At 41.9% G+C, this 72,089-nt stretch overlaps 2 long non-coding RNA genes across 4 annotated transcripts; one reads left to right on the plus strand and one right to left on the minus strand.

The window, feature by feature from the left end:
* Positions 1–15,968: 15,968 nt before the first annotated feature.
* LOC147418493 (uncharacterized) lies at positions 15,969–47,202 on the minus strand. Of its 3 annotated transcripts, none has more exons than XR_015187258.1 (3): positions 47,053–47,188; positions 40,781–40,848; positions 15,969–16,209 (listed from the first exon to the last, which is right to left on the minus strand). It is a non-coding gene; the product is annotated as an uncharacterized LOC147418493 (long non-coding RNA). The 3 variants fall into 3 exon arrangements; XR_015187259.1 differs by having other exon boundaries at positions 40,781–40,871; positions 47,053–47,187; XR_015187257.1 differs by lacking the exon at positions 15,969–16,209 and adding an exon at positions 16,897–17,351 and having other exon boundaries at positions 47,053–47,202.
* Positions 47,203–49,503: 2,301 nt separating this feature from the next.
* On the plus strand, positions 49,504–50,855 carry LOC147418494 (uncharacterized). Its single transcript, XR_015187260.1, has 2 exons — positions 49,504–49,641; positions 50,616–50,855. It is a non-coding gene; the product is annotated as an uncharacterized LOC147418494 (long non-coding RNA).
* The last annotated feature ends 21,234 nt before the right edge of the window (positions 50,856–72,089 follow it).

Here is a 72,089-nt window from a genome sequence, read left to right on the forward strand (position 1 = left end):
TTGCTTAGAGAGAGAGAGAGGGGGGGGGGGGGGGGGGGGGGGGGGGGGGGGGGGGGGGGGGGGACGTAGAAGGCGAGTGAGAAAGAGAGGGGTAAAAAAAGGCTCTGTCCAAAAGCTCTTGGAGCAAGCTTTTTTTGTTAAATATGAAACTTAAGCAAAAAGAGGATTGAAGCTGGCTCCAAACTCCTAGTCCTTCTGTTGGCAATCTATATGCAACGAGTGTTTGGATTGTTCTATCGTAATGACAACTACCTGCTTGACGTTTAATAAAAAAAACCACTCATTCTCTTTGGCCGATGCTTTTAGTTAACGCAAAGACCTAAGTCCTTTGAGCTTCTCAATTATAAAACCCTAGGGGGTGGTTACATAAGTGGACTCTATAATGTAGGTACACACAAAGCTTCTGGTCAGACTGCACAATTGTGAAGCTGCTAAGTGACATCTAAAGAAGTTCATTGAATCCGAACGTGAGAAGAGAACAAGGCAAGGCATGCCTCCATTGAATCCATCGGAAACTCTATTGTGTGACTATAACTGGCACCTACGAGTATTTGTGGTGACCTAACAGGTGAGGGTTTTTGTGGTGGTTGGGGGGGGGGGGGAGAGAGAGAGAGAGAGAGAGAGAGAGAGCCTGGGCAGAGAGCTAGTAGCAACCACATACCAGTTTCTTGAATGCCACCTATATTACTTAAACCTTCAAGGTTGCACTAATGTCTATAGAGAGCTATAGATACAAATTCATGTTGCCTACAATACCATGGGCACATTGCTACATCCAACAAAGCTTGCACTCTACAAAATGAGGTATGAATAATGATCTAGATTTGATTAGTGAAAAATTGATTGGCATTAAAATTCTAGACTAAGCTCCTCCTTTTAGTATGATGTTGGCCAATAGCGCTGAATGCAGAAGGGGTAGCTATGGCTTACAAAATGCTTCTTCTTTGCACATCTATAGGGCTATGACTTTCATAAAATGGGAGAGTGCACAAGAGTTGTATTTTATTACAAAGGTGTTTTAGAATGTGTATGTACATGTGTTCATGGGTGTTCAAGTGTCTCTACCTTTCTATTTTCATCTAGCCACAACAAATAATCACCACACCGGGTGAGTGGGAGAGACCGATTGGTAGGCCAATCTCGACCATAGTGATAGATAAAAGTGAGAACAAAAACCCAAAATATTATGGGCACTGCAAATTTTTTTAGGTTATCAATCCAAGTAATCCAGAGAATCAAAGTATCATTACCAATCAAATTGGGTATTCCAAGTCAAGTAAATCATCAATATGTATCCCAATACATACTAGTTAGCAACACCAAAATCTCTTGCTATTCATTTTTTACAATCTTCTAGCACCAAAATTTTCATTATTATATCAAGGAGATTCTCAAATGCACATGCAAGTTCCATTAAGCAAACGTGATCAAGTATCGATGTCAATAAAGCCTAAGCTAGGCAAACAATACCAAAGCTCAAGCTCGAGCACACCTAGAGCAAGAGCTCAATATGAAATAGAAGTCTAGGAGCAAGTGCTCAAAAGTCATCAGTTGGTGACGTAGAAGATTTCTTCCAATGGCTCGAGGCTTGAGAAATACATAGTACAAGCATTATCATGCTAATGATATCACAGTAAGTCAGTAAATCCCCTACTTACGAACTTAATCCAAGTAATTTACTCTCATTTGGACAACAAAACCAGAGACTCAAAGTGAGTATGCTGCCTATGGCCAATCTATGATTGTGTACTTAATCGAAAAAATTTAATGTAAAACCAATCTTTTAAAGCAATACCTCCCAAAACAGACATAAGCATCAACTGTTTCATAGCCATGCAAGAATAAGGAACCAAAAAACTAGATGAGAGAGGTAAAGCCAAACTTGTTCAAAAGCCATCAATACAACATTATCACACTTTGACATGAAGACTAAGTAAGCAAAGGCTAAGTGAGGGACAACGATCCCTCACCTTTATATTGCTTAGGAGTTGTCAATAGCATGTCACCACTATCTCTCTATGTAGTGTTTTAAGCAAGTCCCTACAACACTCAGTAAGTGCTTAGCCACAAAGTGTGAGCATAGAGCAATAAACGAAGGCAGTCAAGGGCTTATACGCTACAATGATTAGGAGACAAGAATCATCCATACGCCAAGGACAAGACATAGTAAATGCAAGACTGTTAAGTATGGAGCCTGATTTACCCTTGTGATTTTTTGTGGTAAAAGCGCACATTTGTAAGGCTCCCATTATGAGGAGAAGCCATTGTGCGTGAAGGAAAATCACTCACCGGAAACCAAAATTTTCCCGAGACTTTTTTTTGCCGGAATATTATGGCCGGCCGACGGCCGGAAAGTGGTCGGAAAACAACCGGTCGGTTGGCCGGTGGCGGGTAGTCAATGGTCGATGGCCGGTGGTCGGAAGTCAATGGCCGGTGGCCGAATTCAAAAGCGGACTTGTCTTCTCAAGGGCGGCCACACATGGGCGGATTGGAGGGTCCGATTTGGACTTATTCGCACAAGGGCGGCTACACATGGCTGTCTCTCATAAGAGAGGGCAGCCCTTTTGACCTATAAAAGGAGGCCATTTCTACACACATTTCATAGTGTGAAGTTGATGCAACAAGGTGAGTGTGAGGTGGTGAGAGTGAAGCAAGGCCGGAGCTCCATTAAGGGTATAATCCTTTTGTAAACTACTTCTTGTTTTGAAGTACTAAAGCCATTGAGTGGTTGCTTTCCCATGGACGTAGCCCACATTGGGTGAACCACGTATATCCTGTGTACTCTCTCTCTCTCTCTCTCTCTCTCTCTCTCTCTCTACTCTATAATCTCGTGTATATAAATCTGTCTCTCTCCATTAAGTAATCTACTCAATTATCTATTTAGCTACGTCTTATTTCCCAACAAAGACTTGGAAAATGATGCACAGAGTTAAAGAAACTTTACAATCCTCATTATTGATGGGAGAAGTATTGTCACACCTTCATAGTCTGTTAGGGAGAGTAATCAACCTAAGGTGAGGAGAGAGGTAGATGCATAGCATCTTCTTAGCAGTCCTCTGAGGGCATCGATACGCTAGTTCACGAGGAAGGGGAATAACTTTGGGTACATAGATGGTAATGACAGTATGTAAGATCAAGGTCATCATAGAAAGGGAATGAAGCGCATACGCATTAGATAGGCAAGCAATATTAAAATCAGCAAAGGAATGAGGTGAGATGGTCTTGTATCCTTATCCACACAACGAAAAGGGGAGCAAGTGAAGAGACAAAGAGAAACGAGAGAGGAGAAATTAATTCAAGTGAATGCGACTCAATCCCCAAGCCAAGCGCAACGAGTCCTAGAAATATGAAAATTAAGGGGTGGTTCCCACTCATTACCTCCTTAGGAGGGTAGGGTAGGTAGAAATCAAGTAGTCAGTCTTGTGAGGCCCTTTATTGTTCATGGTAAAGTATGCTAGGTGCCTAATCCAATGGTTATATTAGGACAAGCCTACAATGTAATAGGGACAAGTAAGAAGATCTATGATAAGACCTTTGGGGTGGTATGATATGAAACTACCTTCAATTAAAAGGAAAATATTAACGAAAGCAGAGAAAAGGTAAAAATTCTCACAATATCTCCCAAAAAATGACGGGGAGAGATCAAACTGCCAAGGATTAGTGGGACCTACACAAAAATTAGTATAATTCAGAAAGAACCATAAAAAAAATTTAATTTAGTGAACGTGTGCTACTAACAAACTTAAATGTTCCGAGATATGGAGGCTTCTAATATCAAATTATATCCTTGAAAAGGTAGCCCCTTAACATAAGTGCATTCAAAGAAGTATTGGCAAATTAGCGAGTCCCAATCTCAAAAAATAAAAAATCTTTCAAAACATATTAAGTGCAGTGAAATCCTTTAACAATCTAGTTTTCAAAATAAATAAATAAATAGACATTGTTTAGGAAATAAGAAGACAGAAGAAGAAGACGAAGAAGAAGAAGAAGACGACGATGGAAAGACAAAAGAGATATAAAGGTGAAAAGTTAAAAAACATTCAAAAGACATAAAGCGGTGGTCTACTTCACATTGTATATTTTTATTTATTTTTTCTTTAGCGTTTTTTTCTCTTTAAACTATCCTCCCCCCCCCCCCCCCCCCCCCCCTTCTCTCTCTCTCTCTCTCTCAATGTTGTGTTTGTAGCTAATACTATTGCAAATCTACGTGCTTTCTCATTCCCTGTGCTGCCGTGCTATAGACTAATGCATCATTTTGTTACTTTTGAGGGAATCTTTAAAGTAGGATTAAGTATTGGCTATGTAATGGAATTTGCCTATTCAATTTGAGAATAGCGGAATTTAATGAGAGTACTTTCAAGAAATGATTTTGTGAGCATAGCGGGTATACATAATTGAAGATAGCAACATAATCATAGCAATTAGTTAACTTGGCATAGACAATACTTTTGCAAGAGAGAGAGTTTAGAGAACATGACAACAATTGAGGACCGGATTTATGTGGAGCCGGTCCCCCCTCCAATAGGCATTTGTATTATGATTTCTCCCATAAAGAGAGACTTGTTACAATACAGTCTTTGTGTTCCTTGTGACCTAGGTGATGCCATGAAGATGGAAGGCTTCATGCACCACAAACATAACATAAACTTGAAGAAAGCTTTAACTATCCCAAGCCTCAGTCCCAAGACCTCAAACACCTTCGAAGGTGGAGAGAGCTAGCAGGGAATGAGGGTAGGAAAGAGGAAGAAGAAACATTTCGTAGGAGAAAGAATTAGTTCCTCACTTATCATACTCTTGTTGCTAGCATACATAATAGCATAGTAATGAAGAAGAAGGAGATGGCAAGCTTAAGCATTGAAGCATGGCTCTTGGTTGGATTTGCACTCCATAGCCAAGAGTGTTGGTGTAGGCTCTCAACCTCTACTTGCTTGGAGAGGGAGCTCTTGCCCTTTGCATATCACACAATGAGAGTGCTTGTGAGTGTGTGTGGGTGAGTATACCCCCTAGGCACCCCCTAGCTTGCTTGGGTCGACCCCCCCTTGTAGCTCATGCCTGAAGCTCATTGGACCCCTCCAGGCCTAGCTAATCACAAGCAGGAGCCATTACAAGCAACATGGGTAGCCTTGGGACAAGTGTCCCCCTTTCCCCTTTGAGAGAGAGGACTTGATAAATGCTAAAACAATTAGATAATTCATGTAATTTATCATTGGACCCCTTTGAAGCCTAGCCAATAGGCTTCAAGCAACACATGAAGGTAACATGGGTAGGGGCGTGACATGTGTCCTTGCTGCCTCTTCAAGATGGGCTTCCCTTGTGTGTGTGAGTGGGTGTTCTCTCTCTAGGCCCTAGGAAAAGGGCTCGTCCCCCCTCTTGTAGGAATGCTTTTGACTTTTAGGTGATCAAGCACCTTACTCACCAAGCATGACAAAGCACTTGAACTAGGGGGGGTTCCCACAAGCATCTCAGGCAAGCTTCTCAAGGCACCTCAAGTACTTTAATCATGCAGCAAGTCAAGCACCTCAAGCATGGAGCCAGTCAAGCACCTCAAGCATCTTAATCAAGCACCTCAAGCATGAAAAACACCTCAAGCATGACAAGCACCTCAAGCAGGACAAGCACCTCGAGCTTGGGCCGGGTTCCCACCTCAAGCTCAGCCCTAGCTTACTTAAGGTCAAAAGGACTTTTACGCACATTTATTGGAGGTCTTCAATGAAGCTAACCCTAAGGTCTTATGCTCCATTGGTTAGCCTTGCTCTTTGATAGACCATCTCCCTTTTGGGCCCCTTTACATTGGCCCCGTGTTGAGATAGATCTAAAAGCACATACCTATATCTTAACACTTGTTCCCGTTTATTCTCCCACATTAAGTGATCAATTTAATATGAGAAAATCATTTGGGTTAGTTAGATATTAGATTTTATGACATTACCTCTCTCTTGAAATCATAGTCGTCCTCGACTATGAGGTAGAAGAGATAAAGTCTTAGTCTTTAGTCAATCGTACTTAACGGGTAAAGGATCCCTTTTTACCCTACGACATCTTTCCAAGATGGATGACTAATCCATTTGGTGCTTGGGAGACATAGCTGCCGCAAGCATGTCTGCTCTTTAGTCCATTTCATTCTCCCAAAGTAGAGTGACAAATTCTACTTGGTGTTTGAGAGACGTCGTCATCACAAACATGATTCTAAGCATGCATACTAGTTAAATTTGTGCACAATTAAAAAGAGGACTAGTCATATAAGACAAAAACATGAGTTATTTAAAAGAAATTTGTACATTTGCTTACTCTAATGTAGCATTGTAAGCATTGACAAGGTTCATACTATCCTTAAGCTGTACTCCTTGCATCCATTTAGCATCTTCAAAAGGATAATTTTTGAACTTAATAAGATACCGTCGGATAATCTTACCATGTCGTAGTACCTTGTCTTCATGCCGAAGGATAGCTTCGGGTTGTAGCACCTCTTCTTGGTCTTCAACTTCGGGAGGGTCTTCAATAATTGGTTCAATTGGTGGCTCTCCTTTGTAGGGCTTAAGTAAGCTTACATGAAAGGCATTGTGTATAAGCCAATGGTTGGGCAACTTGAGTTGATAAGCCGTCTCATTGATAGGCTTCAAGATTTGGAAAGGACCATAGTATCTTTTTGCTAGTTTAGCATAATACTTTTGATGGCCCGTAGGATTTTTGCCCGTCGTTTGCCTTAATCGAGCCTTAGGAAACTTGAGTAAGACCCAATCATTTTCTTTGAACATTAAGGCTCTTCTGTGCTTATCAGCAGCATCTTTTTGCCTTTGTTGAGAGATGGCTATAGCCTCCCTAATCTTTTGAAAAGATTCTTGTAGGTCACGGCTATACTCATCGGCGGCGAAGATCTTCCCATGTACTTTCAGTAGCAAGGGACTTTTAGGTCTTCCTTCTATGATCTCGAAAGGTGCTTTGCCCGTAGAAGTATGTACAGTATTATTGTAGGCATACTCTACTAGCGGTAAATACTTTTCCCATTGTGAGCGTTGATCTACTTCGGTAACATAAGTCTTGAGTAGATCGAGTATCGTAAGATTGACTATCTCACTTTGGCCATCCGTTTGTGGGTGATAGGCCGAAGAGAAATTCAATCTTGTTCCTAGATTTTCAAAGAGACCTTTCCAGAAATTACTGGTCATTCTAGGATCTCTATCTGACACGATGGATGTGGGTAATCCATGGTGTTTTGAAAATCTGAGATATGAAGAGAGTTGCCATTTGATGTGCCTTAATAGTCTTTTTGACAGGAATAAAATGTGCTTGCTTGCTAAACCTGTCGACTATTATCCATATTCCTGTATTCCCATGGATAGACTTGGGTAATCCAAAGATGAAATCCATGGATATACTCTCCCATGGTGAATTTGGAATAGGCCATGGCTGGAGTAATCCAGGTTGCTTCCCTCTATCATACTTGGTCTTTTGGCATACTACACATTTTGAAACATACTCTTGTATGTCCACTTTCATGGTAGGCCAATAGAAATACGTCTCTACTCCTCGGAGAGTAGGTTGAATACCTCTATGCCCTGCATATGGAGGAGCATGGGATTCATACATAACCTTCTCACGAAGGGAATGGGTAACACATAGCCTATTGCCGTGGAGAAGATAACCATCCTGCAAGGTGAATGGTTCCTCTTTCTTCCCCAAAGCAAGGGCTGACATTATGTCTCTAAAGTCAGGGTCAGTAGCATACTCATCTATCATAGAGGATAGATCATTGTGAGTAGCTATAGACACCGCATTAACTTTTGGTCGTCGTGAAAGTGCATCGGCAACTTGATTGTGCTTACCAGCTATGTGAGCAATATGGAAATTAAATTGCGAAAGAAAATTTGCCCACCTCATTTGTTTGTCGGAAAGCTTGGTTTGCGTCATAAAATACTTGAGACTTTGGTGGTCGGTTCGTAGGATAAATGGAGTCCCCAATAGGTAGTGCTTCCATGTGTCTAGGGCATGTAGAACAGCTAAAAGCTCTTTCTCATAAATGCCCAAGACTCGTTCATCACCATTGAGCCTTCGGCTCTCATATGCTATGGCATGCCCTTCTTGAAGCAAAACCGCTCCAAGGCAATCACCACAAGCATCACATTGGACCTCAAATGGCTTGAGAGATCCGGAAGCACGAGGACTGGTTGGGAAGTAAGCTTCTCTTTGAGTTTTTCAAAAGCATTTTGCTCCTTAGCAGTCCATACAAACTTAACGTTCTTCTTGGTTAAGTCATGTAGTGGTCATGCTACGTGAGAGAATTTTGCTATGAAGCGTCTATAGTATGCACACATACCAATAAAGCTTCTTAGCTCATGTAGATTCCTTGGGTTAGGCCATGATTTTATTACCTCTAACTTTGATGGATCCATACGAATACCATCGTGAGAGATAATATGGCCTAGATATTGAATCTCTTGAAGGAAGAATTCACTTTTCTTTTGGTTGAGAAAAAGTTTGTTCTCCCTCAAGGCTTGAAAAATGACTTGGAGATGTTGCTTATGTTCCTCCAAAGACTTGGAGTAGATGATGATATCATCGAAGAACACTCCAGTGAATTTTCGATATGGTCTAAAAATTTTCTCCATCAAACGATTGAACGTAGCTGGTGCATTAGTCAAGCCAAAAGGCATGACTAGATATTCATAAAGACCAAATGTTGTGCGAAACGCGGTCTTTAAGATATCCTCATCCACTATCCTTATTTGATGATAGCCACTCTTAAGGTCAATCCTACTGAAGTAGGTAGAGCCTTGTAGCTTATCAAACAGATCTTCTACCCGAGGTATGGGAAATCTGTTTTTGATAGTGATATGGTTTAGTGCTCGATAGTCCACACACATACGGTATGTACCATCTTTCTTTTGCACTAAAAGGACTGGAGAACAAAAGGGAGAGGAACTAGGCCTCACCATCCCTTTGTCTACCAGCTCTTGTACTTGCCTCATGATCTCCTCTTGTTGAGCTTGTGAGACTCGATAAGGAGGTTTATTAGGCGGTGAGCTTCCTGGAAGGAGCTCAATACGATGGTCATCATCCCCTCGTTTTGGAGGTAGGTCCATAGGGATATCATCGATGAACACATCTTGGAATCCTTTTAGAAAAGTAGACAAGTCTAACTCTTCTTGATTCCTATCATTTTCATTTGATGAAACATTATTAGCTTTTAGAGACTCTTTGACATAAATCATGTACGCAGAAACTGAGCTCTTCATTGATTTATCAAAAGAAAGAAGATTTACAAGTGGAATAGTGCGACCACGCTCACTAGCATCTATATACATGTTCTTTCCCCTGTAGGTGAAGTAAATTCTCCTTTCAGGGAACTTCATGTTGGCAGCCATGCGATCAAACCATGGTGCCCCTAGGATAACATCCTGATGTTGGAGGGGAGAGATGAAGAAGTCTTCTTTGTCGACATAGCTTTGGACATGAAGCCTCAACTTCCCAATCAAGGGAGTAACGGAGGCTTGTTGTCCCTTGAAAGCTGCATCAGCTGTTACTATATCTCCCATCTCAAAAGCTTGAATGCCCAACTTGGTGGCCAACTCTATTGATATGAAGTTGAGAGTAGAGCCAGGGTCAAACAAGATGAAGGCATCATGCTCTCTTACCTTTCCCCAAGCATAGGAGAGTGATGATCCTTTGCAATGAGCATCCTCTTTTGGAGCTTCGATGGTGGAAGCCCTAGGAGTCTCATTGCGAGTATTCTTCTTGGGGCAAGAACGATAGCCATGTCCTTGCTCCCCACACTTGAAACACTTATGGTCCTTGCGAAAAGCTTCAAGCTCTTCAGGAGAGAGTTTGTTTTTACCTTTGTAAACTCCCTTCTCCTTGGACCGATTGTTGTTGTTGTTGTTGGAAGTGCCTTGGGAATTATTTTGAGCATTGGATTTCCCCTTTGCATCATTTTTATCTTTGTTTTCCATGGGCTTGACATTACGTCTAGCCCCTTGATGGAAATTGATGCATGAAGCAACCATGGTGTGGTGGATTACTTCGGTAATAGTACCGGGCCGTTGAGAGTTGATATATTCGGCCATCTCTTCAGGTAATCCCGCACAGAATTGTTGTCTTTGCTCGGCAAAGTCTATCTTTTGAAAGACAGTAGCTTTGAGATGTAAATCCCAAAACTTATCTACATACTTGTTGATAGACTCATGAGAGAGGAGCTTCAAGCCGCGCCATTCGGTAAGAACTTTATCTTTAGTATCGCTTGGAAGAAATTGCTTCATGATGGAAACTCGTAGAGTTTTCCATGTCTTTGGGGCTTCTCCATTGCCACGAAGGCTAGCCCACCATTGACGAGCTGATTTTTGGAAGTGCATAGCTACATGGCGTAGCTTGGAGGACTCTGTGAAGCCCTCGTCCCCAAAGGCCGCATCAAATTGCTGGATGAAGGCCAACACTTTGTCGGTAGCACCAAAGGTGCCATCGTAGGTGAGAAAAGAGATACTCTTTCCTCCCTCCTTGAACTTCTTTAGCTTTTGTGACCTTCGCCATGCAGGAAATGATTTGTGATGCCCTCCCCTCTTGTATTCTCTAGGAGAATAGCCATAACTTTCATCGGAAGAGAAGGAAGGTGAAGAAGAAGGAGAAGAGGGTGACCTCTTCCTAGCCCTTTTCTTCCTTTGTTTCCTCTCTTGCCTTTGAAAGTGATGAGGAGAAGGACTATGGGTTGCTCTTTTCCTCTTGGGAGGAGTAGGCGATCGTCTAGACCGCCTTCTTCGTGGAGCCACATCTTCAGAAGAACTTAGACTTTCATTGCTTTCTTTCTCTTTGGATTTCTCCTCTCGAATGGGAGAGAGTCTTCTTTTGGGGGTCTCTTCAAGAGGCCTCCTAAGCTCTCTCTCCTCTTGGAGAGGAAGGGAAATTCCATAGGCACGAAGTTGTTGAGTAACTTCGGCTTGCAAGGTAGGGTTGCCCATAGCTTGTTGCAACCTAGTCACAAGATAATTCACAAACATGGGAGCATCATCATTAGCACCTTCATGTGCAAAATCAAAGCTATCAATGTTCATTCTACTCTCTTGATTATTGTCAGCCATGTTAACAAAATTTTATGTATGTACTTAGTGTATGCTTTGGCAATTCAAAACCTTAGTTGCCACTCCTCTTAGCCTTTGAAAATCGGCTCTTAAGTATCTACACCCACGGCTCAAAGTGGTTAATTATAGAGAGTAGAGGAGTAGGTCTAACATAGCAAAGTTGCCAAGGGCTAGCTCCTTTCGGACTTCTTATGGCTCAATAATGGTAAAGCCGTAGGCAAGTCTAAACAGACTCCATTATTAAGTCTAAAGCTCCCGAGGTGTGCACCATCCCCCACATAGTGGGCTTAACAAAACCGGTATTAGATCCCAGTTCCACTTACTCTATTATAATTAACAACATCAACCATTTATAGGCTACTTAAGGACCTCTCTTCTTAAGCAAGAAAAGAGAAACCAAATGCTCTGATACCAATGTAATGGAATTTGCCAATTCAATTTGAGAATAGCGGAATTTAATGAGAGTACTTTCAAGAAATGATTTTGTGAGCATAGCGGGTATACATAATTGAAGATAGCAACATAATCATAGCAATTAGTTAACTTGGCATAGACAATACTTTTGCAAGAGAGAGAGTTTAGAGAACATGACAACAATTGAGGACCGGATTTATGTGGAGCCGGTCCCCCCTCCAATAGGCATTTGTATTATGATTTCTCCCATAAAGAGAGACTTGTTACAATACAGTCTTTGTGTTCCTTGTGACCTAGGTGATGCCATGAAGATGGAAGGCTTCATGCACCACAAACATAACATAAACTTGAAGAAAGCTTTAACTATCCCAAGCCTCAGTCCCAAGACCTCAAACACCTTCGAAGGTGGAGAGAGCTAGCAGGGAATGAGGGTAGGGAAGAGGAAGAAGAAACATTTCGTAGGAGAAAGAATTAGTTCCTCACTTATCATACTCTTGTTGCTAGCATACATAATAGCATAGTAATGAAGAAGAAGGAGATGGCAAGCTTAAGCATTGAAGCATGGCTCTTGGTTGGATTTGCACTCCATAGCCAAGAGTGTTGGTGTAGGCTCTCAACCTCTACTTGCTTGGAGAGGGAGCTCTTGCCCTTTGCATATCACACAATGAGAGTGCTTGTGAGTGTGTGTGGGTGAGTATACCCCCTAGGCACCCCCCTAGCTTGCTTGGGTCGACCCCCCCTTGTAGCTCATGCCTGAAGCTCATTGGACCCCTCCAGGCCTAGCCAATCACAAGCAGGAGCCATTACAAGCAACATGGGTAGCCTTGGGACAAGTGTCCCCCTTTCCCCTTTGAGAGAGAGGACTTGATAAATGCTAAAACAATTAGATAATTCATGTAATTTATCATTGGACCCCTTTGAAGCCTAGCCAATAGGCTTCAAGCAACACATGAAGGTAACATGGGTAGGGGCGTGACATGTGTCCTTGCTGCCTCTTCAAGATGGGCTTCCCTTGTGTGTGTGAGTGGGTGTTCTCTCTCTAGGCCCTAGGAAAAGGGCTCGCCCCCCCTCTTGTAGGAATGCTTTTGACTTTTAGGTGATCAAGCACCTTACTCACCAAGCATGACAAAGCACTTGAACTAGGGGGGGTTCCCACAAGCATCTCAGGCAAGCTTCTCAAGGCACCTCAAGTACTTTAATCATGCAGCAAGTCAAGCACCTCAAGCATGGAGCCAGTCAAGCACCTCAAGCATCTTAATCAAGCACCTCAAGCATGAAAAACACCTCAAGCATGACAAGCACCTCAAGCAGGACAAGCACCTCGAGCTTGGGCCGGGTTCCCACCTCAAGCTCAGCCCTAGCTTACTTAAGGTCAAAAGGACTTTTACGCACATTTATTGGAGGTCTTCAATGAAGCTAACCCTAAGGTCTTATGCTCCATTGGTTAGCCTTGCTCTTTGATAGACCATCTCCCTTTTGGGCCCCTTTACATTGGCCCCGTGTTGAGATAGATCTAAAAGCACATACCTATATCTTAACACTTGTTCCCGTTTATTCTCCCACATTAAGTGATCAATTTAATATGAGAAAATCATTTGGGTTAGTTAGATATTAGATTTTATGACAGGCTATAAGCAAAAAGAAACAAATTTAACAAATAGAAGAGCTCTGGGAAGAGAGCACACCAAGTAAAACGTGTGTGTGTGGGTGTGGTGTGTGTGTGTGTGTGTGTGTGTGTGTGTGTGTGTGTGTGTGTGTGAGAGAGAGAGAGAGAGAGAGAGAGGCATGAAATTTCTCGGGTTTTCCCCACACACTCACTAATCAACAAAAAAATCCATCCACATACTTCATACAACTATCCATCCCTTTGGCCTACTTTGCCCCTTCACTTTTAATGACATTGTATATAGAACACACACACACATACATAGAACCCCCTCTTGCATCGCCTTCCTTGTGCGTGCAAGGAGCTATGCCTCATAGAAGCTTAAAAGGTCTCATTGGATGGAACAAAAGAAAGATGGAGACTTCACAAGCAACAATGTGCTCACCGCAATGCCATTGCATATGCAGACTAAACAACAAGCATACAAATGAGTTGATGTACATTACCAAAGTGTACATGACCCCCAAGTGTCGAGTGGTGACATGCTTCAAACATGCTTACCTAATATCTACTATTTCTAGAAAAACTTTTCATAGAGTTTTGGACGTTTCTTTTTAGAAAAATGAGAGTTAAAAAAATTGTGATAATTTCTTAGTCAAACAAGCTATCTTTGAAATAATGATCCACCTTTTCTAACTACTCTTCTATGAAATTTATGTAAAAACCAATATGAGCCTTCAATTTTTACGAAGTGCTCGAAAAGAGTATAAATAGTGTCCTTAAATACACGCCCAACCAAATATTCATCACAAATTACAAGAAGCAACAATATAAATAGCATTCTTCACAAAAGAATTGCCATTCTCACCACAATGTCGAAATCTTGAATAATTTCTTAAATAATGATCCACCTTTTCTAAAAGCCCATTTTCTGTTATCATCGCAATATGAGCCTTCAATTTTTATAAAGTGCTTGAAAAGAGTATAAATAGTGTCCTTAAATACAAGCCCAACCAAATATCCATCACAAATTACAAGAAGCAACAATATAAATAGCAATCTTCAGCAACATAATCATAATGTTCTCACCAACAGTATATCAAAAGCATAGCCAAATAGGACAGACCTACAAAAAACACCAAAACAATTAACAACTTGATTTGTGAGCATTAAGGACAGACGAGTAATGGAGCGTCATCTAAAGATCCAACAAGCATCATTCTTTGTTTTCCAAATATGAAATCTAATAAGCAAATAGGCTAAGTCTCGATTGCAAATAAATATCTTGTTGAAACCTTATAAGCTTTTGGCACGTTTTGCAATGAGCGAGTCCTAGGAATAAGAAAATTAAGGGGTGGTTCTCACGCATCACCTCCTTAGGAGAGTAGGGTAGGTAGAAATCAAGTAGTCGGCCTTGTGAGGCCCTTCATTTTTCATGGTAAAGTATGCTAGGTGCCTAATCCAATGGTTATATTAAGACAAGCCTACAATGTAATAGGGACAAGTAAGAAGACCTATGATAGGACCTTTAGGGTGGTATGATATGAAACTACCTTTAGTATGAAAGGGAAATACTAACAAAAGTAGAGAAAAAGTAAAGATTATCATGGTATCTCCCAACAAACGACGTGGAGAGATCAAACTGCCAAGGATTAGTGGGACCTTACCAACAATTAGTATAATTTAGAAAGAACCACCAAAAAAATTTAATTTAGTGAATGTATGCTACTAACAAACTTAAATGTTCCAAGATATGGAGGCTTCTAATATAAATTATATCCTTGAAATGATAGCCCCTTAACATGAGTGCATTCAAAGAAGTATTAGCAAATTAGCAATCATGTCTCCCCAATCTCAAAAAAATAAAAAATCTTTCAAAACATATTAAGTGTGTAAGTAAAGGGCGAGTTTAGGAAATGAAAAGACACATGAAAGTGGAAAGTTGAAAGACATATAAAGGTGAAAAGCTAAAAAACACGTGAGATGAAAAGTGAAAAGACCTTTTGTGTCCATATAAATAGGTGGTCTACTTCACATTGTATGTTTGTATTTCTCTTCTTCTTTATTTTTCCCTTAGTGTTTACTTCTGCTTAAACTATCCTCTCTCTCTCTCTCTCAATGTTGGGTTTTGTCCTTATTAAATCCAGCTAATACTAGTGTAAATCTACGTGTTTCGTCATTCCCCATTGCTGCGTGCTATAGACTAATGCATCATTTTGTTGCTTTTGAGGGAATCTTTGAATTAAGAATACGTACTAGCTATAAGCAAAAAGAAAAAAAAAATTAACAAATAAAAGAGCTCTGAGAAGAGAGCACACCAAGTAAAACGTGTGTGTGTGTGTGTGTGTGTGTGTGTGTGTGTGTGAGAGAGAGAGAGAGAGAGAGAGGCATGAATTTTCATGGGTTTTCCCCACACACTCACAAATCACTAGAAAAAGCCATCCACATACTTCATGCAGCTATCCATCCCTGTGGCCTACTTTGCCCCTTCACTTTTAATGACACCGTATATAGAACACACACACATACACAAAACCCCCTCTTGCATCACCTTCCTTGTGCGTGCAAGGAGCTATGCCTCATAGAAGCTTAAAAGGTCTCATTGAATGGAACAAAAGAAAGATGGAGACTTCACAAACAACAATGAGCTCACCGCAATGCCATTGCATATGTAGAATAAACAACAAGCATACGCACGAGCTGATGTACATTACCAAAGTGTATATGACCCCCAAGTGTCGAGTGGTGACATGCTTACCTAATATCTACTGTTTCTAGAAAATCATAGAGTTTTGGACGTTTCTTTAAAAAAATGAGAGTCAAATAAATTGGGATAATTTCTTAAATAATGATCCACCTTTTCTAAATACTCTCCTATGAAATTTATGTAAAAACCCATTCTCTATTATCGTCACAATATGAGCCCTCAATTTTTACAAAGTGCTCGAAAAGAGTATATATAGTGTCCTTAAATACAAGCCCAACTAAATATCCATCACAAATTACAAGAAGCAACAATATAAATAGCAATCTTCACCCATAGGGTTGCGAGAGTATCATCATAATGTCGAAATCTTGAGCTTCAACAACAGTATATCAAAAGCATAGCCAAATAGGACAGGCCTACAAAAAACACCAAAACAATTAACAACTTGATTTGTGAGCATTAAGGACAGTTAATTATACTACTCCTGACAAGGTATTTTCTCTCTAATTTGTGTCCTACTTTGGCTAATCTGTTGATGTAATGGTTCGAGGAGAGCTGAGCCAAGCAAATTTATTGTTAAATGCAGCATTCTTTGTTTTCCAAATAAGAAATCTAATAAGCTAAGTCTCGATCGTAAATAAATATCTTGTTGAAACCTTATAAGATTTTCACATGTTTTGCAATGAGCATGATCATTTAGTGTTGCGTATCTATATCAATATCCATAATAAAGCTTTTCACAAAACCTCTCACATGGCGTTTCACACCATGGATCAAAACCTATTCCAAAACGTCCAATTTCCAAATTTCATTTTTCGTCAAATTAACCATCTTTAATGCCAAAGTAAACTAATGAAAATAGATTAGGAGTTGGAGCATGCAATAACTATCACAATTTTGGAGGTCATCTCATAGTTTTCCCTGTCTAGATCTTGTGAGTGGGCTCCTTTTTTACTGTTTCTAGCCTTGTGAGGCTTTCCAGATCCAGTTTCTATTTGGCCAAACACTTGTTTGTGAGTGTGAGCATGTGCGGAAGCGAGAGAGAGAGAGAGAGAGAGAGAGAGAGAGAGAGAGAGAGAGAGAGAGAGAGAGAGAGAGAAATGAAATGAAATGAAATGTTATATTAATGTCTTCAAAAGGCCAAAATGACCTATGAGACCAATCAGTTACAAAATAGTGAATCTAATACCATGTCTGGGTACAAAAGAACTAGAAAAGAACTAGAAGTGGAACAAAATACTACTACTACTACTACAATCTAGAACTACGTGGGTGTAGCAGCTGATACAATAGGTACCCGGTAAACTGGATGTAACAGTGTGTGAAACAAAGATGGAAGAAATGGTGAGGATCCATCCTCATCTCCACTCTGGATGTCGAGAGAGTATGGCTCGAATCTTCTGTTGTAGTCTCCGTCGATGCTGTGTAGCTCCTCTCCTCAGTCGCGGTCGTCTGTATCTCTGTAGCTCCAATGCTCGGTCGATGAGAGTGCCAGTAGTGGTCGAATGAGTGTGGGACGAGCTCTGCAGTGGTGGCTGCTCCTCTGGCTGTCCCATATCTAGTGAAAAGAAATATGTAATGTGTCTCTGGGACTGCCTCTCTCTAGCTCTCCCCAGTAAAGTGTCTCTATACCTGTGTAACTCAAGTAGATATAGTCCAAGACATCTCTGATCCTCATAACTCATGACCCTAGATAGAGGACCAAAACCCTCTCTGAATAAGCAGTGGAAACGCCCCCGTATCTCATAGAACACTGTGCAATGACATATGTAGTGCAACTCTGTCTCTAGCTCTCTCTGGCATAATCTGCATATCCTGCTGAGAGAGAGAGAGAGCTAGGTATGGTGAAGAGGGGGCGATCAGTTCCCCCACTGACTACCAAAGTAGAAGACCTATACAATTGAGATATCATATGATAATGAAATGTATACCCTCTCGGCCCATGTATATGAGTGCCCAAAGTGGGTGCCCAACTCAAGTGGGCGGCCAACCCCAAACTTGGGCGGTCGGAGAACGTACAACCTAGACAATGGGTGGCCAGCCCAGAGACACCAGCCGAACAAGGAAGTGCCCTCAACCTATGTGAAGCAGCAGTGGTGTAAATCTAACACCCACTCTCAGCACCTGATGCTAACAAACCGCATGAAGCCGAAGATGTGAAGCAAATGATGAACATGTCTGTTGTAAGGTTACAGAGGTGAGTTAAGCAACTCTGAAGGTAGCAATCCAAATGATCAGGAGGGTAAAAGAGCAACTCCACTACCATCCAAGTCAAGCTCCCGGGGACTCCGGATGTAGTCGCGGGTTGCCTGATCTCCTGCATCTCGCAGGTAAACTCTTCGAGAGAGTCCAAAGCAGTGAAGTCCCACTCCAGTTTGTAAATCCAAGCAATGAACCTGTCCAAGAAGAGATCCAAGATCCTCTCCCTGAGTCCATGTAGATGCTCCTGTGTAAGCAAGTGATCTGACGTGTCGAGGTGAAGTGGTAAGTGTTTGTCCACCCAAGGTATTGGTGTCTTATCTGGGAATGTCGGAATCTCATATGCCATGAGCATGGCCATATCTCGTGTGAATTCCTCTGATGAGTACACAAGTCACCACCACCTCTCAAGTGTGCAACCGCCGAATGATGGCTAGAATGAATGGATCTCCCAAGGATCGTATACCCGTAGATGATCAAGCCGATGTCGAAGATACCATGTACTGCAACAGTCACTGAGAGACCGCATAGAACACCATGGGATGGTGTCTTGGTTGCAAGAGGTAACTTCGTCCTTTGTGAAAAACACAAACATGTGTCTGCTATCCACCCAAAAACGCAACTGCGAGGTGATGAAAACGCTGCTGTCCAGCGATTTTCAGTGTGCTCATACGCTGCCGGCATGGTCCGGAGTGGTGCAAAGGGTGTAGGGAGGGTTTACCTCTATGTGCACAACCGTCAGAGGACTGAAAACAAAGAAAATAGCAGGTATGTATGGCTGAAATCTGTAGCAAATGAAGAGGAATCTCGTCGGCAAGGCATCGGATGTCGAGCCGTGTAGGAATAGCAAGATCCAATGGGCAAGGCCCAACGTTGTCCCCCTCTTCTAAAAACGTTGACTTGCTGTCTAGAAAACACTGGCAATTCAGCCCCAAAAATGCAGGTGCTGTGCTGTTGTCCAAAAAAACATAGATCTACTGGTTGAAAACGCAGGTAGAGGGAGGGGTGTTCCAAAGAGGCAAACATCTTCATCATTTGCGTCACATCCTCGGCTCTAATACCATGTGAGAGTGCATGTGTGAAAGCGTGAGAGAGGAGAGGAGAGAGAGACAGTAGACAACACCAAAACGCTGATATGGTGAAGGGGGCGATCAACCCCCCATGACTACCATGAGCAGATGTAGAGGAATCTGAGCCAGTCCAGGCATCGGATGCCTAACTGGGTAGATAGGGTAAATCCGGCAAGATCAGGGGTTCGAAAGATGCTACCCTTCCATGCTGAAAACGTTGATGCTCCTCAAAAAAATGCTGATGGGCTACAAAAACACAAGTAGAGGGAGGGGCGATGAAACAGCCTAAGAAGGCTAGTGCTTGCAATCAAAAGCAAAAATGCAAGTAGTTGATGCAAAAAACGTAGGTGGAGGGGGGTTCTCCGCGATGAAAACGCTCCAATTGCCATCGCGTGCCTGGCTCATGCAAAAACGCTGGCAGATCAGCAAAAATGATGGCTGGTTTTCATGAAATGCTTATTGTGTTGATCCCTTGGGAGAACCTGATGCGGAGATGTAGCGTTGGATCAATGGAGAGCCTGAAGCTCTGATACCATGTGAGAGTGCACGATTGCGGAAGCGTGAGAGAGGAGAGAGAGGGAGACAGTGAGACACAAAACGCTAGGTATGGTGAAGAGGGGGCGATCAGCCCACCACTGACTACCAGAGCAGAAGATCTATACAATTGAGATATCAGATGATAATGAAATGTGTACCCCCCTGGCCCCATTTATATGAGTGCCCAAGGTGAGCGCCCAACTCAAGTGGGTGGCCGGCCCCAAACTCTGGCGGTCGGACAAGGTATAACCTAGGTGGCCAACCGGAGACACTAGCCATACAAGGAATTGCCCTAGACCTATGTGAAGCTGCAGAGTGGTGTAACTCTAAAATTGTTGGCCTTTTTGTTGAGCACCCCTTTTTTGTCCATTTTTCCAAGTTTTTTGAGTTTCCCTATTTTATTTGAGCTAAATCATACTCGTAATGGCTCTACTTTCACTTTTCAATACACAAAATCTTCCCAAGATGCTTCAACATCTCCAATTAGCTTCAAAAGCATTCCTAATGCCTAGGATTTGACCTCCGCACGTAGAGACTATAAAGGGAAGCTTAACCACTAGGCTATTCGCCTTGGCTGCCCTTAGGGGATCCCTTGAGCACTAAAAAAAAAACAAATACCACCCCCCTCCTCCCCCCCCCCCCCCCCCCCACCTCCTTCTCCTTTCCCTTTTTTTCCCCCACCCTTCCCTTTTCCTTTCTTCCCCCCCCCCCCCCCTCTCCTAAACTAATTAATGGTTTCTAAAAAACTCGTTTTGGGGACCTACTTGGTTGTTGAGTTTTGGGTGTGAGTCAGGTATCTCAATTAAATATGTATGTAAGGAAAGGGATGCCCCTAATTTTAGCAATATTCAAGATCCTTGTACTCTCTTGCTTGTAGAGTTTGCATCCGCAAGGCTTGTTCCACTCCTCTCTTTATCTTTTATCTTTTTTTTTTGGCACAAAAGGTGGTTGTATACTGTGTACGAAAAAGACCTCTAGGGATGCTCAAAAGTCCATCACCCAAAGGATGTACAACACGGGGAGTACAATGTGGGGGCTATGTATACATCAAGGTGGCTTGTATGAAGAATGTAAAATGAACCACTATGGTGGTGCGTAGAGCCATGTGATGCGACCATGGCCCAGGCTGAAAAGTATTGACGATCTCCCCCATGTTCAAAGAACAAGTATCGACATTGCTTCACTACCCTAGAGAAGCCCACTAGCTATGAAGAGTATGTAGTAGCTCAGTCCAAATAGCTATGAAAATGGTGGATGGAGGGGAAGACTGTGATTCTAGAATGTGCACAACGAGCCTTCCACGTGGTCCAGAGAGTAATGGATTGTAGTAAAACTCTATGCCTCTAGAACAGGTCCTTATGGATGACCTCTATCTGGGATCATTTGTAGAGTACCGCTCCCTCTCTTCATCTTCTCTCTCTAGCATCTTTCTCTCTCCTCTACTTGTATACCTGCTACTCACCAGACACTTTGACATGGTATCAGAGGCTAGAGCATAGACCTGACAACACTTCAATGGATTCCGAAGCACAAGAGGGGTTTTTGTAGGCTGCATTTTTCAATAAGCAAGAGCATCTTCATCAAGGACTCACAAAGACTTCCGTTTGAATAGCACTCTTGTCAGATTTCTTTTTCAACACCAAGCTGAGGCGGTTTCTCCTACTTCCTTGGAAAAGCCTAAAGGATCTATTCAGTCTTTCGAGGATAGTGTGGTATATGGGTCAAATATTGTACATCTTTGTGATACTTGGATAGCACTCATGTCAGATTTCTTTCTCAACACTAAACTGAGGTGGTTTCTCCTCCTTCCTTGGCAGAGCCTAAAGGATCTATTCAATCTTTGGAGGATGGTGTGGTATATGGGTCAAATATTGTACATCTTTGTGATACTTAGATCCATGACATATGTATGTTGGCTTCTAGCATTGTGGGCTGGACTTTGGAGTAGGATGGCTCAATTAGTGCCCAAAGGAGGCATTGATCTCCTACTTTTCTTATAACCTATAGTTATTGATGACATGTTAACACGGCAAAGTGTACACACTGAGGAGCTGATGGATATTGATTGTAGATACTAGCTCTTGCTGCCATTGGTGGATATGATTGTCTATCCTCGTGCCTTGTGGCTCTCTCTAGAGAGTGTTAGAGTGGCAATGGAGAGAGAGAGAGAGAGAGAGAGAGAGAGAGAGAGCATATTAGTGAAAGGGCATTAGCCCATGCATGACCCTATGGTGGCCTCCCCTGAGGGAGCACAAATAGATGCATGAGTGGGAGCAACTCTAGGGCTGCCTATATACTCATAAGAGAGCGGCTCGATCAACCATCCCTGAGGCCCACAAACCGAAACAAATGCAACACAAACAATAGCCAATAAGTGGGCAACCAATAAATGGAGCGATGGACTAAATCTTGCCTAATCGGCCATTGTTGCAAAGCCAAAACCTAATGCAATTTAAATACCATACAAATTGGTGGAAAGTCCGGCTTTACACTAGTCAATACAAGTATTCCCTAACCCTAAATGAAGCAACAGAGTGGCGTAACTCTTAACACCTTCTCTCAGCACTTGATGTTGAACAAACTGCCAAAACCCAAAGATATGAGGCTTCAAATGAAGACATCTTCGGCTTCGACTTAAAATGTCTTCTACAAAGAAACAATCTGGGCAACGGACAGGAAATTTACAAGTCGCGATCTCTGGCATTGATGGCCTGGCTTTGGTTAACATTGGAGCATTGGAGGCAAGAGATATAAGCATGACATAACATGTCGGGGTAGAATTCATGGTTTGACTACCGCAACACAGACACCTTGGTCTAATGATCGCTGTTCTCAAAAAATGACCATAGTAGAGACTTCGTAGTCTCGCTTGGAGAATGATAATTACTAGCTATTTGCTTACACAAGAAGTTTTGGACAAGTTCTCACAATATTTCCCGCATTGTGACTTACCTCAACATCATGAGCTTCTGTGAGGGAGGCGCCACATACCTAGCTAGGTACAATTGGGGGCAGGGACCGCCGGCCCGGTGGGGGGCCGAGGGTCCCATGCCCCCAATTGTACCTAGCTATGTATACGGTGCCTCTCGAGCAAAAGCTCATGATATTATACATTGCATGAAAAACACTGAGAAAGACTCCGTTTTCCTACATGAGAAAATTTCTAAATCTTCTTGTGAATTAGTTGGGCTCTCCCTTAGCTTGAAAGACACTCTACCTACTGACAAACACCATTGGGTGGTAATCCGAGGAGTTCAGCTGTGACAGTTACAACACACGATTGAGTTTTGTTGTGCAGACTTCTCAGTCTGACCTTTGTGGAGTTTTTGTGAATCGACTACTCTACCATGATGAATTGTTGCTCTCTCTTTTCTTTATCTAATTGACCATGGAAGTAAACTGGGCATGGAAGTCCAAAGCATGGAACTTCCACTCCAACCTGTAGATAAAGACCGAATCAATGACTGAGAAGAGATCTAGATTCTAGCTGGTGTCTTCTTTAAGAAGTCAATGTTCCCCATATACTGTGACCAAGACGGGAGTCCTCTCTCTCTCTCTCTCTCTCTCTCTCTCTCTCTCTGTCTGGGCGCCCCTCGTGCCCCCTCTCTCTCTTACTGTGGGCACCTCTCTCTCTCTCTCTCTCTCTCTCTCTCTCTCTCTCTCTTCTTTGAGCTGAGGCATCCAAGCCAATATGTGTATGCTATTTCTCTCTCTCGCGTCTATGAGCTGAGGTAGTTCACGATGAGGTTGTTGATGTGAGAAAGGGGGGGTTGGGGAGCGTGTGCACAGGCACTCAGAGTGCAAGGGGGGAAGGAGGGCGGGTAGGGGGCACGCGACATTTGGGCCGGAGGCTGGTTAGGAAGTTGTGATAATCCCAAAAGCTAGGGCGAGAATGATGTAGCGAAAGCCATAATATATATTTAGTTCTAAATATCTCACTGTATCTCCCCCAATTTTAGAACCTTTCACGAGCGAAATTGTCCCATGTTGCTCCATTTTGGGCATTAGTACGGCCAGTCGCCTTCAACGGCCTCTCTCTCCCCCCTCTCCCTCTTTATCGCGTGCAACTGAGCTTTTTTTTGTTTTGAACTTTAGCCTTCAGGTCGCAAATTGCGATACGTGTAAAAGAGAGCCCTTCCGCCATATTATGTTAGTAAATACATCAAGATCGAGTTGCGATCGTCAGCATTCCGAGTATCAAACAACAATGCCTTAAAGCTTGTTGTAAAAACGTTTTGTTGTAGCTCATAAAAGGCAAGGGACTATTGGCTATGCCTCCAAAATCAACCACAACTAACATTTAGTGATCTTGTACACCAAAAAAAGGATGCCATCTATAGCACAACCATATTGGACAAGGGACGGTACCGTAATGTACATCACAAGGTTATAATAGTTTGAACTTATAACAATAACAAAACTACAAAGCAAGGGACACAAGAAAACAAGGAAAAAAAAAACCTAAAGCACTTTATTTGCGAGTAAACAAAACTAGATAAAACAAACCATTACTTACTGAAAAATGTTTTTCGAAAAGGCATAAGCGAAATAAGTTGAAGCAACTTACTTGACTAAAACACTAAATGAGTATTGAACTTTAAATTAGCAAGGATAAGACATACTAAAGACTTGATCCTAGAAATATTTCTAGACTCCACACAACAACTTCTAAATCCATTTTACTTTATTTTGCAAACCTCACAATTGTGAGTGATTGTATTATAAAGTAACCAACAGAAATAGGAATCAACCTCAAGCTCATGCCGAGCCTTAAGGAATAGAGGGTTACAAACCAACCTTAGTTACTAATACCTAGTGGCTAACTATTGCATTGGGCTCGACCGGATGGCGAGGGTTGCCCTAAGACAATTATCCGAGCTATGCCTTTTATTTACCATATAAATTAAAACCTTGCTTTTCTGTACAATCTCTAAAAATCTAGCCCCAGAGAGGTCGCTATCAAAGACACGACAGATCCTGGCCTTCCAAATATTACTAAAGAAACAATATTTGACAATTTGAGTACAAATTAATGGCACAAGGCTTCAGAACCGTTTGCCACCATGGCACAAATCGCTCTTGAAAAACCCTATCTGTCCTTTGCACATTTGCAAATCTTACCTACAATACCTATAACCGCGGGGCATTCCATGAAGAGGTGGCCGAGGTCTTCACTAGCCAATCTGCACCATGAACATCTATTGGGTCCGATTCCACGCGCTTGAATCTTGACGCCTCGGCAAGGCCCCCCAAAGTACCTTCCCAAAAAAAATCTTCATAAACTGGGGCCACTGTGGATTCCAAATGTTCTTCGTGACCTCTACCCATCGAGCCTCTGACCATTGCTTCTTCCACTGCTTAGTTGAAGGGCGAACCAATTAGCCTCGTGAATTAACATTTGGTTAATGCCCTTGGCATGGGGTTTAGAGAATCGGCTACTCATGGGTCATTTCCAAGCTTTCCACTCAAACGTAGAGTCACAGGTTGGCATCAGAACACGGTCTAGGCCTTTTGTTGGCAAGTAGCTTCTCAGAGCCACTGAGTTGAAACTGGTCAAGCACCTGGTCAGAGGATTTCCAACACTTGCTATTCATATCCCAAAAGTCACCGAGTCGTTGAAGTCCTTTTTTGTTCATCTTTCTTGCAATTTCTCTCCTATAAGGGTTCAAGGTAACCCCAAAAGCTTTAGACATGCAGGGGGACCACTGCAAAATGGAGCTTTGGAAGTACCTGGTTAATTCACCCCATTCCAATGTTCCAATTACTCTACAACACTTTCTCACAAGCTCTTCCGTTATGCCACCAGTCTTAAGCCAGCCCACCCCGGGGCTAAAAGTTGGTCATGCAACAATTGGGTTGAGAATTCCAAGGCCACCTTGGACCAAAGATCGAATGATACCTTCCCATGTTTCCCACTGCCACAACACTGAGGCTTTCGTGTTGTTCCTCCATAAGAATCTTTTAGCTGGTTTAAAAACTCCTTTTAGTTACATTTGACTATTTTGAGGAGCGGGCTGGTAAAGGAAATTTAAGAAAGCATAAAAGACGATCACTCTGACCCGACTCTGGAAGGGAAGCAACACATACTCCCATCTTCTTATTTTCCTTTGAATGTTCTCAAGGACCCATTGGAACCTTTGCTTATGAGTAAGGTCCACCCCAACGGGAGCCCCTAGATGCCTAAAAATCATGCCTTTAGACACAATCTCCCCATACTAGATCGATGGGTTGAATGAGTCATTTTCGATCAAGGAGATCACTCTAGACTTCTCAATACTACACTTCGACCCTGAAGAAACAATAAATGTCTGCACAATCTTAAGGGCCTTCCTGAGCACTTAAAGGCAAGCTTTCAAGAAGTTGAGGGAGTCGTCACCAAACATCTTGGCTAGGAGCTGGTTGTTCCTTGGAAAAGTTATCCCTTGTATTTCCCCCCGCTCAGTAGCATCTTCGAGCATCGTTATCAGAGGATGAGACCCAATACCAAAGAGAAGAGGGGCCAAGGGGCATCCTTGCTTGACTAATCTTCTGGCTTTAGAGGAGTGCGAACTACCCTCACCCAGAGTGTGTATAAGTTGACAAAGGCACAGCCCAAAGCCTAGTGATTTTATGACATCTTGAATGAAGGACCATACAATCCTATCATAAGCCTTGTTCAGATCTATCTACAACAGAATGCACTCTTGCTTCGTGAAGGCCGCATACTCAATGCCAACCATTACTATCAAGATATTGTCATATATTGACCTTGCTTTAATAAACTTGTCACATGCACATCTAACCCTATGTGCATGTGGACAAGCTATCTTAGGTCTAGGGTTCAGGTCAGCCTAGGAAGTGTTTTGGCACCTTTGTCAGCCTATGCGCAGGCCGTGCATCTCCAGGCACTTAGAATAGTTGCATATCCTCTGATTACACAGAACATAACCATCAACATGGCATTCAATACCCATCATGAGCATTTTACAGAGCTCATGACCTTTTTTTCCAAAATACACATTTTTCACTTATTTATTAATAACTGACTCTTGTTGGAAAAGTAAGTAAGGAAAATTGCTAAGGAAATATAAAAGAAACCCAATGGGCACTCAGTAGAAGAAGAAGAGGTAGTAGAAGAAGCTTAGGTGACTAGCACTGCACCTTCTCAGCAAAACCGACACAAGGACCTAGCGTTCTCAGTCAAAGGAACTAGCTAGCATTTTTGGATCCCACTCCATAGCGCTTTTTGCAGCAGATCCTCCCTAGCGTTTCCATCAACAGCAGATCAGCCATGCATTTTTCAGTTTCTAGATCAAGCCTAGCCTTTTACAGTTTTCGGTGCCATAATAGCAAAGACCATCAGCGTTTTCAGTTTTCCACACTTAGCCTTTGCAGATCTCACCTATCCATAGCAGTCCTCCCCCCTAGCCTCGCAGATCTCACCTATCCATAACAATCCTCGCAGTACCATCAAGTCAACCAACGTTTACAGTTTTAGCCCGCTGTTTTCATATTTCAGCATCTGTGCTTTCAACGCATCGTCGTCGAGTCATCGTCATCGCCATCCTCACCGACATAGTGTCAAAGTTCAGCAGAAAGTCAGCAATTTGCAGATTTTAGCATTTCAAACCTAGCATTTTCAGTTTTCAGCCCATTCTCGTCGTCGACATCGTCGGCAAGTCCATTGCATCTAGACCATTGTACCCACTTGTGCAATCTATAGCATAGACCTCTCTCGCCATAGAGAGGGGGGGCCCTTGGAGGAGGGTTTGAGAACCATCTGGTGTCGTATTCTTCTCTCTCTCTCTCTCTCTCTCTCTCTCTCTCTCTCTCTCTCTCACACACACACACACACACACACACACACACACACACACACGATGTTGCTGCTCGCGCCAACCACGCTGCTCACCCAGCCCGAACCCCCCCCCCCCGAGAGGCAGAAATTCAGAAATATAGGAAATTCAAAAAAATTCAGATTGGAGAATTTTTGGCAGAAATTGCAAGGACCTGCAAATTTACAAGAGACAGAAATTGCAAGGATTTTTTTGGCAGAAATTGCAAGGACTTGCAGATTTAAAAACACAGAAAAACTTTGACAAAAATTAGCAGAAAATCAGAAAATCAAAATAAAAAATGTCTGATTGATATGAGGAAAACATATGTATGCATTATGTGGGACATGGATGTATGCGTGATGTGGACATAGTGGGCTGGCCTTGCAGAAGTGCAGATTGTGTTTTTGATGGAGGTCATGAGCACTTCGCCAGTGTGTAAGCCCCATCCGAAGGCAACCTTTGTGCTTACAAACAAGCAAATAACACAAATGGAAAGAGAGATGAAAGAATGGAAAGCAGATACGGAGGGAGGTGGAAAGAGAAAGCCAACCTTCTTTAAATGTTTCTCAACGAAGGCGCGCAATGGAAGAAAGAGAAAGAGGACTTGCACGCAGAGCTACAAGCACTTAAGGCGGACTCCAAAGCACTTAAAGAAGAGGTCTCGGCCCTCAAGCGAGAGTTGCTGATAGAAAAGCAGTGGACTAGAGGAAGGGGAATTCCAGTCTTCGGTGATAGAGGAAATCAAGGTCATCAAGGAGCAGGTACGGATGATCAAAGAGGAGGAGAAACAGAAGGTGGTAAAGACGTCTTCGTGGATGGATGTGATCACAAAGACGCAAAAGAAGGTGGATGAGGCCGAGAAATGGATAGAGGAAAGAAACCACATCTGTCCCCACTCCTACAATCATCAACATGACTCTAGAAGAAGAGCAGCGAAGGAAAAGTAGAGCTTTGCATATAAGAGTAACCGGTCTAAAATACCAAGATGATGTGGAAGGGGAAGTCGAAGAACTTCTCCGCATGATGGATAGTGAGGCTACTCATACAAAAGGCATGGAGAGTGGGGAAGAAGACACAAGGCAATGGGGAGACTTCAAAAGGGAGAGCTTTAATCATCTATTTCCCATCCATGGAGGCAAAGAAGGACTTCTTGAAGAAGCGTCCTACACTAAAGAAAACGGGCATATTCCTTGGAGATGACCTCACTCTCACACAGCTTGCGCATATGAGAGAGGTAATGCCAAAGATTCAAGCAGCAAGGGAGAAGGGGAAGACGGCCTTCTACAGAGATGGCCGGGTGGTGATTGTAGAGCGATGCTCCACATGACGGTGTGAGACCTATGGGACCACACTCAAAGTTGCCACTTGGAATTGTAATGGATCTATGCGACTTGATGTGGGTGCGTTTGAGGATAGTTTTATGGGAAGAGACATCGTCTTCTACTCTGAGACACATCAGGCCCCTGGGCAGTCTATGCCTCACATTAGTGGATATAGATGGGACACAGCCTGTAGATAGGAGACACAGGGAGGAGTTGTAGCCATTGATACATATAGCTCGCAGGGATGAGCAAGCTAGGTACATGTGGGTGCGATTGAGAGCAGAGACAGACAGATATCTTTACATTGCTATTTGCTACTTTCCCCTGAATACGTCAGTTTATGCACCACCCAGAGGACAGTCCCCCTTTTCTAATTTGGATGATGACATATGGGAGTTCTCTAGAGATGGTGACATCATCATTCTAGGGGATTTCAATGCTAGGACTACCCATCATCAGACAGTATTTTATGATACTTTAGAGGAGATGCTGAGAGAGCTGGATGTTGCAGAGATGGCTATCTAGACTATCACAAGATGGAGAACACACTGAGTATGGACGACACTTGATAGACATGGAGACTGCACATGGATTGGCCATCTTGAATGGTCTACAGAGATTTCCCATTGTTGCAGGGGGTTTTACATGCTTTCCACACAGACATGGAGCCAGCACAGTGGATTATGTCATGTCACAGCAGAGCCTCATCTCTAGTATCCAGGATCTCACAGTTGGACCCAGACCTATTGGTGTGGCAGTGGATAATGCTCTTCTGTCTTTGACCATCTCTTTTCAGTTTAGTGTAGCACACAGGCTATGAGCATTAGCCCCTACTCGCTACACCTTCATGCAAGAGACGGACTCTGTATACATAGATGGGATCTACAGACGCCTGTGCACAGAGGAGCCAAGGCGAGACCTCTGGAGGAGCTTACTACTATACTGACACAGACACTACATGATGCAGCAGTAGAGGCATACCCACATACCCAGCCTGAGCAGAGATGCCGTTCGGGGATCATGTCCCAGAACAGTTGGTATGATGAGGAATGCTGGGGACACTAGAGCTAGACTTCAGAGGGAGGTGCTTTTGGGGGACATCACTCACAGACAGTCCCAGATTGACTCCCGACGCCTAGTGCGGCGGAAGAAGAGGGCATTTTTGTCTCGCCTAGAGCAGGATCTATACCAACTATTCTTGAGCCACGACTCAGGTGAGGCATGGCGGCTCTTTCAAGAGCACTCCCCCCCCCCCCTGCCATAACTTCTACACAGGCTTGGGGCCAATATTCATCATCTTTGTACACAGTTCCTGAGCAGCCCCCCTTCCTGACCCCCCCGATCCATGCCCACACACATGTGCTTTTTTCACTGTTGAAATGGTGAGGAAGGCCATAGATAGGATGAGGACTGGGAGAGCATATGATCATGATGGCTAAGTGGTTGAGCATTTCATGCATGCTAGAGATCTACTAGTAAAGCTTCTAGAAGTTATGTTTAACCGTGCCATGTGTGTGAGGGCTTGCCTGATACTTGGAGCCTATCCTATTGTACCTATCTTCAAGTCGAGAGACCCTATGGAGCCTGGGAATTATCGCACTATCATGATTGGACACACATTGGCACGGTTGTACGCATCTATTCTTGAGCAGCAGTTGAGTAGATGGGTAGAGAGGGAGGGGATACGCGCAGCCGGGCAGGCAGGGTTCAAGAGGGGTTTTTCTACCATATCTTGACACTCAGAGCCATCATTCAGGAGGGCAGATCGAGTGGGAGACGTATCTATTGTAGCTTTGTGGATTTCCGCAAAGCATTTGACACAGTGCCCAGAGCTAGATTGATGCGCACATTACAACAGATGGGAATACCCACAAAGCTCATTTGGGGGGTCATGGCATTATACAGGTCAATAGTGGGGCATGTACACACCTTAGAGGGTATATCCACACCGGTTCACTCCACTATTGGGGTGAAGCAAGGCTGCCCACTCTCTCCTACTCTATCTGGTACGTATGTGGATGAGGTTTCTGACTACATTCAGAGAGATGGTGATAGAGGTGCACAGCTGGCAGGGACATGGATTCCACTATTGTTATATGCTGATCATATTGTGTTGACCTCCGACTCTCCGGAGGGGATGCAACATCACTTGGATTTTTTGCATAGGTTTGTTCATGAAAGTGGTTTGTCCGTCAACCTTGGTAAAACCAAGGTCATGGTATTTAATACCACCCCACAGTGGATCAGGAGGTCAGTGCCTGCATTCACATACGGCCAGGAGATAGTGGAGTATACAGATGCTTACACTTACCTTGGAGTGGTTTTTAGTGGGCCAGCATTTTCATTGTGGAGGGCAGCAGAGACTAGATTGACCAAAGCCCATGCAACATTGGGTAGATTGGAAAGGATGTGTTCACAGGTTCAGTTTCAGGAGCCTCGGACAAAGCTCTGACTCTTTGACACTTTGGTGGCTTCTGCATTGCTTTATGGAGCTGAGATTTGGGGACCTTCATTGGATCATCACGGGAGGACGGGCCGTAGTGATGGATGGGGGGACATGGAGAAGCCTCTGGTCTCTATGATCTCGCGGCTTATTAGAGCCAAGGCTTCAGTACCACGTGCTATTGTCCGAGCAGTGCTAGCTACCCCTCCACTAGTGGTTGAGGCGCTCACCAGATGTGGCTCCTTCATACACTGCATGTGGGAACTTCCCAGCGATAGATATGCCCGCCTTGCACTTGAGTCCTCTCGACAGTTAGCCATGCAGGGAGATACAGCATGCTGGTATGGGGAGATGACATCATGGTTTCAGGCACATGGGTTCAGCATAGACAGATTGCCTCCCTTCCAGTACTCACTGGATACACCCTCTCTGACTCTTACACATTCCGAGATCACCAGGCTAATCCGCCAGGACTTGACTCAGCTAGACACTAGGAGGACATGGATACAGCCAGCTGGGCACGAAGATGGCTTTCTACAAAGAGTATCTCCTCTAGCTTACGGAGGATGGTTTTGTGACGAGGCCCAGATACATGGACACCCACTTGTCTCATGGGATACGATGTGCTATTGGCCAGATATGCACATCTTCACACCAGCTGCGATCGAGACTGGGAGATACAACGGAGTACCAGCAGAGGCCAGGACGTGCCCCCTGTGTGACATCGAGCCTGAGACAAAGTTGCACTACACATGCCACTGTCCCCTCTACTACGAGATACGAGGCCGCTTCCATTGCTTGTTGAGAGAGGGATTTGGACCATTCTCCAGAGTCATGCGGTACGAGGATGAGAGATGTGTGGGTTTGTTTTTGCTCGAGCTGCGCAGACACAGAGAGATCCTGATGAGAGGAGAGGCTAGCCAGTCTCAAAGACAGATCATAGACTTCTTTAGAGCTTCCATTGGACACCCGAAGGAGTTACTACCATAGCAGAGCTCGTCGCCTCACACCAGAGGCACACTGATCAACCGAGCGACTGAACTGGGGAGATCCAGACGCCCACGACTGCGGAGGACTACACTGCATCGATGGAGGCTGCATCATAGGATTCGGATCACTTTGGCCCGACATGCACGACGCTCGGTCAGACTACTACCATGGAGGAGATTGATGAGATCTTCCAGCAATCGATGTTGGATCTCTTGTGATCTACTTATCCCAGCTAGCTGGTTAGTTCACACCTAGCAGTTTAGGATTCCATAGTATTTTATTTTGTCATCTTGTTACTCTGACTTTGTGTAAGATCTCTCTCTCTCTCTCTCTCTCTCTCTCTCTCTCTCTCTCTCTCTCTCTCTCTCTCTCTGTGTCAGCACCTTCATTCACAGTAGCATTCACTTTGTTTGTGATCATTGAATTCTCTCTCTAAAGGAACGGAAGGCTATCCCTTCCATAAGTAAAAGGAACCCTTGAGCACAGTTCGGAGCACTCATCTTGAGCAATATCATCATTCACTTCCGCTACACCTTACAAAACCCGTGCCGATGAGGGGAGATGACTCTGTCAAGGAAGGGGGCCATTCTAAGAGCGACTACCTTAGCAATGATTTTGTATGCCACCAAAATCATAGTTATAGGGCACTAGTGCACGAGCATCACACCTGTTTCGGGATAGGCTTGATAAGTCCTCTTTTCACATTGCTAACCAGGGACTGCTGACCAGAGCTTGGTTAGACATGCACATGATCGGAGCCTTGAGGTCCTCCCAAAACTCCTTGAAGAATTCAGTGGCCACCAGACCATCCCAACCAGGGAATTTCTCCTTGCCAAGAGGCATTACAGGCGCGCATTCATCTTCAGAGAAGGCCATCTCGAGAGATTGGCTTCAGGTTGGGAAACTTTCCTGTTCACACTCTCAAGCAAGGTCTCTCTGGCTTCATCCATTACTTGAGAGTGGGCTTCTGGTTGGCCAATGATTTTGCTAAGGTGATCGAACATCAACCTAGCCATTACATCTTGGTCTTGTGTAGCATTCCCATTCTCGTCTGTGAGCGAGTGGATGGAGCCGCCGGCTCTTCTTGATTTTTAGGGCCTTATAAAAATATGCTTGATTGGTGGCCTCTGGCTGGAGGAAGGTCTTTCTGGATATCAGTCTCGTCCTCTTGACCTCCTCTAGCTGATGCTCAGTGAGGTTGGCTTTCTCTTCCAGCCGCCTTTTGTGCTCTCCTTCGGAGGCCATCCCAAAAGCTGTTTTGGAAGTCAAATTGGCCACCCCCTCTTCAAGATGTTTCGAGTACTCTTCCCGAGCCTTTTTCATCCAAGGGCTAGAGCTTTTGATCGCTTTTTAGATACTTCGAGCAAAGAAGTCCCAAGCTGTAGGTTTTTCAAGATTAACATCTTCATTGAGTTTGCTCAAAGCTTTCTTGGTAAGATCTTTAAAAAGAGGGTCCTTGAACAGGTGAGCCCCAGTAATAAGAAGCTTCTTACTCCCCTTGGGGTTGTAACACCCCCCCTATTGGATTTCCTGAGTTCCAAATGTAACGGTAGATGGTCCGACATGGTCTTGATTGGTAGCACGTTCATCTCTAGAAGCGACGGGATAAAATCAGCCTGGTGAGAGCAGTAGCACTTGTCAAGGCGGGAAGCCGTGCGTGCATACTAAAGGCTAGTGTATGTGAAGCCCAATGTGCTGTTCCAGGAACCCAAATCCCAAAGGTCCATCAAAGCCCATTTCTCACAGTGACCCAGCCATTTAGTTTTTTCAGAACCTGCCAACCGACTGGCTGAGCCTGCTCTATCCTTGCTCTTCTCCACCATATTAAAGTCACCAGTCAAAAGCCATTCTCCTTTGATATGGGAATCCCTAAGGTGCATCTACAATTTGACTCTATTCTTTGAATTGCAAGGGCCATAAATGTAGACTATAGTGGTAGGCTGATCGACCTGCATAATTCTCACTCCTAGGGCTCTCCCAGAGGCATGATTAAGGACCACTTTGGGCTCCAATTCCTTGTCCACAATAGTGAGGACTCCACTAAACCCGTCCACTCCCTCTCCATAGAACACCAGCTTCTCTCCCAATGCCTGTTTTCTTTTGTTGTAAGCATATAAACGATGTTCTTGGATGGTCTAGAAATTAACTTCATTCTCCTTTCTAACATCCTCCCAGAAGAGGGCATGCTTCTTCCGGGTCATCGATCCTTTCACGTTCCATGACTAAATAGCTAGGGCTTCCATCATTGGGAGAAGGAGAGGGGAACAAACTCTTCAACCTCTAATCTCTCCCCAGTCCTCGCATTTGGTGCCCTAGGAGAATCTGGAGGTTCCTCTGGGTCAGGAGATTTATTTTCTTGCAGCACTTCAAAGGGGTTGTGGAGCGGGATGGCACCGAACGCCCCTTTAAGTTGGGTGGGGGGGCGGAAAAGACTATCCCTTTTTCAGGGCTCCGTTAGTCTCCGATGATGTGTACTCTCTTGCCGCCACCTCACCCTTTTGACCCTCTTCAGTCTTGACTTCACAAGCGATGTAGTTGTTACTATCAAAAAATTAGGTGTGGGCGTTGTGCTGAGAGAGGGATATACAACATAGACTTGTGCTATGTATGAGAGAGAGAGAGAGAGAGAGAGAGAGAGAGAGAGAAAGAGAGAGAGAGAGGAAACCAATTTAGGGTCTTTCTATGTCTCTCTTTCTATCCCTCTTTTTCTGGCCACTTGCTTAGAGAGAGAGAGAGAGAGAGAGGGGGGGGGGGGGGGGGAGTTAGAAGGGAGGGAGAGGGGTAAAAAAAGGCTGCGTACTAATCATGCGAACACATAATGCTTGGAGCGAGCTTTTTTTGTTAAATATGAAACTTAAGAAAAAAGAGGATTGAAGCTCGCTCCAAACCCCTAGTCCTTCTGTTGGCAATCTATATGCAATGAATGTTTGGAATGTTATATCCCAATGACAACTACGTGCTTGACGTTTAATTAAAAAAACCACTCATTAGGCTTTGGCCGATGCTTGTAATTAGCGCAAAGACCTAAGTCCTTTGAGCTTCTCAATTATAGAACCCTAGGGGGTGGTTACATAAGTGGACTCTACAATGTAGGTACACACAAACGTCTACACTTGTCTTTTCGGACTTGTTCAATTTGACCTAAATTCTTAGGATTCCTCCATCAAAGTCAAGACGAGGGTTTCTCTCTTGAGATCCAGACATTAATGGCTCCCCCATGTTTGAAGTTCGACCAATGTTGTATGTAGATAAGCTGTCGAGAGGAAACTATTAATTAAAAATTTATTATGCAGTTGAATTTTTTGTGTTAAAGCTTTGTATGGCACAATGTCGAGGCCTACAACTTATGCACATGAATTCATGATGATGACCACCTTTGCTCGTGTGTTAATTCATACGTGAGTAATGTCAAGGCCATGGGGCCACCTAGAGACACTCTATATTACATTGCTAGTAGTACAGGGTGTCAAAACCATGGCAAAAACATGCCAAAAATGAGAAAACTATCTTAGATAGTCACACAACAGTCCCAAATCCCTATGATTAGCCCTTGGGAGATACTGGGGCACTAGCACCTTCGCTAGGACCTTCGAGAGAAATGATAAACTCTAGCACCCCCTCTTAGCTTCTAGTCGGGACCACACAATTGTGAAGCTGCTAAGTGACACTTGAAGAAGTTCATTGAATTCGGATGTGAGAAGAGAACAAGGTGATAAAGTCTAGCACCCCCTCTCAGCTTTTGGTCAGACTGCACAATTGTGAAGCTGCTAAGTGACACCTAAAGAAGTTCATTGAGTACGGATGTGAGAAGAGAACAAGGCAAGGCATGCCTCCATCTACTCCATCAGAAACTCTATTGTGTAACTATAATTGGCACCTACGAGTATCGACATTAGCTCGCAACATCTGTATCAAATCGAACATGACTAAATCTCAGAGAGTAACCCATGTCGATTCGGGTATCTCCACCATCTGCATTGTATCAACAAGAGCACAATGCTGCTCCCTATGAATGTAACCACTCTTGTCTAGCATGCCATGTTATTCTGGTCTGAAGTGACATGCTGGAGAGTAATCTCTGTTGTGTGAGAGTCCTAATCTGAAGGAAGAGCTGAATCAAATCGATATAATCTACGTAAAGTTGTACCCTCTTTGACTTCCAAACAAGAGACTTTCTCTCAAATCGACACCCTATGCTCGTCAAATACAACCACCATGCCAAGTATTCAAAGCGCATATAGTGACAAGATATAGTAACCAAGATGAGACACACAAAGAACCATGGAGATATACATCGCCCCTTTGTCGTCTTCTTGAACAAGCTCCAAACCCCCTCATTGTGTAGAGGAGTCACTGACGTGTCTCTATATGACCTCGGATTATATATCAAAATGAGAAGTCATTTGCATAAGAGCACCACTGTCAATGATTCAATATCAAGAGCCGAGGAATCTAAAAACCTTCTCCTGGTTCAAAGGTTTACGGTATATGATCTTGGATCTCCACTTGTGTTATAAAGGTAGGTGTTCATGTCACTCTTGATGACTTCGATCTCCGTGCACTTTGCAAGTCCACAATCAGTGCAATGTCTTTGGGGTCTAAGGCTTCTTACTCTACATCGATCTTTGAAGAATGTGACTCACTAGGTCTAACCGTCTGTATTCCTTTGCAATCTCGAGCCAAAGACTTGGTTGCATTGGAAGATCTTGATCCAACTTGGGATTTGAATAGCTCCGTCAACAATAACTCCTCCCAAGTAACAATATTGAATCATCCACTTGAAATGAATGAAGAATAGTGGTAACTAAGACATCAAATAAATGGCCATGACTTTTGAGACAATGTTCTTCACTATTTGAAGTATCTCCTACTGCATCTTGTTGATGTGAAACCTCATGGAAGTAGCTCAAGTTGTATCCATGTTGATCGACTTTACATGTAGTAGAACACTCGGGTAGCATGCTCATGGTAAACTGCAAATGACCCAAACCTGCTTGACACTAGTCATTGCCTTCACATGCTCCAAGATTTGTGGGGTACCAATTTAAGATGATAAAGGTTTACACCCCACCATTGGCACCCTTCCAAGGTGCATCTCCTCGATCACAAGAAGATTTAGAAATTTCCTCATGTAGGAAAAGGACAGTGTTTTCATACGATGCATAACATCATGAGCTTCTATGAGGGAGGCATTGCTTATCTAGGTAGGTACGATTGGGGGTAGGGGACCACCAGGGAGGCATTTCTTATCTAGGTAGGTATGATTGGGGGTAGGGGACCACCAGGGAGGCATTGCATATCTAGGTAGGTATGATTGGGGGCCTGAGGGGCCCGGTGGTCCCCTACCCCCAATACCTAGGTATGCAGTGCCTCCCTCAAAGAAGCTCACGATGTGGGAAATATTGTGAGATTTTGTCCAAAACTTCTTGTGCATTATAGATGGCTTCTCCACCTACTTGGTAACAAAGAACCCGGGATCATATGAGTTGAATACTCTACTTGGTCACAAAGAACCTAAGACTGTACGCATCGTGTTATACAGAGAGAAGAAGAAGAAGAAGAAGAGAGTTACAACGTCGTAGGAAACAATCCCAAGAGACCTTAAAGATCTAGCCGACAAGGAGTTGAACTCAAGACAAGAAGAAGAAGAAGAAGAAGAAGAAGAGAGTTTTAAGTCTTAGGAAACTATCCCAAGAGACCTTAAAGATCTATCCGACGAGGAGTTGACCCCAAGACCTGCTATTCAAGAGGAAAACGGCATAGCCAATCTACCACACTTGTGTGATAGAAAGGATATCCCATTTTCCTCTTTTTATTAGTGCACACACACACCCACCCGAGAAGAAGAAGAAGAAGAAGAGAGAGAGAGAGAGAGAGAGAGAGAGAGAGAGAGAGAGAGAGAGAGAGATGTTGAGCTCAAACCCTGGTGATGTTGAAACCCTACCCTGCCATAAACAGTAACCCTATTGTTGCACCCTACCCTGGTCGCCTCTATCCCTTGTTGCCCTTGCAACGCTCTTTCCCATCGTCACTTCTCCGAGGGGGCTGTTTTGCTCTCTTGTTCCCTGTCGAATTCACACGAGGCGGAGGCAGCAGCAACCCTCGACACTGTGATGGAGAGCGCAGTGTTTCTGATTGGTCTGCGTGAAGGCGGGAGTGCCTTGGAGGCGCTGGGCCTGGAACTTGGAAGCTCACAAACTTTTCTAAAGCGAATGTGTTTGCTCCACATCAACGAGAAGCTCCTTGCCACCATCTCGTCTAAACCTAGCCTAATTACACATACCCAGGTCCCACACTCTGATCTAGTTATTCTGTTTCACGGGTTTGAGAAGTGACGTTAGATGGGATTTTGTTGTTGCTGAATGGGCTACTCTCTCTAGAGTATTATGGCACCATCATTTGTTATCCTATAGGATCTAGGGTAGAGGGGCCAGTTGTGGTACTCTCCAGAGGAAGGACAAATGAACCACTTATTATATTACACTTGATGACCAAAAGAAGCACGAAAAAGAGGAGCCAAAATGGCTAGCTGTTTTGAATTAACATCATCCCATTGGCCAACGCGTGGGCTTAGCCACCGTGGTCACATTTTACCTCTTTTGGTCTTTGTTGGTGTTCTTATTCATGCCAATTTTTTATACACATGATTCCGAAAATGGTGCAGCAACTGTCGGCTCTCAAACCCAACTAGCCCCAAATTAATTCTCCTGAAAGCTTGTGAGAAGGCGATTAAAATGAGCTACTCAGCACAAGAAATTGAGCTCGGAGGAGAGAGATTGAAGCTCCCCAAGTCACGGTAATCATGTCAAACACATTTGCATATAGCCATTTGAGCAAGTCCACTACTTTCTTTTGTAATAGTCTCTTTGACCATATCCGAATGTGAGTTTGATATGCATACCCTACAATGCCTATTGTATTGCACACTAAGGGCCTCTCACCCGTGCAAAATGCAACCCATCTATTTGTGCAAGTTGCTCGCACAAGGGCCTTCTACCCACAGTCCATTCAAACCCATATTGTCCATACAATGAGAGTCTCTTATTGACCTCATGTAGACCCATGCATCCCCGATCACCCTCTTGCTCTCCCATATTCCCTACCTTGTCCACTCATCAGTTACCTCGTGTATTGTACCCACGAAGAGGAAGAGAGAGAGAGAGAGAGAGAGAGTGAGAGATTTTATTATCATCCTAGAAAGCCAAATATGACCTATGGGACCACAACGTATCATGTGGTATGTTTGGGGCTAGTAACTGATTCTCGATGCCCAAGGATTGTAAAAATGAGCGTTGCAATTGAGAGGCCACATCTTGGTTGGGAGAGAAATGTATGGGGAGAGAGGGAGAGAGAGAGAGAGATTCTACTCTCCTCCCGTACACCCCTCCCCTCCCTTCTTTAGCGTAAATGTAGAGAGAGGCATGGAGTAAATCCTGTACTTAAAAAACTAAGGGAACACAAAAGAATTAAGAAAAAGGGACGTTTGAAAAGTGACTAAATTATGAAACCTATCTTTCTTTAGAATACATGAAAAGAGAAAACTCTAGATCAACAATTTCTAAGCTTTTAAAAAAGCTTAAGATTTTGTGAGCTTAAAAATAAACCATCTATTTGTTAAACTCTCTCTACTCAAGACCAATACCAATATTACCAATGTAGCAAAAGTTTTCGTGAGGTAAAATTTTTTAAAACTTCAACGTTTCATGCTTCATGCTTTGAGTCCAAAATCTTGTCTTCATTCACTTCCTATTTCAAAACTAAAGACACTTTTAAAATCCATCAATAGATTTACACACTAGTTGTCGAAATGAGTGCCCACTATCTTATTTCAACCAATCAACAGTTTTTGCCTATCAAAAAATGTTTGAAAATACATCTCAATTTTTTTCTTATTTTAGTTAGCCAAAGAGAAAGCATCTCTACAGCCTTTGCCCTTTGGGCATGCCAAAAATAAACTCCGTTTTCATTAGTAAAAAGCAAAGCCATCACTAAAGCCTCACCCCTTTGGGGCAAGCCAAAAAGGTGCATTTTGGAAAAGTCCATCTACAAATAGCATCTAAACGTTGAAACATTTTGATGATCCACATTTTGATGATCCTCATTGGCTCATCTTATCTTGAAACTTGTACAAGGTTAAGCATGCAAAGTATGGAGCTCTAATATCTTTATGCCCATCCATTACTTCTCATCCCTATTTACATGACATATGCACAATACCCAACCATATCTCTACATCCATCTTCTTGCCACGGTCGTTCGTTCAAAAAAATTATCATAATTTGAATATTGGGCATAGTTAGTTCTTATATGGATCCGGCACAACTTATAATGGAAATCACATCGGCATGTGTAAGGTTACATACTGTGGAGTCCTCTCTAAATCTACTAGTATCTTAAGAATTGAGAATCTATACTCACACATATGTCCATGCACACTCACAAACATGCAAAACATCGAATGTATGCTTGAGAGTTTAGAAAACACAAACATACATTCAAATAGAAAGAAACATTTCCTTGTTTCCTTTATCAATTGCTCAACTTGGAATTTGATTTAAAGACAATTACAGACTTGATCAATTTCTATTGAACTTCACAATAAATCGTACCTTTTTCTTGAGCTTGCCAATGGACGTTTTCTTGTCACACACACTCGAGGATCCTTTTTTTTGTCCACCTGGAGAATGCAAAGGAAGGACCCTAGCACCAAGTATCTCTCTCTCTCACTCTCTCTCTCTCTCACACACACACACACACACACACACACACACACACACAAAACTCATAAAAAAGAAACTACTTTGTTAAGTACCTTAGAAACAATATATATATATATATATATATATATATATTATATATTCTCAGACGAATCCAGGATAAGCCCGGATTCACCCTTAAAGGGAAGTGCAAGGTATAGACCCATGGTAGTCACCCACAAGACGATATAACAATCAGCTCCATCATGCATAATATTGACTAAATACCTCGACATCCCCACTAACGTCATCAGTGCCCAATCATATGCTCCCAAACACAACACACACCATGAGATACATCAACACAAAGTGGAGCACACTGAGTTTTTGTCATGATTTTGGAGATCAAGGGCAGACTCAACCATAATGAAGCCTAGCACTAAAAGAAGCATTAAATCAAAAAAATTAGCACAAAAATGAGGTAGTTGATAGGGTTTATGCACCACAAAAGATAGAAAGAATTAGCACAATAAATACATCTTCCTTTTCCTTTATATAAATAAATATGTGCATCTGTGTATGCAAAGCATCGCCGTAACATGCAGTTGTGTACACACCAAGTATTTACCAAGGTGGGAACTCAAATTTGCTAGCCTAGTTCCAATAAATGACCACACTCTTGATCATTGCCAAACTTGTTCAAAAATGTGTGCACACGCACACACACAAACACGCATGCACGCACGCATGCACACATATATATGTATATATAAGAATCAAGGATAAGCCTGTAGTTACCTTCAAAGAAAAGTGCAAGGTATAGACTCAAGGTTGTCACCAATAAGACAATATAACCATCAACTCCATCATGCATACATAGTATTTGACTAAAGTTACTAAACACTTTGGCGTCCCCAATAATATTATTAGGGCAGCCCAAATAGAGCTAGGCAACAGTATATGCTATATGCTCATCCAAACATATGAGCACACATCACATACATGTGAGTAATGCTCACATATCCCGGTTTGTTGTGTAAATTTCTCGATCCAAAATGAACGTAATTTCACTGGACCTTAATTTTTAGGGTGAAAAATTGCGCGTTTTTTGTCATAAGTTGTAAATACCTTAGATGTTGGCATACACCCCCATTGCCTCATTGTTTTGACATTAAAAAACAAGGGCAAATTTCGAGCAGTGCACATGAGCATAAATCAATACAAAGTCAAGAGGGTCATGGGTGTGGCCGTGGGTGGTTTTTTAAAAGTGGGTGGTTTTTTAAAAGTTGAGGTGCAGCTTCCAATACAGCGTGAGGATGAATTGCCGCCGAGGTTCGAATCCGCAAAACCGAATTTCGAAGCCAAAAGCTTGATGAGATTCTGCCTAATAAATTGGAAAGCAGAAGAAGGAAACACAGCCAGAAACAAAATCACGAATCACGATCAACCATTGTGTGCGTGAGCGCGTCGGTGACTAACACACATGCAATCTCTCTCTCTCTCTCTCTCTCTCTCTCTCTCTCTCTCTCTCTCTCTCTCTCTCTCTCTCTCTCTCTCTCTCTCTCTCTCTCTCTCAACGAAGGGCATACTGCAGAGGAGCAGTAGGTGCTGGCAGCAGTCCACTACGTCTCGACAAAGACCCCGCGCTGCTTGGCTGGTAATCTGCCCTCGTCGGGGCATTGAAAAATTCGAAGGGGGCTCCCGTGAGAAATTAACCATCTTCTTCTTAGAGCCTGTGGAAGCTAGGTGCTTAGTTGCTGCGGGAGTTGCCATGGCGCAGAGAGAGAGAGAGAGAGCGAGAGAGAGAGAGAGAGAGAGAGAGAGAGAGAGAGCGTGAGTGTACGTGTACGTGTGTGTGTGTGTGTGTGTGAGAGAGAGAGAGAGAAGCTATCCCAACAGACCTCAAAGAGAGAGAGAGAGGGAGTGGCGGGGTGTGAGAAGACAGGCCCATATATAGGGACTCGTTGGTTTTTTTTTTTTTTTTGGCTCTTGAGCTCGAACGCGTTTTCTCCTCCTAATACTAAAGGAATGCGTGAAATGGCTTAAAATCGCTCATAATATGAAAATGCATTGTCTCTTAGGATAGCTTCCTACGACGTTAAAACTCTCTTCTTCTTATTCTTCTTCTTCTTCTCTTTTTCTCTCTCTCTCTCTCTCTCTCTCTCTCTCTCTCTCTCTCTCTCTCTCTCTCTCTCTCTCTCTCTCTCTCTCTCGCATGCTAATGTTCTCAAGAGATTATCCTCCTTTATGACCTTCGAACTTACATATTCGACTTGCTAATTGTTCATTTTCGCTTTCTTTTCGAATTAGAACACTCAAACTTCAAGCCTAATAAGAGGTCCATTGGGAGTTCCTCTCTCTATTACTGTTTCCTCTCTAATTTATACTTCACCCAAGCCTAAAGTTCTGTAAAAAAAAGACCTTACTTAGGGTCACCTAGAGCACTGCTCACATACCCCAGCTTGTAGTGCTAATTTCCCATTTGAAAATGAAGACTCTCCCAACTATAATTTCACTTCACTTTGATTTACAAGGTCAAAATTTAAGCATTTTAGTTACAACCCCCAGTGTAAACACCCTTAGATTTTGGCATAAATGAGAATAGTTTCCCCTAAAAAATCATTGAAAAGAAAGTATTTTTTTAATAAGAGAAAACCAATGATGTAGGGTCTTTTGGTTTGCTTATAGAATAGTCAATGTAGCATTGATGGCTCTTGTCTAATTAGTACCTAGCGGATCTTTCTAATGTGCATTGCTTCATATATTTTGCTATAAATCTACTAGCTACTTCTACAAGCAAGGATTTTGTTCCTACAACAAAGTGCGCCACAAGATTTTTGTTTCAAGATCTATAAGAGACCCTAATGATGGGTACTTGTTTTCATGATCTTTTCTACGAGATGCCAAGTTCACATATGACTAAGGTAGTCTATATTGCTCAAAACTTTAGGTAATTTTGGCGATAAAGGTTGCCAACTTTGTATAAGCTAGTAAGACACTGCACCAATTTGTTCAAGTGTTCCTTGTCTACTGCATGCTAGTGCTATGGAACAATGTTTGTTTTACAGTCAGGTGGTACATCAAGGATACTCCGCATTTACAAGGATGTGCAAGGATGATGCATACTACTCATTTTTGTTTAAAATTTTAGGAGTTAGATTGCAGTTTTCGCTAGTACTTCTGCAAGGTGGTAGGGTATATGAGTGTAAAAGCTTCATAAGTGTTTAATCCATGAATAACTCTCATTGCATGAGGACACTACGAATGTGCAATAGTGATACTAACCTCTTACTATGCAACCATATGGACAAAGATGTTTAAGCGGAGTAAGGTTAGTTCAAATATTGCGTAGACAAGACTGAGCACAATACCACCCTTAGAGGAAGGTTGGCTCAAATATTGTGTGGGGAAGACTGAGCACAATACCACCCTTAGAGTGTGGAGTCAAGAAGTTTTGCGTCGCATTCATTTCAGTTGCAACACTCCACACCAAGCTCTTCATCTTTAAGGGATAGCAGCCTAGTTTTGGAAATTACTCTCCACATTTGGAATTTATTCCACATGTGGAGAGTAAATGACGTACCCATGGACTTCACATAGGGTGTCAACAAAATTTCGTGTGTCACAAGAAAGTCCAAATGCTAATCAATCGCTTGTCTGATCTACATTAGTATGTAAGCATTCCAGTTTCTGGAAAGAATTGCTTCAAGGGTACGAGCAATAAGGTTTGCTAATTTCGAGCACCTTGTTGATTAGTTGAATAAGATTTATTCAATGATCCCTCTTAGACAAATGGACATCTCTTTGGAAGTATTTTGATTGCAATCATACAATTTTTCTATGTTTAGACTTCGCTCCGAGTAGATAGTTCCTCCTATGAGGACAGTATTTAGTATTTCTCAAGTGGACCAGTAGCTGTGACATAGATTTAGATTGGGAAAACATCAATATTCTAAACGAAATTTTTCATCGATATTTTTGAGGATGAAAACTCTCCTTCAAGAGGGGAGTGACGTCAAGACAAGTGTAAGACGCCCTCTAGGTGGAATATGGTCATGAGGTAAGGCCAACCATAGCATGCCATGTTTAGGGATCTCCTAGAGATAGATAGGGGTAGGCTATATGAGGACTTGGCTGGGTGGAGAAAAGTATAATCTAGTCCCCTTTTCTCCACAGCGTACACAACTTACATGCCAACTTTAATTATACTTTTGCTACTAGCTAGCGAGAAGAGAGAGCTTCAACTTTACTCCAAATGCTAAGGTGGACTAGATCCATCTTTCCTCCAAGTACTTGGCTGGAATAGAAAAGCTTTTGCAAGAGGAATGGCAAGACCAGGTCTGTTGCCTAAGATGTCGAGAAACAATTTTCACGGGCGTGATGAATAAATCATGGGAAGATGCAATGCTAGTTATGGCTTGTAAGACTTCATCTAAATCAAAAGACATTTGAGACTCGAAAGGGAGGGGGGATTGTATTATTTGTTCTCTTGTCCAACTCACATCAATGAGATGCCTAGCCCTCCTCTGTCGAATAGAGTTGTACACAATGGACCATCAAAACTCCCTCGCTTTTAAACCACTTGTTAAATTTGAAGTGGCAATCCATCCAATGTTTTGGCTTCATGGCTCTGCTTGTCAATTTACACTAGCAATTGATGTGACAACCTTGCAAGAATATCGCAAGCAATATGAGATAGAAACCCTAAGTCAATCAAAGTGTTCATGATAGGCTACTCAACACTTTACAGGAAAACAACAACTTAAGATTATATAAGAGGCTTGCTCGCTTGAAACATGAAGGTAGAATGTACAATATACAACATGATTTTGAGAGACTTATTATAGTTTATGCTGCCAATAATAGTTTGGGCCAATTGACATTACTAATTAGAACGTTGTTACAAAATATTGTGGAACCCCCATGATATAAAGCCCATGTATTCAACTTCCAAGTGGCTAATCAAACTTCGAGAGCTTCGTACCAAGACTAACCTTCCTAGGTAAGGAATATGTGATGGCCTTTGCCTAAGGTTGCCTTGGAAAACATTTTCCATTTATTCCCGCTTTGTTCAATGGGAGATAATACATGGAAGAATTACACATAGACATGTAGCGTGAGGTTTTGTTGTTCAACATCTTGTTACAATCATTTCTAATTTTCAAATTCATGGTCACCATGTCCACTACAAATTCTTAATCTTCCTTTCCCTACAGCTAGTGCATCTTTGGGACACTTACTGTTTGTAAACAAGTGTCCACTTAAGCTCAACAAGGTGTATAAATTTTGCACTAGTGAAACTACACATCCAATGCGTTCCTCAAATCCTATCAATATTACCCATATATTGCCAACGAGAAATAGCTAGACAAGTTCTATATATGTCGTGTGGACACATATTAGGAAGCACAGTAGCAAGGCATTTAAAACAATTGAAAGTAAAAAAATCTATAAGGAACCGTCTTCCATTGTGAATAAAACCTTTGCATGAATGATTCTTTGAAAAGATAATGATAGCAATTAAATGAGAGCTTCCATAGTCCATCCTCTTTACAACCACGTGAAGTGGAGGGGAGGGCATTTGCCTAGGAAAGAAGAAGGCATGAAGTCATATTGGATGGAGCAATTATCTCGTTTTGGAAGGCTTCCATGGCACACGAGCTTTAGTACGTCAAGGGGTGAAAAAAAAGGGGCATCAAAAGAAGTAATGCTAAGCTCATGAGGGGTAGGACAGAAGGAAGGGAGTCATTACGCGGATTGCTTATGGCATAGGTGAGTGTGGTAAGGCAATAATTGGAGCCAAACCAGGTCTAATAGGGAATGGGGGTTGACGATCCTTGTAAAGCTACTCTTGGCTGTATGCAAGAAGGAGCTTATGTCTCATGCTGGAGGCCAATCCTCTCCATGGCCAGTGTAGCCTTGACGCCTATTGGCAGTTGAAGAAAGTCTCTCTCTCAGAGCACAATACCACCCAGCACAATATTGCAACGTCTACTCATATATATATTGGCTTCCTTGTAGCTCCGCTACCTCAAATTGACGCAGTCTCTCTCTCTCTCTCTCTCTCTCTCTCTCTCTCTCTCACACACACACACACACAAACACACACACACGCGCGCGCGCACAGTACACACACACACACTCAAGCTCTTTCTTGACTAACAGAGACATCTGCTTGCACCAACCTTTCATTTTTGTTCCTTCGGCACCCAGAGTCTTCCTTCCGCGTGCGCAAAGCGCGTATTGCACAAGCGTAACGAAGCAGACTCCAGAGAAAGCACGCAACCCCGGCCCCTTTGAGCCTGAGGCCTGCTGTCTAATTTGTCTGTATTAGCTGGCAGTGGCCTACATAATTGACTTCTTGCAGGCACGTATGAACAACTTTCTTCACGTCCAATATTGTGACCAGAACTTAGAAGCGAGGTTGCACACGTCTTTGAAAGCTTGCCCACATGAGGAGTTTATTTATTTTAACCCTACAAAATGTTGCTTGGGGACTGAGTTGGTGTGTTTGATTTGAATTGCAGGTTTTGTTATTTCTCCTTTCATTTCCAAGCATGGCATGGCTCGACCTTTCTTGCATTCTATCTATATCTATATGTTATATTAAAAAGACAAGGGTCGTATCCAAGTGGTTGCAGATACTTGCAGGCAGGAGATGGCCCTCTGTCTTGCTAGCCTACATGGCAACAACCTGGAGAAGTGTATAGCAGCCACTCGTCAGCGTGGAGTACCCAGTGCAACATGAATGTGGATGTGTCCTTGATTTGTGGGTGCTGGCACAAAGTGGCTCACCTCAACCTGTGGGAGCTCCCTTGATGTGCGGGTTGCCAGCTTGCAAACACTGAGATGAACTACGAGACGGTTATTTAATCTTTGACCACCCCATATGCTCTTTCTAACATGCTCCTCCCATGCCTATAGTTGCGCCTACGCCTTTAGACAACTCCCTTTCTCTGCAAATGTCGCAAGCAGTGGCGGTGCTGCTCAGCCAAGTCGACAACTACTTCTCCCAATGTTTGATGATGTAGCTCCTATTGCACCCCCCCCTTCTCTCTCTCTCTCTCTCTCTCTCTCTCTCTCTCTCACTCTCAGACCCTTCAGCTGCTCCAAGTGGTGGCAAAAGCCCTTTAGCTTCTCTAGCTCATTACCAATTCTTTGTGTGTGTGTGTGTGTGTGTGTGTGTGTTATAACAAGACCCTTCTGCTCCAGGTGGGGTCGATTGAGCTCTCCGCTCTACGATTAGCGACCCAAAAACCCTCAGAAAACAAGCTCTAGCTTGAATAAAGTTTTCTTTAAAGAAATTTGAGTTGCTCAAAGTGTAGTTGGGCTATTTCGTTATTGGTTTTATTATTAAGGCATCTCAAATTATTGAGAAAGCTTCTGGCTCAGCACACTATGGGATTGCCTTTTGATGGGTGTTATATATATATATATATATATATAGAGAGAGAGAGAGAGAGAGAGAGAGAGAGAGAGAGAGAGAGAGAGAGAGAGAGAGAGAGAGAGAGAGAGAGAGAGAGAGAGAGAGAGAGAGAGAGATGGACCTATGGACCTCTTAGTATTCCTTCTCAATGTGAGTGCTTTGGCCATGTTTATTAAAGGCAAACTAGCTAGATAACTGGGATTTATGTCAAAATGTAGAGTACTCTCCAGAAATTATTGATTATAATTGAAATGGCCAAATTTTTTATCTTGAAAATCAAGGTCCAATAGAATTACAACCATGACATTTATTTTCAATCCAGAAATGAACACTTCACAGCGAGATAAGTGAGCATTGCTTCCCATGTAAAAAAGCATTGCCTACTTATGTGCACTTAAAAAATCTAGCCACCAACACTCCGTTTCTCTTTAGAGAGATTGCACATGTAAAGACAAGGTTGAAGGGGGGCTATAGCTACATGCAAAAAGGAAGGAAGAAGATGCTAGATCTTTTTCACACATGCTCAAAGTACACAATCACCATTACTGATAGCAAATACATAAAATAGTAATAGAAGTTTAAAAAAAAAGATAAATAGATAAAAGCCCTCAACGTCCTCCTGTATACGCGCTTATTGTGTCATGCTGCTCCCATTCAACAACATGCTTATTGAAGCTCTGCTCTTTCATCACAAGCAGCCTAGTACGTCTCTCCTCCTCGGTTTGCTCCTTGGTCAAGCTATAGTCATTTTCTCCTTCACCAACCCACTGCCCAAGGTTCCTGCCGCAACTCTAGCCCATTCCTCCTCCCTCCATTGCAATGGCAATCCTCCAACCTATAAATGGTAGCCCAATAGCTAGATCAATTGGTATCCAAGAACAACAACCGTCTTTCTAAGTCACAAAAAAATTTGTGTGAATTGCGGAGGAGACTTGGTACATGTGAAATCTTACCAAGTCGTACGGATGAAGTTGCAAAGTCGTCTATTGAAACGGCTTGCTTTTTTGTGGGGCCACCACCGATTGTCTACATATTTGTTGTCGCAAATTTATCAATTTCAAAGGCATGCATGTCGGCTTAGTGCTAGAGAGGTGTTGTGTTCCAAGCTTGCTTGTCAAAGCAATATTTACGTTTTTTGGTCAAATCACATTGGCCGGTTCTTGTTGACTAAAAGACGGATTCCGAATGCTTGCCATCGATATATAACCAACACACTGCTGGAGTTGATTATCAAGTGGATTTGAGCAAGTGTGGGTAGAGGATGCACTTGGATCTCTACACAACATTGCCGGAGGCAATGCGTGCCACCGAAGGCGGTGCCATTGTCCTGTTCTTTTAAGATACCAAAGTAAGGCTTCACCTCACCTCCCATGTTCTTTTAAGATACCAAAGTAAGGCTTCACCTCACCTCCCATGTCTTTCACTTTCTTGAGTTCTATTCTTTGAGAATGTCGCAGTGAAGCTTCACCTTAAATAGTTCTAGTTAACCTCAACCTCATGATTTTATCACTTTGATTTTATCACTTTCTTTTTGGATTGCTAAAGAAGGCTTTAGGTCTATGTCATACTGGGGCAAAGAGTGGTTGGCCATGTCGAGGTGACAGCCAGCCATTTCCTGAGCCAAGAGCGCAACATGGCCTCGCGTCCATGCCCAAGGGGTGGGCAACCCCTCTCCCCTGGCCATATTTTTTCCATTGAAGGCCACCTGCAAAAAGATGGTGCGCAAACCACATTTACAAGTTTCAAACTCTGACAACCGGTACATCAACTTGAGACGTTACCACTTGGCTATCGCTAGTTTGTTGTGGAAAAAAGAGCTTTTTTGTACCTTTAGCCTAGTGTGATTGCATTGTTGTGTCCATGTCCAATGTGGGAGAGGGGTGGGTGCCCCAGTGTGACATAAGCCTTAGTCAACAAGGCCTTAAGAGGGTACTCATCAAAGTTTGATCCCATGATGTGAAGTATGTATTGACTATTGAAATTTTTTATAAAATTTAATCAGTAAAAGAACTGTTTCATGTACTTCCTTTTCATTTTATTGTATAAATGTCAATCAACCCACAAATTTGAAGTGTGACCAGTGTTCGAGAAAAGTGTGCCTCAGCTTAGCCTTGAGTCGGTTCCAAAATCAAAATAGCCAGTTGAGGGGAGAGCAAGAAGGAGAAAATTCCGCTTAAAATACACGAAAAATAGTGTAATTTTGCAAAAATATTGGCTAGTATTGTAAAATTTATGGTTTAGATTTATTTTGGAGGGATTTTTGTATGTTTGTGAAATGAATTTTCCTGAACACTGAGTATGACTCTACTTTTCATTTTGAAGGCCTTACAAAAGCTCTCCTTTTACTCTACACAAAGTGAAAAGGCATACAACTATTTTTGGCTTTCAAAAGGCCATATGAGAGTGGGTGGAGAACTGGTGCACTTTTTGGACCGTTGATTAACAATCACGGATTGGCGACACATGTCAAATGAGCTTGTTTTATAATGTATATGGGTCTTTCAATCATTGTAACTTGGTCTCTTCTTTTAATGCTCAATTTACTTCTTTGTTTTATGAAAATTATATTTTCTTTTCATAATGTAAATGGGTCTTTCTACCATTGTAATTTGGTCCCTATATTTAATGCTCACTTAATTTTTTTAAAAAAAATCTTTGTTTAGTTATAAGTTTTATAAAGGTTATATATATTTTTTATAATATAAGTGTCTCTTTTCATCACTATAATTTGGTCCCTTTATTTAATGTTCACTTGCCTTTTTTTCTAAATATCTTTGTTTAATTCATAAATGGGTCTCTTCGTTTAAGGATTTAATGACTTTCTTGTCAACTTTTTGATTTAAAAACACACTTTTTTCTTTGTAAATTGGTTTTCATTTATAGACAATTTGTAATTAAAAAATTATAAATTGTCTTTTAATGAAAGAATTTTTTCACCACTAATTTTTTTTTTCAACCTTTGGTTTTGATATGCAAATGTCACCTTATTACTTTAGTAGTGCATGTATTATTATTAGGGATTAGCTTTATAAATTTTTCACAACAACTAAGAATTTTTTTCCAACTTTTTGTTTTGATATGTAAATGTCACCTTGTTACTTTTGTGAATGTATTATTATTAAGGATTACATTTATACATTTTCAAATTTCATTTCTATCCTAAAGATATTATGGATTTCTTTCCTTTAATAGCATGCATCATTTTATTGTGTAATTGGTTTATTGATATATTTATACAACAATTAGATCAATTCCTAAACTCTCACTAATGTTTTATATGCTTTATGTCTTCATCAGGTCATTAATATAACAATCATACATAAGGGTATAAGAAAACAGGTCATTAATATAACAGTCATACATAAGGGTATAAGAAAAAGAGAAGATTTTTGGTGTAATTCCTTTACCATTAAACTGAATTGTTGGGTCTTCTCCATGTGGCATTTGAACGTTTTGGATTTTAATGCGTGCATATGGGAGTGCCCTCCCCCAACCCCCCTCCCCCTCCCCCTCCCCCAACTCTCTCACTTCATTGGAGTCGAGGTCTCTCTCTCTCTCTCTCTCTCTCTCTCTCTCTCTCTCTCTTCTGTAGGCCGCTGTAAATCTTTACCTTGTTTTTGCAACCCTTCTAGAAACCCTTCTCTAGAAGTGTGGCACCCTTCTAATGTTAAATCTCATGTCAATGAGAGCTTTTCATCTCGTTATTTAAGTGGGGCCTTTAATAAAATATAGATGGACAATAAAATTTTCATGGTAAACCAAAATAAAAATGACATGTGATTATATGTACTTATTTAGACCTACCTAACCATAACAAATAATTTCATCATATTGTGATGGCTCTCCTCAAGGTTGGGGGTGCATAGGTGGAGTCAAAAAAAGAGAAAAAAAAAGATATGAAACACTCTTAATGCAATTTAATTATGTGGTGCATGATTATTAGGTTCTTTAGCCAACCTAATGGTTTCAAAAAAAATAAAAGGCATTTTTAATTCAAATATTTCCTTAACAAAAAAAAAATGATGCGTTAGTCTATAGCACATAGCAAATGGGCAATGACGAAGCACAAAGGCAACAATATTAGTTGGGAAGGATGGATACAACATTGAGAGAGAGAGAGAGAGAGAGAGAGAGAGAGAGCAGGGACACTTTAAAGAGAAAAAAATTCTAAAGAAGAAGAGAAACTCCTCTTTATATGGACACAAAAGGTCTTTTAACTTTCCATCTTCATACTAGTATGTGACCCGCGTGTTGCTGCAATCAAGGAAACATGGCATGTATTCTCATAGGGCTATCGTATGTTCCAATTAGAACACTATCAATACTCTCTTTTTACATGTATAGTCTATTGTATTTCTGAAAATGATGCATGACACAACCTCTTGATAGATTTTAACAAACATGAACATATGTAAGCTGCTGCAAAGCATTCTTTAAAACCAAGCTTGGGAGCTTCTCATAAACAATATCCTTCATGAGGTGCTAGCCTTTAGTCAAAAAACTTAGGAGTGCTCTCCTTCTATTGGGGTGGGTAGAGAGAGAGAGAGAGAGAGAGAGAGAGAGAGAGAGAGAGAGAGAGTCCTCGTTTTGTTCTATATGTAAGATAATGCAAAGCATACTTTAAAATCAAGCTTGGGAGATTCTCATAAACATTATCTTTCATGAGGTGCTAGCCTTTGTTCAACAAACTTAGGAGTGCTCTGTCAGGACACCGGCAAGGCCGGACTAGACAAGGGCAAGGTCGGGCTAGGCAGTGTGGAAAGGGAGTCCAACTAGGGCAAAGGGCCAGGGGCTATGCTATATAGTGGGTGGTGGACTCCTAGGTTCTAGTTCCCCTTGTCTAACATTTGTATCAGAGCTCAGGGGGGAGAGCTATGGAGAAAGGGGGCCTTGCATGACTTGTGCATCTCTCTCTCTCTTTCTCTCTCTCGCTCGTTCATGGAGAATCGTGGAGAAGATCTCCCTCTCCCTCTCGATCGAAGAGGAAGGTAATCTCTCTCTTGCGAGCTATGGAGGGCGTGGCTCTCACACTATGGAGGGCGTGAAGACCTCTCTCTCTCTATCACGTTTGGAAGGGGCTTTTTGCATGTCTTGCATGCGGAGGAGCAAGGAAGAAGAAGGCCGTGGAGCTCTTGGCATGAACTTGCATGCTACATGCAAGTCTTGTGCGAACCTCAGCGTGTGCAGGTCCTCCACAGACGACAAGCGACTAGGCGTTCACGCGGGAGCAAACCCCTACAAGGAGGGAGAAGCTTGACAGGGGTGGGCCGTTTGCAACATAGACGCATCAAAAAGCGTGCATGCGGGCTTGTTGGAGAATTTGCGCTTCATCGCGCTCTGCGTCTGAGCCCTGCAGAGCGGGCAGGGCGAGCGCAGCTTTGCCCTCCTGCGCTGCCGAAATTCATCGCCATCGCTCACCTCTATTTCTTTCACATGCGGCTGCCCAAGGGGAGGGCCTTTGGATAATTAAATAGTTAAGGGGGCATGCCCACCCCGGGCACACACCCCTCTAAAGTTCGACCCCTTGCTCGCCAAGCTCGGAGATCCGAGGCCGATGAGCTACTGATTTTCATGATGACATCCCATCAGCAAAACCTGCATTCGATCGTGGCTGTTCACTGCATGGAGTACAACCAAAACACTCCTATGATGGAATTCACGCAAGGGCATGTAGGTAAGCATACAATTTTCGGGAAGATCCGATATCGGGAAGATCCGATAGGATTGGAAAAGCATACAATCCTCTTGGTGCAACTCGAGAAAAGACAATGAGACTCTCCGATTTCAACGAACGATGTCAAGACCGAGGCGGATAAAGGTACTGTTATCATTCACAATTGTGAATGCAATGGCAAGGCCATGTCTTCCAGCATGGAGCAATCCCGACAAGGAGAGTACGACAAGGATGATGTTATGGGTTGATTCAAGACGCGTTGATTGAGGTAAATTAAGAGTTTGTTATCAAAATTTCGTGTGAGCAAAGCTTATTACAGATATACAACACCCGACAAGGTGGCAATCGACAAGGATATACCCTACCATGGTAAGGACCATGGTTAGGGCTACAACAAGTCCTCAAGCATGACTCGAGTGTCAACAGAGATCATCGCCAAGGTATGCAATAGCTTTTGTTTTGGTTTGATCACGCTTTCAAACATGCTATGTAGCTCTTGCATGTAGGCACAAGCACAGCTTGTGAAAAGTTCCGTACGCAGTCAACTTTTTTCCACTGCTTTGTTTGCAAAGAGCCACTATTTGGTTGAGAGATCATCATCGAGCATGGCTTGACTACACAATATTCAAGCCATGCAAAAGGAACTGATACTTACAGGGATCGGTGAGCCAGAAGGGCTCCAATTTATCATGTACACCTCAGTCTACAAGGACGCTAAAGTACTTATCGGAAGTACGGCTTCCATTTCGGAATCTTGCATTGAACTTTTTATGATACATACGCCAACTCTCTGGTGCAACACAAATGGCTATGAACTACATTTGAACGAGCTTTTCTTCCTACATCTCTAGACAACTGGTTACAACAGCAGGATGACCAGGTTAGACCATGTTCAATATTGTTTATTTTCCATGTTTATACATTTACATTGGAAATTAATGCTTTTGTGCAAAGCAAAGTTCTTTGACAATTTTACATGAAGCAAGGCTTCTCCCTTGTGCCAAGGTATTTCCCACTGACTTGGAATCACGAGCAGCGGCACACAAGTTATACATTTACATTGGAAATTAATGCTTTTGTGCAAAGCAAAGTTCTTTGACAATTTTACATGAAGCAAGGCTTCTCCCTTGTGCCAAGGTATTTCCCACTGACTTGGAATCACGAGCAGCGGCACACAAGTTTGAAAAACTGGCAAAATAGGGCATATCACCTCACAAAATCCCTACCAGTTTAGACTGTGCAAGGCACTAATGGTTTTGGCTCTCACGTTTGAGGCCATCACATTTGCCAAGCGCTTAAAAATATGTATGCAAGGCATGCTAACCAGGGGTCATGAATTCCACCGCTTCAGAGCTTACGATTTCGCTATCACACCATACACTTTGTCACGGACAAACTAAGTTCTGGATTGTTTAAATTTTTGGTTGCTGTCAACGCACAATACCACTAAATGAAACCTAAATCTAGGACTTATTTCACAAGCGAAGTTCCATATTAAGTCATTTGTGTAAAGTCACGACCTCATACATGGTAAGTGGGTCAAGTTGTGGCTTGTGTTTTCTGTTCCCTCTCTCGATGACAACGTTATACAGGCAGATTGTTGCATGCTTATAGGATAAGCTGCCAGTCAGGCATAAGATGCATCAGAGTACACAGATTGGGCACACCATATACAAACTCGTCACTTAAGGAAAGTTCTCAGTCAAGCATTTTCTCTCTCTCTTTCTTATTTCTCTCCATGAAGAATGAAAACTTTCTACGCAGTTTTTGATACATTTTTTGTTTGGGAGTCAGCATGAGCCAAAGTGCTTTAACTCTCACCTAGAAATTGGGCTGATTGAACACTAATGGCCATAAGGGCTATGAGCCACACACGTTGACTAAGAGTCATTGTGAGATCTCGGGTATGACCCAACGGTTGGCATTCCTTGGGGGATTGTTCTTAAGACCGAACAGATCTATCCATTGGACTACACAACGACATTAATGGACAAGCAAGAGTCTTGTCATTTCGAAGGTTTATGGTGTCATTTCTGCACGACATAGTTTTAGTGCGACACTCAAGTCGAGTATTTGATAACCACAAACTCAACTCGGGTGATTTCTACCACAGATTTTAGATGCAACATACCATTGCGATAGCATGGCTGTCCATAAGAGCCAGACTTTCCACTTGTGTGGATCTCCTGCTCTCTCTATAGCATGACAAGTGTCTATGGACACATTGTTTTGGGATAAGACCCCGCGGGTGCTTACTAAATCACCCCATAGTCATGGAGGATCACAATTTGATCTATTCTCGTTATACTTTCAAGGAAAGCAGTCCACAATTTACCACGCGGTAGCATACGAATTCAACTTCTCAAGTTGATTCCAATAATTCTGTACACGGTTGCCTATGTTGGTTATTGTTACCTGCTAGTCGAGCAGTTTCTACAAAGGGTCTCACCAAGGGGTTTGACTACGTCGATCCTAATTGAAGGGTTTGGATTGCAAAGGCAACACCCAGAGTTTCCAGTGCAATGTTGCTTGTTTTTTCACAGGTGGACGACGTGCTCCTCTGTATTTGAATACGGGTAAGTGAACATTCAATTCAATCTCCAGGTGCGCATCTATTGATTTGGTGTTATTCCAGTTTTTAGTATGCATTGCTTGGGTTTTTCAAGTCATTTAAATACGCTTGAATATTTCAGGGCCATGCCAAGGGCATGTCAAAACACGTATTTTGGGCAATAGTGCCCAACATACATTATGCTATTATGAATCCACTTGTAGGATTCGATTTGGCACATGTTGTCACATGAGATACAACATGGTCTAGGGATTCAAGGAGTTCGGTTTAGCCAGTGTGGAGCAATGAATGAGGGTCCCTCTCACTCTTGTCGCAGAGTGTTAAGAGTTACCTCCACACACAAGTACATCTTGTACTTGACGGATGTTCTTTTTTATACATCCTCACATAAGACATATTCCACATGTGGAGAATATGAGTCTCTGGACTGACACTGGCGCCATTATTTCAATTATGTGTCACGACAAAGTCCAACTAGGTGCTGGTCAAATCTGTTTTCTAGACCATTTTCAGCACGACGTATCAGAAGCAATTTCAGTGGCCAAAAATTGTCGGATACTTAGAATGACTGTTCACGTACAAGTACTACTAAACAACATTACAGATGGTTGTTTATATATATAGCAAGCTCTAAGTTTTTAATGAAAAAGTTTCATTGTTTGTACCTAGAAGTGATCAATGTTTCACCTTCTATTATGGTTCAGACGTTTCAGCAAGGCTAGCACAAGATTGCAATTGAAAGTATTTAGTTTCTTTTCAGACCTATTTACATTCCTTTTTAATGTGTACTAGGTGCATCACATTTTCCATAAGTATTGTCAAGGATCACCATGGATATACAGGTTCAGATCTGTTTTTTGCTAAATGCATGCACACTAGGTGTTATGGGCCCTAGTTTAGCAAAGGCTGATTTGGAATGTGTTGCTTATGAAGTATTTTTCACTCTCTGTGCAGTATCTCAATGAGTTTACTTTTCGGTCTACCAATCATCAATAGAGATCATGACTCGGTTTGGGTGTTTGTGGATTTTTCACGTTAACCATGATGGTTATTTAGCCAATTGTTGATTTCTCAGCAATGTGGTATGATATTGTGATCCCCGTTTACTAGCCATTTAGAACGATTGGCTGTAAACCGTGGGGGAAACACACCCAGTACTGTCACTTATCCAAGGGGATATACAGATTACAAAGTGTAATCTTGTGCTAAAGGATATGCAAGTGCGTACGTTAGCACCACGTGATCCAATTAGTAAGCATTTATTTCTCTACTTGGAATTTGCTTATAAAGTTAAAGCATATTTGCGACTAGTGCAGTCTCTTCATGTATAAATCAAGTTCTCAACCTTGAACACTAGTAATAATGGGGTTGTTTAATGCTGAAATTGGAAAATAAGTCAAGGACTTAAACTTGGCTGATGAGTATGTTAGCAAGTTACTTTCATGGAAAGTGAAAAGAAGTACTCTTTAGGGTACATCTTTGTGTGATAACTCGTTTTGAATACTCATGTGTGTTCTAAATGGAGTCTACATACAATGATATGATAGGAATTGGTAACACAAGCTGGTTGCAAATGGACAACAATGTGGAAAATCAAGATGTTACTCTTGGTTTCATTGAACCTCCTGCAAAACCGTGTTCCGGTCAACCAAACAGTTGGATCCATGAAGGATGCCACTGGGGAAAACATTAGTGTTCATAAGAAGAAGTTCCCCACTTTTGTTTTCGACGACAAAAAACTCTTCTTTAAGGGGGGAGTAATGTCAGGACACCGGTAGACAAGGGCAAGGCCGGGCTAGGCAGTGTGGAAAGGGAGTCCAACTAGGGCAAAGGCCAGGGGCTATGCTATATAGTGGGTGGTTGGGTGGTGGACTCCTAGGTTCTAGTTCCCCTTGTCTAACATGCTCTCCTTCTATTGGGAGAGAGAGAGAGAGAGAGAGAGAGAGAGAGAGAGAGAGAGAGTCCTCCTTTTGGTCTATCTTGATCTAGCAGTGCTACCAAACTTGATGATAGATAAGTTAGCATGGTGTGAAGAGATGAATGCTAATAGAAGTCAATATGAATACTTTTTTTGAAAACGGAGTGGGTTCTAGGATTGGTTTCAATGATAGGAACACAATTGGATTCAATGTCTCTACTCCACTCTCTTACTTGCTTCTATCCTTGCGTCTTTCTTATGAGAAAGACATGGTAGTAGTGCACATCATAACTGCCTATATAATAAGAAGGATGTCTTTTCCTTGGTCTACCTAGAGTTGACAAAACTACTACCAAGTCAAGAAGTACAAACTGGGTAAGCTAACAAGTTGTTAAAGATGAGGACCAATGACTACTACATTGTGTGAGAAAATATTAGGGCTCACAGTTTCCAATGTACCAAGAAAGTTTCAAGTTTCAAAGAGATGAGTTGGATTTCTATTAATATTAAGAATGTGATTGACCTTCCATCTATGTTTCTCTCTAGATAACTTGCTTGCATCTCTATCTATGTTTTTTGCACAAGCATAGTAATGGTTTAAATCATCGCCTAATCACAATAATGTGCATAAGTAGCTTAATACAATAAGGTTTACACTTTTTGTTGATTTATACTTCACGTCATTTGCATCTTTGAATGTGATAGAACTGAAAGTAAAATAAGGTTGCTTAGTTGTTTATTTTTGTAAGAGTTTGGCCATTATGTTAAACTTAAGGATGTGGTGCAAAATGAAATCGATGACCTAAAATCATGCATGCCATTGATCTTTCTCTCCCTCTCTCCCCAAATTGAAAAAGCATGTTCCTCTTTGTGAGAGCATATTGTATTCAACCATTTACATGCTTGAGACTATTCCCTTATGCACAATCTATATCATACCAACCATTTGGCTTAGCTCCTTAGCTCCTGATCACGTACATGTGAGACCGAACATTGAAGCAATGTAGGAGAGCGTCTTTTTGTATGCACATTATATCCTTTGAGAATTTGAGAGTAAGAATATCATACCCTACTTTAGTGTTCAACTTTTGATCACGTCAAATATATTTTTTTGCATTTTAGCCTGGATCATGGCTTACATTTCTTTCTCTCCTAGAAACTTCATGGACTCAATTTGTTAGTTTCCACCAAATGTATATTTATAGTAGGGGAGCATCTTCTTTATGGAAACTTTAAAGATGCCACCATTGACATCAATAAAGAAGTTATAGAATATTCTAACATCCTAGAAAAAACCTCAAATTTTTTCAAAGATTTGGAGCATCTAATAAAATTGGAATGATATAGAAATGATAACATAAGTCTCTCTCTCTCTCTCTCTCTCTCTCTCTCTCTCACACACACACACACACACACACACACACACACACACACACACATACACAATGTGTGCTTTAGTTCAAGACTCTATGAATAGATATTTCATTGAATTATGGTTGTTTTCAAAACGTAAATCCAGGAATTGTCGTATCTTTGATAGTGACCTTTCTGTGGCTAGCTTCCCCGGGGAGGTCACCTAATAAAAATGTAACCTATCACATGAGTTCAACAGAAGGGTATTTAAATTTCTTGAAACTTACATAAATATATATACAGAAGGGAATTATTTTTTCAAATTTGGCAAAAACTTACTAATTTTAAAAGAAAAGGGTAGATTATATTCTTAACAAAATTCACAGATAAGGGGTTTTACAAACATGTCTTGCACGCACGTGATATGGTAGTTTTACACATAGTGAACCCCCCGAGCTAGCTTCTTATACATTGTTCAAGAAAGTAAGGAGATCATTTATGTGGTAAGTAAAAGGCATAACTCGGATGATTGGCTTAGGGAAATCCTCACCAACCGGTTGAGTTCTACTTTGTAAAAGTTTGGGATGTTTGCAATTGTATGCTTCGAGGTACTTGTAGCTAAGTTCGGTTGTTACCCTCTGCCCCTCAAGGCTCGGCTTAAGCTTGAGGCTGATTTGTATAGCTATTGGTGACTTCTTAATACAATCACTCACAATTGTGAGTTTTGCAAAAAAAATATGTAAAGCTCTCTCTCTCTCTCTCTATATATATATATATATATATATCTATATCTATATATATATATATATATATATATATATATATATATATATATATATATATATATTTGTTGGGAAAAAGCCCCATGTGGCCGGTTAGGCCAGGTGTCTGTCCACTATACGTATTCATTATGTACATAATATAATAAGAGGGCTCACACGTAGAGAGTGAGTTTTAGCCCCTGGAAACACAAGGTCTCCTCTTCTCCTCTCTTCTCCATTGCTGCACACGCTCTCGCTCGTGCACTTCAGCTGGTATCAGAGCTCAGGGATTGGGAGCACCATTGGAGCTCAGCGGGGAGGCAGACGGAGAAGCAGCAAAAACTGTAGCACATTTTTATAGATCTGTTTTGGCCTACCAAAATGTCTTCATTCAAGTCAATTCTCCAACCTCTTTAGCGGTTTTTTTTCCTCTTCAACTTTGCAGAAGAAAGTTTTCTCAAAATCTTCACCAATTTTGAGATACGTCACTCAGACTGCCTGCACGTCTGGGATACACAGGTGCATATTTTTACAAATCTGTTTCGACCTGTAAAAACAACATATTTCAATTCCATTCCCTCTATTCCCACCTGTTTTTGCATGGTCTACAACTTTGCAGAAGGAAGTTTCTGCAAATTCTGAACGGTTTGGAAGATATGGGTTGACAGGCTGTAGGGTATTCGAAAAGTTGAAGATTATGTATGCATATTGTGGTGATTTGCTACATTCAGAGAGCTCGAATTGAGCTTTGTTATTCTCTTGTTTTGTGCGTTGATGCTTTTCTCTCATTGAAGAGAGTGGTTTGAGATTCTCAACACATTTATGCGCATACGTTGAGAACACTTTGTGGATGTATGCATTCTTGTGGACTCTAAGGATTCGAGAGTCAGATTCATCACAGGTTATGTACATTGACTTGTGCGATTAAGCAGATTTCAAGAGTGTGGTGCACGGATTTGCAGAGAGTTTTGCAAGCATTTTTAACATGATTGTGAGCTGAATTTTCAGCTGATTTGGATGCTCTTTGATACACATTTGTTACATACTTGATGCTCCATTTATATTGCCATGTGGATGTACATGATGTGCGCTTTTCGGCGGATGATATTCTTTGCCTTGCAATGGCATATGTGGGCTGATTTTCAGATGTTTTGAGCATCAATGTGTCATATTTTGGTTGGTTTGTATCCAAGTTTATGCTAGTATATGTCTCGCTTGTAGAGTGCAATTGATGCACTTTGTGTTTAGGATTACAGGATTGTTTTCCAAGTTTAGGGAGTTGAGATTTTGGGTAGCTCATGTATGCTTGAGTGCGGATTTTGCGCATGATTTGCTCATATGAGGTTTTGAGCATGTTTACGGCATGTATGTTTATTATGGTTAGGTAGCCAAATACTGCCGAAACTCTGTCGGATTTTTCTTGCGAGTTTATTTGTTTATGCGCATGGTTTGCAATCGTGTTTTGATTGCATTTGGCACTTAGTGGTTGCTTTGCCATAGTGTTTTGGCATCGCATTGTGAAAATGTTTGCTCATCGGATTATGTAATTTGACATACATGTGGTAATTTCTTAAGGAGGGAGATTGTTGATGATAGTTTCATCGATTACCACATAGTGCTCTTGGATTAGAGCGGGCATTTTTGGCATCATTTAAGGGGTGTTGCTAATTTTGTTTCATTACATTGATCGCCATATTTGTTGACATTTCTCTTAGACAACTTATGCCAGCTTATGTTGTATTTTGACAGTACTTGGTATATGAGTTAGCCAGGCTTTGTCTATTGTCAGTTGATCGATTTGTACTTGGTCTTGCCACAGGTTATTGCCATGGATTTGGCATGTACATCATTGTCAGGATTTGTGATTTTCCATACAAAGTTTGATGGCTCAAACTTTGAGCATTGAAAAGCAAGTATGCATGATTCATTGACTCAGTTGGGCCAAGTGTTGCCACTACAAGGCATGGATGCTAGGCCAGAGTCTATGATTGACGATGAGTGGGAGGACTTGGATGAGCTCGCACGTTCGACGATCATGTTACACCTTGGTGAGTCTGTCTATCGCATTGGTTTGGATGCATGTACATCTAGAGAGTTATGGATAAGATTGTGCAATGCTTTTGGCACAAATGAGTCTAGAGAGATGCCTACAGTCAAAGGACGATCTTGCAGACATAGAGATGTTGTGTGTTGGCATTGTGGTCATACAGGGCATTTACATAGGCGTTGTTTTTGGCGGATGAGACAGCACAAGGGACAACACAGGAGGGATGCTATCACTTTGGATGATGTGGGAGCAGATGTGGCGTATGTGGCTACGCATGACGGAGATGTCACCTTTGCTTCCATGTTTACTCTTGACTTTCTTATGTCCGTTTATGACGACACATTACCTTCGAATTGGATACTAGATGTGAGTGCTAGATTTCACGTTACGTTGAGTCGTGAGTGGTTTAGCACATATGCTAGTGGTATGCTTGGACGTGTGTGTCTAGCTGATGGTTCAATGCATGACATAGTTGGTGCAGGAGATGTCAGACTGTTGTTTCCGAGTGGTGCATCATATGTGTTGCGAGATGTACGCCATGTGCCAGGTTTGACGCAGATCTTGATCTCTGTGAGTCAACTACGAGACAGTGGATGCCAAGTAGTGTTGGACGAGCACAGTTTCAGATTGCATCATGGATAGCTAGTCATAGCTAGAGGTGCTAGTGTTGGCACAATTCATGTGATGCGAGTACGTCATGTGCGAGACAGCACAGTTTTCATGAGTACGTAGCCATGCAGAGAGACGAGGCATGTCTCCTTTGCAGATAGGTTGCATGATGCTCCAGTTTGTGAGCATGTTGAGCCAGTTGTACACACACTTGTGCAACAGGGCATGTCATTTGTGGATACGATGATGGATATGGATGCCTTGAGTGTTGAGGATTCAGCCGTGATTTAGTCATTCATGGATATGCTTAGGCCAGAGGCTGATGCGTGTGAGATAGAGCTAGGCATTGCTCTTGCCACACAGGGTTTAGGACAGACATATGCTCTTGGTGCACATGTGACATGCGATGGACATGAGGATGGATTCGAGGGATTGGAGTTCGGGTGTTAGGGTGATTACCATGAGTGGAGTTCTCAGCGATCTTTGACTAAGATGGTCAAATTGGCAGATATTGTTGGGATTTCATCAGCATCATTCGGGAGTCTTACGTACGAGATACTCATCTTGAGACCAGAGATTGCATTTGTGGTAGGTGCATTTGCAATGGGAGCAGTTAGTCGTGCAGTGACTGATGTTGGCCTTGAGTATAGGGGACTTTGCAGCGTATGGTGAGATACCTGTAGGATGTGTGCGGCTTTGGTGAGGAGTATGGTGTCGATCTCTCTATACTTTCTCTACGATTAGAGCTAGATGCACACAGACTTAGTGAGCCAGTGGGCGTTGATTGAGGTCATACTTGTGATGGCCTTGTACAGGTTTTGTACGGTTTTCTTTTCTCTCACAGCCATATTGGCTTTTACGTGGGAGGTTGTTGGGGTAAAGCCCTATGTGGCCGGTTAGGCCAGTGCCCGCCCACTATACTTACTCATTATGTACATAATAGAATAAGGGGGATCGCATGTAGAAAGTGAGTTTTAGCCCCTGCAAACACAAGGTCTCCTCTTCCCCTCTCTTCTCCATTGTTGCACATACTCACACACGCTCTCGCTCACGCACTTCATATATATATATATATATATATATATATATATATATATATGTATATATATGTGTGTGTGTACATACATGCATACATATACATATTATGTCTAAAAATAATGAAGAAATTCATCTCCAAAGCCTACATAACCAACTCCAACTCTAGTTTTAGATTCTTGTATTCAAAGATAATCAGTCTTCTTATGAAAAGCTACAAAGATTTTTATCGTTGGAGAAATTTAATCTCACAAACAAGGGTATTTTGGGAATTTTGAAAAATTTGAAGGGAATTTTTGGAATTTATGACAAAATGTTTGGGGTATTTTTGGGCTTTTTGAAAATTGAGGGATATTTTGAAAATTTCACAAATTAGAGGCGTATTTTGGTAGTTTTCCCTATATACCCTATATATATATATATATATATATATATATATATATATATATAAACACACACACACATATATATTCATATTCATATGCATGTGTCTATGTGTGTGTGTATATAAATAAATAAATAAGTATACACACACACACACATGCATATGTATATATGTATATGTATATGTGTGTGTGCGCACGTATAAATGTATGTATCTATGCATGAGTATTCAACAAAAGTGAATATCTATCTGAGAGAGAGAGAGAGAGAGAGAGAGAGAGAGAGAGAGAGAGAGAGAGAGAGAGAGAGAGAGAGAGACCACCAACCAATCATAGTCCATGCAAACTACTTTCCACCAACATGTGTGTGTGTGTGTATTATGCTTGAATCAAAGATTTTCCACATAGGTCTTGAGGCATCCTGTTATTGTTCTAGTATAGTAATTATGACATTCAAAATTTCTATGCTTCCCCTCCCCTCACAACAAAACCTCTCTCTCTCTCTCTCTCTCTCTCTCTCTCTCTCTCTCTCTCTGTGTGGGGTTGATGCATCCTTGCGTGTCAAAATTTAGAGAATTTATAGGTTTTTAAGCATGGCCCACATTTTAACTCTTAAAAATAAAAATGACAAAATATCCGAGAACGGGTAAAAGGTCCGTTAATTGGGCAATCTCTCTCCTCATTTGGGGTGCCAATGTGAGGGTTGGTTTTTATCAGGCATTTCATTCATTATCTACCGGTGAAAAATGTTAGCTATCCTTTTAAAATTACACTACAATGCAAAAAAAACCATAATATCTTGAAAATTGGAAGGGCTTGAAGGATGCTCTTGGTGAGATATAGTGCTTTTGAGCTTAACAATAAAATCTTTTCTCTCTCTCTCTCTCTCTCTCTCTCTCACACACACACACACACACACAGCCAATAAATTGGATCGACCTCTTTATTTGCATGCATGTTTTGAAAGAAAAACATCGCCAAGTTGATATAAGGCGATTTTTTTTTCTTGATCTCTTCAAAAAAGACAAACTTTTAAAAATCTCAAAAAAATATCAATATTGGTCTTGAAAAAAACCCCTTAAAAAGAGAAAGCCAAATATATATATTCAAAAATTAAATTTATGTTAAATAATAAAATCTTCACTAAAATTATCTATTTTTTGTTATGGACATATAATATGAAACATTTATTCTATGCAAAGTAGAAAGTCTATTGAGTTTATATTTTGAAAAGTAGAAAGTCTATTGACTTTACATTTTGAAAAGTCTTTCATTGCTTGCAATGATACCTTTACTTTTGCATTTTTAAATCGGATCCTTCACTTTTGTTTTGGAAGGTTTTCTTTTGAAGTGAACCACTAAGTGACAAGTGGAGCCCTCTCTTTCTTTGACATTTTTAGCTCTATTATGCATAGTATAGATATAGATGTCTTTTAACTTTCCACCTTCACCTTTCTTTTCATTTGCTAAACTCACCCTTTACTTATGCACTTAATATGTTTTGAAATAATTTTTGTTTTTCAAAGATTGGGAAGACCTACTAGGATCTTTAGGTGGTTGACTACTCAAATTGGGCCAAAAAACCCTTTTTTAAGCTTGCCTCTCATATAGAATCCCCCCGGGCCCCCCCATCCCCCCAATTCCACTCTGCACATCCACTACTTTTTAAGAACCTCCTTCCTCGAAAACTCATCCCACTACCCATCTCCATTGCATTACCAAAATATATTTGTGATATTGTTAGGAAAATCCCTTGACTTGGAAAAGAGCCGCGGCAAGCACTTGCCTTCTTTGAATTTGCATCTCTTGCTTACTCCCCACAACTCTTTTCCCCCCTTAACTTCAGCTGGTCTTTGTGACTCCTCACCTTGTTTTTTTTCCAAACTCACAAATTGTGAGTGATAAGTGTATTAAAAACCAGTTAAAGTTACATAGAAAGCCATGCTCCCCCCGAGCCATGGCATTGGCCAAACTCCACAACACACACCACTAGATACAAGATACATCGGCTGATAAAGAGTGCCACCCTGAGACTAAATACAACAAAAAGGAACTTAGGCTGATGTGGGGTTGCCATCAAGAAGTAAGCTCTGCCACAATACACACGTTGACCATCACGCCATCGCATAGAAGACATAACACCGAGAGACAAAAAACCTGAACCATTAATAGTGTTAGTCATAGTGCACACATGAGGAGTTTAACCTTTGCCTTTTCCCAAATCCACCAAACTCAGACCAAGCCACCTATTTGGAACACATGAGGATGTAAATGAAGCCAAGAACACCAGGCAATTGCAAGGTAAATTGTGACCAGGGTGCTTTTGAGCTAAAATCATGCAAACAAAGCGAACAACTATGTTGCAAGTCTTACTAACACACTCCAACTGTGGTGTTTCAAATATATATGTCACATTAGGAAAATTAGCGGTTGTGGCTAATATTTGAACTCATGTGTGCATCCTCGTTGAAAAGTAGGTAGTAGAGGTCTTCTTCCCAGAAGGCGGGCCGGGGGGGGGGGGGGGGGGGGGGGGGGGGGGAGGGGGCTTGCCATAGTTTTAGTGAGTCCAAAAGGGTGGAGTTCTGCTACTAACCAATGATCAGCTACCATGGTGGAGGTGAGTGCTTTGCAATCGGGTCGTCTAAACCTGGCCTAAGGCAGCGTTCAAAATGTCCAAGTAAGGGCACCTTTTTTGAATTTCCACCAATGAAAGTGGCCTCCCTCTAAAGTGCAGTTCATAATTAGCTGATGGAACATTGAGTGCATGAATATGTTAAAATGTTGATACACGAACAACTTCTCAAAGTTTATTTTTGGCTTCCCATGGGATGGAGAGATGAATCACGCCTATCAGTGAGCCATGAAACTTTGATAGTATAAAAGAAAGAGGAAGCACTTGCACTCTTAGGTGTAAATGTTATTTTTTCCTAGCCTCGTACCTGCATAAGTCGATGGTGGAAAAGGGTTTTCATTTCTCCTAAGCTTGTTGTGCAATCTGAATGTGACTTAAGTGAAGAGTGCGTAGTGCGTGGAGTACGAAGGAGAAGAAGAGTAGACACAAGCATGACGAGGATCGAGCTCTCAGTGAGGGTTTTGAAATTACCTCACTACTCCTTATTCTTCCACTATATCCAAAGAATAGGTTAGTGGCTAGTGATGGGCAGTCGGTCACTTGGCATGAACCCTAACAGACTCCCACTTGAAGGCCAACGTGGCCCAAGTGGCTATTACCATATATATATGGTATTGATGTGTGTGAACAAACTTAGGGACGTCGGGATATTTTTTTCCCTCACTAGGAGGGCTTTTCCCCCGTGCATTAGGGCTAACTTATTTTTCCATTGTGCACTAAGAAACACACTCTCTATTGTGTGCCTTGAGCTTCTTCATCTTCTCCAAGTTGTGTGTGTTTCTTTGCAACCCTATTTTTAACAATTGGCATCAGAGTAGGTTGCATCCTCTCGAGCATAGTCATCAGTGTCACGAGCTCACTTTCTTGGATTTGGGTGAGCTTTGGTGTGTGTCAACAGGTCAAAAAATACTTTGGGTTAGCTTGTAGAGCTAGGTTTGCTTAGAATTTTGATTTGGGCTCCTTTCGATCTTTGTTTACACTACAAGAAGTATTGCATAGGCAATTTCATCCTTTTGTGTAAAATTGCTGTCAATGCAATTTTATGCATAATAGATCCCTTATAGTGTTTGGGTTGTGCTATATAACACATGTTTGTCCTGCTTTGTTTCTCCTCTTTTCAGGCAGTTTTCACATCAAGTGAAAGCACTTACCATGGCTAACAACAACACAAATGTATTCAAGATTTGTGCTACTGAGGATAAACTGGACGGGGGAAATTACCCAATGTGAGTTTAATGATACAACATGTTCTTGTGTCGAAGGGCATTTGGAATGTTGTGTAAGGCATTGATGTATCTCCGAATTCTGTGGATAAAGGCTTTGTTGAGGATGTTGCATGTTTTGGTGGCAGGATTACTGCTGCTAGAGCTATGTTGCCTACCGCTAAGCAGTCTCATTGGGATGTTAGGGATGCGCAGGCCCATGCTTTGATTGCATTATTTGTGAAGCGCTTTATTACTCTTCACATTGTCCATTCAGCTAAATCTGCAAAATAGGCTTGGGATGTTCTCGCTTGTCTTTATGCAAGTCATAATGAGGCTAAAATTGCATTGCTGTGTAAAGAGTTGGAATAAAAAATTATGACATGGAAACTTTCCTTGCTAGTATAAAGGATATTAATGAGCAAATCATTTCTGCAAGAGAATTCATTTTTGATAGTTCCCTTGTGCGTTCTTGATGCATTGCTAGATTCTTACTACACTTTTGTTAGTACTTGGAGACTTATGACCCAAGGAAATCCTGATGTTGTCAAGTTTGATGCATTAAGTACATTTCTGTTGCAAGGGTCATTTTCAAAAAATAACAGGGCTAAATAGAATGCATTTGAATAGGTTTTTATTGCTACTCAAAGAAAGGTGGTAACATCAATGTAGCCACTTCTCATGGTTCTTTGACTAGTGGAAAATCACCTATTTCCAATGCTTCTGTTGGAAACACCTCGTCTGGGAATTCTAGTGAAAAAGGCAAGAAGAAGATGCATTACCATTATTGCAAGGCTAATGATCACTCGATTAAGCATATTCATGAATTGAGGGCAAGAAGAAAGAGGCTGGTTCCACTATAAGAGCAGCTATTGTAGAATCTTCTTGTCAAGAGGATCTCTAGCTACTTGAGTGGCACTTTACATCTTGGGTTGTTTTATCCAAAGGGCGGGATCATTACTTCCTGATTTACATGCTTTTTTGGACTCATATTGGGTTGATTTTTTATGACATGTGAGTGTCCACAAGTGGTTTTTTTCATGATTGATAGTTCACGCATATCATGGTTGAGCAAGAAGAACTTACTATGGCCACTTCCAGTTGTGAGGCTATGTACATGGTATTGTTCACAGCTACAATTGAGTGTATATGGATCAGACGCCTTATGGCTAATTTGGGTGTTGGACAAGACACTGCTAACATCATCTACACTGACATTCAAGAGTGCATTGGAAGTTGTGAGGAACCAGTTTTTAATGCTTGTACAAAGCACATTGAGGTGCATTATCACTATGTCAGGGAGACACTCTCAACAGGAGAGATCAGTTTGGCTTATGTACCGACACAGGACACCTTGTAGATCTTTTCACAAAGGTATTTTCTCGTGAGAAGTTTGAAGCTTTTTGCAAAGCTTTAGGCTTACTCCCCTTTATGGATTGAGCACGTCCTCAGGGCATAACACTACCATATACACTATGTACCAACTCTTGTTCATTGCATCACTCCTAGGGGACATTTGTTGCCATACATATGTGGTAGTGATGTTTGTAAACATACTTAGGACCGTCGGAGAATTTTTTCCCTTTCTAGGAGGCTTTTCCCCCTGTTCATTGTATATACACGCATCATTCTAGGGCTAACTTATCTTTCCATTGTGCACTAAGCAACATACTCTCTTGTATGCCTTGAGCTTCTTCATCTTCTCCAAGCTATGTGTGTTTCTCTGCAACCCTATTTTCAATAGTGGCTCTAAGTGTAAGGGTTAGCATGTACACATATATAATTGTGAAGTATGACCATAGCTTCTATCATAAAATATAATATCTAACTTTACCAAATGATTTTCTCATATTAAATTGATCATTTAATTTGGGAAGATAAAAGGGCAACAAGAGTTAGAATATAGATATGTGCTTCTAGACCTATCTCAAAAGGGGACCAAAAGGAGAAATGGTTGCATCTCAATAGGGGTTCAAAAGGAGACGGTCTACCAAAGAGCAATGTGCAATAAGTGCTTCTAGATTTACCTCATCAAGGGACCAAGAGGAGAGATGGTTACTTCTCAATAGGGGTCCAAAAGCAGGTAGTCTATTAACGAGAAACATGCATCTAATGGAGCTTAAAAGACCTTAGGGTTAGCTTCATTAAAGACCTCCAAAAGTTAGTGTTAAAATGTCCTTTGACCTTAGGCAACTTAGGCAAGCTACGACTGACCTTGAGGTGGGAATCCTACCCAAGCATGAGGTGCTTGTTGGCTTGCTAACTAAAGAACTTAAAGTGTTTGTGGAAAACTTGCCCAAAGCTTGAGGTTATTTTTATGCTTAAATGACTAAGGTTCTTGAAGTGTTCAATTTAAAGATAATCTCTCAAGAGGCATAAGCAGTTTCCATGCTTGATTGACTAAGTGCTTGAAGTGCTCAGTTCAAACCAAATGACTTAATTAAAAAGCATAAAAGACACATGGTTCAATGAGAATTTAGATGCATAAAAATACATAATTAAGTTCAAAGAGGACTCATGTCCAAATGATATAATTAAATAATACGAGAGAGAGAGAGAGAGAGAGAGAGAGCGAGCTGGACTAAGCATGAAAGGGGGTATACTCTCCCACACACACACACACACACACACACACTCTGTCATTGTGTGAAGTGCAAAGTGCAAAGTGCAAGAGCTCCATCTCCTTCTCTAAGCTTGTTGCAAAGTTGAGAGCCTACTCCAACAATCTTGGCTATGGAATGCAAATCCAACCAAGAACCATGCTTCAATGCTTAAGCTTGCCATCTTCTTCATCTTCATTACTATGCTATTATGCTATGCTAAGCAAGAAGAGTGATGATAAGTAAGGAACTATTTATTTCTCCTATGGATGATTCTTCTTTCTCTTCGCTAGCCTCATTTCCCGCTAGCTCTCTCCACCTTCGAAGGTGTTTGAGGCCTTGGGACTGAGGCTTGGGATAGTTAATTCTTTTTACAAAGTTTATGTTATGCTTGTGATTATGCATGAAGCTTTCCATCTTGATTGCATCAGCTAGGTCACAAGGAACACAAAGATTGTATTGTATCAAGTCTCTCTTGATGGGAGAATCTATAATACAAACGCCTTTTGAAGGGGGCCCGGATCCAAGTAAATATGGTCCTCAACTATTGTCATGTTCTCTAATACTCTCTCTCTCTCTCTCTCTCTCTCTCTCTCTCTCTCTCGCAAAAGTATTGTTCATGCCAAGTTAATCAAGTACTATGGTTATGTTGCTACCATCAATTAATTTCACCTCTATGTTCTCAAAGTGATCTCACAAAAAATCTCACTCTAATTCTCTTAATTCCGCTATTCTCAAAGTTCATGGGCCATTTCCATTACATTGGTATCAGAGAATTTGCAGGTTTCTCTTTTCTTGCTTAAGAAGAGAGGTCCTTAAGTAGCCTATTAATGGTTGATTTTGTTCATTATAGATCTATTATCGGTTTTGTTGAGCCCACTATGTGGGATATGGTGCACACATCGGGAGCTTTGGTCTTAATAATGGGGTCTTTTTAGACTTTCCTACGGCTTTACCATTATTGAGCCATAAGAAGTCCAAAAGGAGCTATCCCTCGACAATTCTGCTAT

This window comes from Adiantum capillus-veneris, chromosome 30 (genome assembly GCF_014529385.1).
Source record: "Adiantum capillus-veneris isolate H3 chromosome 30, ASM1452938v2, whole genome shotgun sequence".
In the NCBI taxonomy this organism is placed as follows: domain Eukaryota; kingdom Viridiplantae; phylum Streptophyta; class Polypodiopsida; order Polypodiales; family Pteridaceae; genus Adiantum; species Adiantum capillus-veneris.